General features: G+C 36.7%; 1 protein-coding gene and 3 long non-coding RNA genes across 15 annotated transcripts in view; all 4 read right to left on the reverse strand.

The window, feature by feature from the left end:
• Positions 1-13,368: 13,368 nt before the first annotated feature.
• LOC110792521 (uncharacterized) lies at positions 13,369-19,542 on the reverse strand. 10 transcript variants are annotated; one of them, XR_008928260.1, is made up of 9 exons: positions 19,090-19,542; positions 18,522-18,638; positions 18,398-18,440; positions 18,211-18,275; positions 17,802-17,863; positions 17,552-17,599; positions 17,143-17,227; positions 16,583-16,651; positions 13,369-13,686 (listed from the first exon to the last, which is right to left on the reverse strand). It is a non-coding gene; the product is annotated as an uncharacterized lncRNA (long non-coding RNA). The 10 variants fall into 10 exon arrangements; XR_008928261.1 differs by having other exon boundaries at positions 17,758-17,863; XR_008928263.1 differs by lacking the exon at positions 18,211-18,275.
• Positions 19,543-34,574: 15,032 nt separating this feature from the next.
• On the reverse strand, positions 34,575-36,971 carry LOC130467082 (uncharacterized). The gene is made up of 3 exons (XR_008927252.1): positions 36,496-36,971; positions 35,771-35,835; positions 34,575-34,808 (listed from the first exon to the last, which is right to left on the reverse strand). It is a non-coding gene; the product is annotated as an uncharacterized lncRNA (long non-coding RNA).
• Positions 36,972-46,738: 9,767 nt separating this feature from the next.
• Positions 46,739-51,129, reverse strand: LOC110792523 (uncharacterized). Its single transcript, XR_008927253.1, has 5 exons — positions 51,007-51,129; positions 50,867-50,925; positions 50,417-50,461; positions 47,391-47,614; positions 46,739-47,308 (listed from the first exon to the last, which is right to left on the reverse strand). It is a non-coding gene; the product is annotated as an uncharacterized lncRNA (long non-coding RNA).
• An 18,692-nt stretch (positions 51,130-69,821) lies between these two features.
• Positions 69,822-72,089, reverse strand: part of LOC110792520 (very-long-chain aldehyde decarbonylase CER1-like) — a 7,455-nt gene continuing 5,187 nt past the window's right edge. For all 3 annotated transcript variants that reach the window (XM_021997343.2, XM_056837315.1, XM_056837314.1), the window contains exons 4-11: positions 72,044-72,089; positions 71,744-71,966; positions 71,253-71,628; positions 71,058-71,165; positions 70,779-70,979; positions 70,600-70,701; positions 70,261-70,434; positions 69,822-70,174 (exon numbers count right to left, since the gene is read on the reverse strand). The exon at positions 72,044-72,089 is cut by the window's right edge and continues 187 nt beyond it. In XM_021997343.2, coding sequence (XP_021853035.1) covers positions 70,010-70,174; positions 70,261-70,434; positions 70,600-70,701; positions 70,779-70,979; positions 71,058-71,165; positions 71,253-71,628; positions 71,744-71,966; positions 72,044-72,089 — 1,395 coding nt within the window. In that variant the 3' untranslated portion in view covers positions 69,822-70,009. The remainder of the gene's footprint in view (positions 70,175-70,260; positions 70,435-70,599; positions 70,702-70,778; positions 70,980-71,057; positions 71,166-71,252; positions 71,629-71,743; positions 71,967-72,043) is intronic.

The following is a 72,089-nucleotide window of genomic DNA, read 5'->3' on the forward strand; positions in this document are numbered from 1 at the left end:
TCTTGCGTAATTCTTAGCCAGAAAATGGTTTCTTAGAATGCCGATTTTAAACAAGTACGTTCGAGTGGAACCGTAATGTTTGAAATAGGGTGAAATAAGTGTACGAAAATTTTGGAGCGCGCGTATTTTTCGTATTTTGTATGATCTTCTACCCCCCAAGTGTTCGTTATTCTTCCGCATGTATATAGGAAAATATACGAACACTTTTAGGAATTGGGAGTTGACAAGCAAGAACGGCGCCCAGGGCTGGGCGCTATTATTTTCGGAGCCCAGGTCTGGGCGTTGAAAGCGCGTTCTGGGCTGCCTTTTTGCGCTGCTCCTTTTCGTTTTGTGCCAAATATTTTCGAATCTTTTTTGTGCGCTAAACGCTTCTTTTCCTTTTTTTTAAATGCTTATTTTCTCTTTTTTTTGTGCGCTTTGCAAAGCTTTTTTTTTTTTGTACTTTTCATTTGTCTTCTTTTTTTATTCGTGACTCAAGACGGTTTGAAAGATGGGTTGAATGAGATAGGATAATTTGTATAGGTATTGGTCAAGCATGAGGGTTATATCTGCTAGGACTCACAATTTGCAGCCTCAAGCTAGTGTCACGAGTTTACATCAACCAAGGCCAATGAGTAGCATGGGGACGGCTCAAGGGTATATCAACAGGATGTATCCAAACAAGTTATATGGTCATTATGCTAATTAATGGTGGTGTAAGAGCAGGTTTGGGCTTTGGAAATAATGGGTATGACGCACGTGTCAATGGCTGTACGTGGTTTGCAGTTGATAACAAGTTCAAGAACAAGGGTCGAGGTAATGGTTTCTTGGGTTATTGCAATGAGAACATGGATGGGTTAAATAAGCTGAACAGGGGCCCCAGAGCGAAGGCGTCTAAGTACATAAGGATTAGAAAGGGTAAACATCGTAGAACTTTATGTAGTTTTTGTGGCATGATTTGGATTGGTTGACTCAATTCTTTTCCTTCGTTTACTTGGGTAAATTTCGCACTTTGGGAGGTACGGGCTAAGTATTTCATGGCTCGCTCTCTTCGCTCTCCCTTTTCTCTTTCTATTTTCTCTTTTTGCTTGGGATTTTTCCCCAACATAAATCCTTCAAAATTTTTTATTTGGGCTAAAAGGTAGATGTTTGTGGTCTTTGAGTCACGAGGCGAGACTGAGTGAGCCTCGTTTGGTTGGCCTATAGCGGACCTTTAACCTTAGTAGGCCTAGGGTGGACCTTTAGCTTTAGTAGGCCTAGGGTGGACCTTTTAAATTGTCTTACTTTGCAAGCGTATTTAGTCGTTTCTTAAAATGTGCAAATAGCGTAGATTCAAAATGTTGTTTTTACTTTATTGAATTTTAACGAAAGAATTACATCAAAAATAATTTTTTTGTTTTTTTTCCAGACTCCAGTTTCTGGGATTTAATTGTGATTTAGATTCGAACTTTCATTAATCTTTCTGATTATAACCCGTGTATGAATACAAGGAGGTGGCCTAGACTCAAAATAATGACGTGGCGTAAGCCTATAATACTTGACCAAGCAACTTTCAGACTTAGGCTAATTGGACCATAACTTTCGTTGGTTGACAATTTAGATTTTAACCCTTGGGTGTTCATTTGTCACGCGCCATTTTGCTTAATGTTGGCAAAGTAGTTAGTTGGGGACATCGAATTTTCTTTTTTGCGAGACTAGAATCATTAGTGCGGCTTCCCTCTTAGTGTGTATTGCTTTACCCCAATGGTAGCCTTACGGTATGCCGATTTGGGTATTTTCATGGTTCGTCATGTTGCATTCATGGAAAATCTTTTAGTCCGTACTTAGGAGTACTTCAAGGAGCCAGTGGCTCGAGAGGACTATGATAGTCGTGACCCAATGTGATCATAAGCTTTGAGGCCATTAATTAACTTTTTTTTTTTGCCAATGGTATTGACATCTTAGTTTTACTTTGGGGGTTGTGCGACTATGGAGGAATGATTTTCAGAATGTGACTGTTTCCATTTTGCAAATACTATAATATATTCTTTTTATTGGTGAGAGAGAGTATTGAGGCCGTAGATTCTTAGCAAGGGAAGACAATTACATATGGGTGCTTATTGATTTCTTTTAAATGTTAGGAAGAGGGACTCAATATGGTTTAACCTTTTAACTTGCAGAACGACACCAAGTATTAGGACCGATTCTATGGATAAGACAACTAAGACTTAGGATTTAGATTGTACTTTGGCATAGCCTAGTCTAGACTCGGATTTACTTATTTTTTATTCGAACATTATTTTTCCTTGAAAACTCTATTTGAACATTATTTTTTGAATATTTTGCCCATGTGACATTCAAAGTCATTTAATTAGCATGCTCGGTTTTGGTGCCGAACATTGTCGTCATAGGGAGCCTAATGACAACACAAGGAGTTGTTTGTATTTTTTTTTAGTCGTCTTTAGAATCGAGTGCCTTTTCATACGCTCTCGCAACAATTTTCACGAAAAGGTTTTTTTTGCTACGTATTTTTTATGCGTGGGCACCGAGGCTGCTGTGCCTGACCAAAAGGCCAGGCAGCAACTTCAGCGCCCAGCGTTGGGCGTGAAAATTATTGGCGCCCAGCCAGGGGAGCTGAAAATGCGTCCCTGACTGGTACTCGTATTCTGTTCGCGTGTATTTTTTTTGTTTATGCGACTTAATTTTGCGTGCCTGCCTAATAACGTCCTTTACGCGTTGTGCAGCTCAGCGTTGTGGGATTCGTTACGGGCCATCCTGAGCGTCGCTTGTTTTTGTGGCGATCGTTCGGGGTTGCGGAACACCTATTTTGGTATAACTCTTTGGCCAATTGGTGTTTATGAATTTTTGGGCAATTTTTAAGTTCGTTGGTTTTCTAGCATTATTTGTCACACACAATCACATAATTCGCTACACATAACTAACATTACAACATGAGGCAAAATAATAATATGTCATGTAGCTTATGATAGGCTTCTATGGGTAGTATTTGCGCCGGCTTGGTACCGCTTCTATCGCAGATCCAACACATGCCCCGGTCGAGGTAGTGCCTTCAACAGACGAATTTCGCCCAAGAGGCCAATCACGATGTAAGCCAAGGGGGCATGCACCAATGAGAGGGACCTAGTGGGCGAGCGATTGGGTTTGGGACGGGTGTACTACTAGCGAAAGTGCCGAGTGGAAAACATTCGAAGCGTATGCACCCCCCGGTTGGCGATGGGTATCCTTAGTCCCAACTCCCGAGATGAAACATCCAAGGGAGCCAAGATTCGTTATGCGGTTCTGCCCGTTCACATTAATATGCTGATTTTCAGGTCGTCCCAACTTGATGGGGAAATAAACGCGGGGTAGGATCGTTTCACCCTTCGGCTATTTTGATTACCTACGAGCACGAGTATTTCCTTCACTATCCCCAGTGGAGTCGCCACTGTGAGGGGGTCGAAAACGCACGACGCTAATGCGTGACCTCGTCCCTCGTGGGCGTGACGTTTTTTTTGTCAAATCAAGTGTAATTGGATTTCCTGTGAGTTTACACCCAATTGACTAGTAATATAGGAGTCGCCATTCAGTTTTTAACGACAATGAGAAAAACTGACAAAACCCGGTTATCGTGACATAAAGGGAGTGCAATTATGTTTGACCACGACGGCCATAGGTTCCCTTATGATCCCTGGTGTGGGGATCTCTCAAAGTACACCCGCAAGGTAGAGATTGAGGGTTCGGGGGACTGTAACTACCGAGAGGAGTACTCGCTCTTCGATAACTCCAGAGGCAGGATATCCTTACTAGCTCAGCATAAATAATTGAAGGGACATGCGTTAATTATTAAACTAATCTGAATTGATTTTAACAATATGCAACACATAGTACTAGATCGATCGCGATTATCTTGTTTAGATTGATTTAAGGGACCTAGCATGATAGTTCAATTTCCCAAGATATTATCTTTATTAGGCATGACAGAACAATCAGATTTAATAGTTTAACGGTTTTATAAAAAGGGTGAGGAAAGCGATTAAATCATGCAAAGGGACACGTTATGACGCACCCTTGAGAGGTGCGTCATGGTTCTCAGAAAACTAACCACTTTGGCTTTGCTATTTCTCCTTTTATTTAACGAATCTCAAGTTTCCGGGCTTAATTCTTCAGCTACAAGGGACAGGATACGTTCTGTTCGATTTTTGGATCGATTGCGACAGAACGCGGGATCAATTTCGCAGCGTGAGGCTTAGGCTTAGGGGTTGGAGTCAATACTCAGAATATGAATTGTGTGTTGTGTGTCCTTTTCACGTCGAATTTGGGGCTGTATTTATAGGGAAGAGTTCGTGGAAAGATAGAATTGTAGAGCTCTAATCCAAGAAGAATTAGGAGAGAATACGTACCCAGGTACTTTCAGCGCCCAGGGCTGGGCGGCGAAGATTTCAGCGCCCAGAGCCAGGCGTTGAAAATAGGGTCTGGGCCGTATTTCCTTGTCCGATTTGGACTCGTGGAACACGAAGTCTTTGAGACTTATCCGAGTCTTTTAGTGCGTATTAACTTTATGACGCAATGCGTCTGGGCCCGTTACGAACTCTAGGCTCGTTAGGATTTTAATTAATACGCAACTCTTTATTTTCGAATTATACTAGGAATAGGATTCCTCTTGCAAATTCTATCTCTTTTAGGATACATGTTGGAGTGCAACACCTAATTCTGACAGGTTTCTATCTTTTATGTCTTGCCACTTTTAGCAACTACCCGTTACGGCAGTTACTATTTTTAGCAGGTTTCTATAAATAGCAGGTTCGGGTGAAATGAAAAGGGTGATAGAGATTCGTCATTTTATAGGAGATGCGTTGCCAAGTGGAGATTATGTTCTCATCATCGAACCTTCCCTTTCGGGAATGGGGACAAAAGTAGGTGTCTACAGTCTATCTGTTGGATAGCTTTGGGTGGTAAGAAGTCCACGAACTCCTCCCATTTCCACCCTTGACTTGGATACCACATTTCTTGCACCGTCTTGTCTTGCACCTCCACAGGTTGTTCTGTTGTGGCCACCTCAAGGAGGGTGTGATTCCCAACCCATTTGTGATGCCAGAAGAATGTTCTTTTACCATTACCCACAGCCGAACTAACTCCTTGCCGAAGAATGTCAATGTTGTCCACCATACCTCTCCACGCATTCGAGGCTCTGTGCTTGTGCTTGAACATGTCGAGATCACACCGATTGTCATAATACTTGCTGCGGATTACACGGGCCCAAAGTGTGTCTGGTTCCGCCAAAACCCTCCACCCCAATTTGGTAAGGAAAGCCGCATTCGCTTGTCTCATCGACCTTATACCCAAGCCTCCATCCGCCTTGCTCTATGTCACCGTATCCCATGAGACAAGATGTACACGACGCTGTTCTTCTGGTCCTCCCCATAGAAACCGGCGTGAAACCCTATCAATCTCGTCACACGTAGTACGTGGAATCTTTGTTGTATGCATTGCATAGTACGTCATCGAGCTAATCGCCGATTGAACCAAAGTTGCCCTACCTGCTGCTGAAATCATTTTAGCTTTCCAACCTGAAAGTTTTCCATTTATTCTATCCACAATGTACTGGTAATCCCTCTTTGACATTCTTCCATTGATCGTAGGGACCCCTAGGTACATACCAAGATCCTCAGTTTCCTCCATACAAAGCTCCTGACATACTCTTTGGCGAACTTCTTCCCCCGTGTTGTTAGAGAAAAGAACTTGTGACTTCGCCACGCTTACTTTGCTACCTAATACAACACATAATTGGTCGAGGCAAGACACAATTATTTGGGCTTGGTCCGTTGTTGCTTCGACGAACAGAATTAGGTCATCCGCGAATTCTAAGTGGGACAACTTAGGCCCATTACGGCAAGCCTTTACTGGTCTCCATGCCTCCAACTTGACGACGCTTTCAATCATATGTGAGAGTCGTTCCATGCATATTACATAGAGATATGGTGAGAGGGGATCCCCCTGCCGTATGCCTCTAGTCGGGAAGAACCCATTTGTAGCCTCCCCATTCTTTAGTATCTGAAGTTTGGTGGACTTAATGCACTTCATTATCACTTCTATCATGATTTGGGGTAACCGCATTTCCTGTAATGAGTCTCTGATGAAACTCCATCTCAACCTATCATATGCTTTCTCAAAATCTATCTTTATAGCCATGTAGCCCACATTTCCTTGTTTTTTGCGCATTGTGTGCAACATTTCTTGAACAATAACAATGTTATCCGTTATTTTCCTTTGCGGGACAAAGCTGCACTGTGTAGGGGCTATCATCAAAGGCAATATAGGTTTAAGTCGATTGACGATGACCTTCGTTACGACCTTGTAAACGATATTACACAACCCAATGGGCCTGAATTGAGTCACCACCTATGGGCTTTCGACTTTCGGAATTAAAACAAGGAAGGCATGGCTTAGCTCTTCAGGAAAGTCGACCCCGTTAACTACATCAAGGACCAGTTTATTCACATTCGGCCCAACAACATCCCAATACCGTTGGTAGAAAAGGGGTTGGAATCTGTCTTGGCCAGGCGCTTTAAACGGCTCCATGGTTTTGATTGCTCGAACCACCTCACATGGCGCATAAGTTCTTTCCAGTGCTATGACCTCCTTGTTCGATAGGGGTGGAAAGTGACCCGGCATAAACCCAGCAACATTCTGATTTGGATTCTCTTCTGGAAAAAGTGTTTTCCAATATCCTACTACCATCTCTTTCACCGCTTATGGGTCCGTAATCCGTCCTCCATCATCAGTTTGCAGAGCCTCGATGCGGTTCCTATTTCTTCTGATAACCTTCGATAGGTGAAAAAACCGAGTATTACGGTCCCCATCTTTGATTGCTTCAAGGCGCGATTTTTGGAACCAAATAATCTCCTCCTGATATAGAACATCGTCTAACTCTCAACGCAATCTACTTTCCAGTTTTACTAAGCCTCTGTCCCAACTCATTGCTAATTTGCGTTGAACACCTTCGATCCTCGCCCACAGTTCCTTTTTCTTCCGGAACACATTGGCCTTGTTTGGCAAATGGCTTTTTGCTGGCTTTTTGGTTGGCTTTTGGCTGTTGGCTTTTTAATTTGGTCAAACAACCAAAAAATATGTTTGGTAACTGGCTTTTTAGCTTGCTGAAAAGCCAGCTTTTCCGCCAAAAATGAAAAGCTAGTAACACTAGCTTTTTGGAGTTGGCTTTTGGCTTTTCACTATCTAAATTACCTTTTTGTCCTTGTTTTTTACTAATTAATTAATAATTAATAATTAATAATTAAAAGTTAATAATTACGGAGTATTAATTAATGACTAATAACTAAAGGTGAATAATTAATTAATAATTAATCATTTATTATTAATGATTAATTATTAATTATTAATTATTAATCATTGATTATTTATTATTAGTTATTAATTATTACTCCGTAATTATTAATTAAAATAATAATTTATTAATACTATTGCATAAAGTAATTTATTTTTAATTTATATTTGATTTATTTGTAATTACGTTTTACTCCGTACAAAATACACAGTATGTATTGAAAAATGAATAAAAGACATTAAATGTCCTTAAATGTCATTTTACATAGCTACAACCAAATGCCAACAACTGATTTTACCAAACATATTTGTAATCAATCCATAGTCAAACAGCCAACAAAAGCAGCCAACTTGAACAGCCAGTCAAACCAGCCAAGTAAAACAGCCAGTCAAACCAGCCAAGTAAAACAGCCAACAACCAATTGCCAAACAGGGCAAAAAAAGTGCAAAATCTTGATAATGGAACTTAATTATACTTAACGGAAACATTGTTTGTTTATTACCCCACTTTAATAGACGAATTTGTGAAATACGTAATTCTAGTTTTTCTAATCATTTTTGTGATGAATGACTAACCATAATTTAGATGGTCGATAAAGAAGTACGGTGACTCAGAGCATGGATGTATGATACACCCAAAGATATTTACAAGTACCTTTTTAGTAATTGAAAATATGGATCAATTTGATTATTAAGATGTTGATCGAGCTTTGATCATGTGGTAGCGCGGTTAGCACCGTAGTACCCTTCTTACATTTATATTCTTTTTCAAAAATAGCAATTAATGGAATTCAATTTTAGTTGAGATGGTGGAAGATAATTTTAAATAAAATAGTAATTAGTTGCCGTACAACAACAACAATAATAATAAAGCCTTAGTCCCAAAATGATTTGGGGTCGGCTAACATGAATCGTCATAAGAGATCGTTAGTGTGATCAATCAAACCATAAAGGAGCGGAATGTTAAAAGGGTAAATAAGGAAAAGGGAAAAAGTGAAATCAATGAAAGTAAAATAAGAGGAAAATATATATAAACTACAGAAAAATAGTACTCCCTCTGTATTTATTTAAGGGATACACTTGCCTTTTCCGGCCGTATTTATTTAAGAGATACACTTGCCATTTTTAGCAACTTATCAACTCCACCATCTAATTAAATATTCTATCTACACTCCACTCCACTCTCACCCCTACCCCCTAAAATCACATGGTCCCCACTTGTTTTACTTATTAAAATATCTACCCAACCCCCTTATTTTATTATTTTATTTCATTCAATTCTTCTTCTTAATACCCGTGCCCGGCCAAGTGTATCTATTAAATAAATACGGAGGGAGTATAAGGGATAGTAAAAAAAAAAGTAAAGTTTAAAATAAAATTATAAGTCCATTGAAAAAAAAAAAAAAAAGAAGTTGCAAAACTCAAGAAGTAAAAGTAAGAGAGTTAACATGGAAGATGTATAAGTCAAATGAAGTCATCAACGTATTATCTCCCTCCACTTATCCTATCTAAAAATAAATATTGTTTATTTTAAAAAAAGAATTAAAAAATATTGTTTATTGAAAGCGTAGAAAATAGGAAGTGAAACACATGTGTGAATTTACTATTGTTCTAAAGATAAACTAGTTTGTGCCCTCGCATTAGCACGGGATCTTTATTATCATGTTAGCCACTCTTGATAATAAATTTAATACTCTTTGTGAGGTTCTTTGTTTACAATAGTGTTTATGCGCATGATACAATTCAATTCAGATTTTACGTGAACACTTATAATCTGAATAAAGTTACGGGGTCTTACAAAAAAAATCACAATATTGTGTTCATAGTGTACGCCCGTTTATGCATAATTAATAAGCTTAATTGAGATTTCATATGAACATCTTTAATCTTAATATAATCATATTGTTAATTAAGAGCAAATTTTATTTTATTTTTACTGTTTAAACAATTAAAATATGGATTAATTACGGCCAAATTAGACTATTTATATGCTAGTTATTTTATTTTATTTTTTAGCCGTTATACGCTTATATATATAGGAATGGTTAATGATACCGTATGATTTTATGATTGCTAATTGAATTTTGGATTGAAAGAAATATTATTTTGATACATAGTAATTGATAAAATATTTTATGTTGATCGTTAAATATTTGATCGAACTTCATAACCATATTATGGTTGTTTTTCATACTTATAAATCGATTAGTTGAGTATAAATAAGTTGCTTTAGATAAATCCGATTGAATGAGTTTCGATAATTTCTTTGTTTATATGATGTTCTAATCGAGTTAATTTTCATATCGTTAACTAAAAAATAATTCTATGTAGTAATATTCATATTGCAATCATTTGTAGATTGAAGTTTTTGTTTTCTTAATTTGTTCGATCTCATCCGAAATTCACGCTTTTGTCCATGCAAGAACTATTAATATAGTTGGTAACGTGTTGCACAATTTATCCGGAAAACGTGCTAGTAGATTTGGTTTCTAAATATTAAAGGAAATAGGGTTAACCGGATATAATATTTAATAAGTTCTTCATAATTCTTTAATCTTTATAATCTCGAGTCTTTATAAACCCCCAAACTTATTAAATATATCGTTCTAAATTATATTTCGGAAGTTTTTATCAAATGATCCTTATTTTGCGTATGTTTTTCATGCATTTCATGTTACTAGAATTTTTTATCATCCAAAATTATTAATTCTTAATATTCGATTTATGACATATTTCTTTAATTGTGTTCTTTTGGTTAACATTAATTGTGAATTGTTGGAGATTGAGCCGATAGATTATATTGTGCATTTTAAGAAATTCTAACTAAACATATTTTCTCATTTGAACGTTCTACTGATTAGGATTTTACATTTTGTAATTTGTTGAAGATCGTATGTATACTAGAGATTGAAATTATATTATTTCTTCGATATTGTGTATAGCTTGTATTATTTTCTACGTACTTTTTTCTTTTCTTTTTTATAGCGTGCTACATATTTATTTTTGGTTTTTTTTTCGAAAATTATATTATTTTTTCTCTATTGTTGATTTTTTTAAGGCTTATTTAAGATACTTTGACCTTTTTTTGAAAGAAATTTAGGATACTTTGACTAGTTAATTTAGGTTGCAAATATTTTAAATATTTTATCTTTTTTGTCTTGCTTGATTGGTGCATGATTGAAAATAGAGATTGATTGATTTCCTTTTAAGTGAGCATGTGATGAATCATATTTTCATAGGGTATTCTAGGCGCATTTAGGTCGCATTTTTAGGCATTCGTCTCACTTTAGTTGCATTTAGAGTCGCATTTGCATAAGTTGTCGTTATTGTAATCTATTACGCTCCGTTTGTGTTTTCCTTAGTATTTCGGGTAATTTTATGGTCATTTAGATGCTTTTGGGGTGTTCAGGGTTGATTTTGATGATGATAGAATGGGATGTTGACTCGAGGATCCTTACATGTCTCTCGAGATAATTTTGAGTCAACAACAAATCAAAACGTTACTAATTTTCTAAGCATCAAAACTGACAAGTGTCCACTCTTTTGATGATAGCTCAAGTTCTACAGATCGGAATGAGACGATTTTGATTTGGCTAGAAAGTACGCTTAAAGAGCTTTCCAACGATAGGTCACACGTAATAGGAGCATGGTAGAGCGATAGTTATTACATAAACGAAGGTGATGCGAATCAGTTGCGCCCACAGCCCGTGTCGTTGCGCCCATAGCCCGCAGCTGCGAGCGCCCACGTCACACTCACACCAACAATTCATTGCTTGCTGCTATACTCGCAGCACATGGCTGCGCCCACAGCGCGCCAGTGCCTACGAGGGTCAGCAATCTCGCATATAAGAGCCTTGTCATCCACTGCTTAGCCTCGTCATCATCCTTCGACCAATCATTGATGACTTCTATTTTATTTTCTTATTTTCTTTTATCCACTTCTTATTGTAAAAAATAGGAAACTATTAATACTTTAAGGGATTCTATTAATTCCCTCATGCTTTTTATTCCTAAATTTTGTTTTTACGTTCTATTTCTCTCTTCTCTTAAACCCTAGTTTTTCTTCATACTCCATTAATGTAACTCTTTCAAGTATTATTTGTTTCTCTCTTTATTTTATTTATTACTTTTAATTATCTTTTCATTCTTAGACTTAATTTTCATAATTTACTTCATCTTGAGTAGTATGTTTTTCTAGGGTTTGGAAATCCATGGTTGGATTATTCATTGATATTTTTAGTTGATTAGGTTTATATTGTTAATCTTTGCATTCTGATCATTTTTTTGATTAAATCATGCTAATAGGGTTTAGAATCGAAAGATCGACTTTTAGAGGCTTACCTACAACTAGCAGTTCTGATTATGTTAGCGACTGTAGTGCATATGTTGAATTGAGAGTGTTAAGACCCGGCCATAGAATTAACCTGTGCTCTAGATACTTTGACTACTTGAATTGTTGATGATGTTATGAGTTTCAACTATAAACATGGTGAACCATTGTCCTAGTTTTTTTTTGGATAAACAAATTAATTCATTGATAAAAAGTCATACGACATCTACATAAAATATTTAAATCTAACAAATACATAACAATCGAATCAAATAAAAACACCATTGTCCTAGTTCTTTTTATTTGTTTTCTTATTTATTTTAGTTTAATTCTTCAATCCTAAATTTCGTGACATTATTAGTTTCTCCATACTTTGAAAGCTAGATTTAAATAGCCATCTCTTAGTGGATTCGACCCTGCTTACCCTAATACATTGTTAGGAGGATTCTTTAGGATTTTATTTTTGACGGGTGTGCGACAACCTATCAGTATGATGTAACATACTTAGAAGAGAGTATTGGAGGGTTTTCTCACCTCTCATTACTCACCATTTTACTTTAGTAATAATGATTTTGAATCATAAAATATTAGTGATAAGTAAATGGACTAATAAATTTGGCAAAAAGAACAAAAGAAAAGAAAAGAGGCAAAAAATACCAGATATAGTGATTCTCTACTAGTCTTGGTGATTTTTTTTTGACAGCCCTAGTCTCAACTAGTCTTGGAGATTTGTATTTCGTTTTGTTTATATGATAAGATATGGCTGTGTTCGATAAAATTAATGGTAGCAGTAAATAGGTGCGGGTAAAATTTAGCCGCCAAAATAGCGGGTAAGGATCCTTAATGGTTGTAGTGGTTTAGTTTGAACTTTTGTGCTAGTAGTTGATTGTTGCATACTTGCATGATCCTCATTGAAACAATTTTCTGGCATTTTGTAAGGTTAAATATACTCACTACAAAAAAAACACGACTAATAGTGACGCCTTTTTGGTCGAAAAGTAGCGCTAAAAAGCGTCACAATTTTCTATAATGACGCTTCTTAAAAACGTCATTATATTTTGGGCCACTATATAATGACGCTTTTAGTAGCCACAAAGTTTGAATTTTGTGACGCTTTTTTAAGTCACTCCTTCAATATAAGGACACTTTTAGTGGTGGATTTTTGTCGAGCTACATTTGAGCCAAATCGATTGTGATGCAACAAAGCGTTACAATTTACCTCCCCATATTTCCCACCAAAACGATTATGATGCAAAAAAGCGTCACAATTTACCTCCCCATTATTTCCCACCAAACCACCTTTGATGCAAAAAAGCGTCACAATTTACCTACCAAGCTCATATTTTTATATTTTTTAAAATAGAGAAATTTTATTACCAAAAGGAAGTATTACAAAGTTCAAACGAAGAAACAAAAACCACAGCAATGGGTGCACAGACCGCAACCCTAAGAGACAAACCCAAAAAGCAAGCATCCATCAGAACAACCTAGAATCATTGAGCAGTAAAGAACAGAGCAGACAACCTGCAAGCAACAACACACCAACAACACCTTGAACACAACAGAGCCCAAAAAGCCGCAGTCTATGAAACCCAAACTGCAGCAAAAACGTACACATGCACCAAGCAGACCATAAATCTGCAAACAGAAGGCAGAAGGAAGCATAGCAGCAACACTATACAACCAACCAACAGAAACAGATGACTGCAACAACAGAACAAAACAGCAGCAAACACTCATCCATGTGCATATTTGCACTGTCCAATAATCAAACTTACTTGTAATCACATACTTAATTTTAATTTTAAAACATCCATGTGCATATTTGCACTGTCCAATAATCAAACCAGTTAAGAACATACCAAAATAACAATAGGATCATATATTATATATCCATACATCAAATTTTTGTCTTATCAAATCACACTAGAAATAAAAATATATTATTTTGTTCCTTTAACATCAAAAAAATGTTGGTTCCTAAATCCCCGTGATTGAGATCGGAGCTTCAATATCTTGATATAATTGTTACCTTTGACACCTGAATCATCGTTAATCTACACATAAAAAAAATTATGTCATATATGTGAAATGTAAAAAGCATTATAACACTATTTTGGAATAACCAAAAAATCAGTATATAAGAAGTCATCTTATATAGTCTCACGGAAATCTATTCATTTCATTTCAGGTATGATCAACAAAATAAAGAAAATCATTATGTATAATCTGTTCATTTCATTTCAGGTATTACTCTCTCAAGTCTCTCTTTTCTTTTTTGTTATGACTACGAGCTTTTCTTGATGTTTTGCGGTTGAATGCAATATTTTATGTACCATGGACATATCACCAATCGTTCTTTATCTTAAATGGTTTGACATTACGTAATACAGATGGATTATGGAGGTATATGAGCACAACCAGTATATTAATTGTTCTCTCAAGAAAAGGGTCTGGACATGTTTCATTAACCTCCTGTGTAGAAGCTCCTTGTTCCGAAGTTTGAGATTTAAATTAAGAGGCAACAGGATTAACAATTAGAGAGGGTGTCTGCCTATGTGAAGAACGAGAGTTAGATAATTTAGGAGCCGTAGAAACATCTGTGTGCAGGAATGTTAAGCTGAGCTTAGGGTAACGGGTTTTTATCTCAATATTATGCTGAGAAGGAAGCCGAAAAGGCTTTGGTTTACTGGATTGAAACATAGACTTGGATTTGTATGTTGAAAGATAAATGTCGGCTAGAAGTGGAAACTCACTAGTAGAAAAAACATCATTTGTAGCGCGTTTAAATAGGGCTTTTTGCAACGTTTTTGAGCGCTGTAATTGTGAGGGCTGCAAATAATAGACTTTTATTTGTAGCGAACATAAACGCATTTTTCAACAGTTGAGGGAGATTAGTCAGGTGAAAGTTTCCAAATATTCAGCTTAAATCTCGCTTATTATTCTTTCAGATCTGCTCTAATTTAATCCTAGTGATTGGGGAGTAGGGGAGTTGGTTTTCTCAACATAAAGTGAAACAAGGAAGAGGATTTCCTAGTGATCTAAGGGATAGGGAAATATATCAGTAAAGTCCTAGTGATCTGAGATTTCTACGCAGGACATTAAGATCAGAGTGTTCAACCTCTTATGCAATTAAAGTCCTAGTGTTCAACCTCTTTATAAATGGAATATCTAAAATTAAGTTATATAAAATAGGATGTCATATAAATTAAGTTAGATAAAGTTCAGGAAAGTGCAACACTTTATTATTTAGATCAATCAATTTCAAGTTAAAATAATTTCTATCACGTATTATGAAACAGAAGATACATGCATACAAGCCTGATGGATTTGCAGGCTACTGACCAGTGTTCACTGAATACCTATGAGATTAGAAGATATATTCTGGTCCAGACTAATTAGCAATTAAGAAGTATTAAAAATCTTCTGGTCACCCTCTTGCAGTCTTGCTACCGGGAATTTTTATTATTCGAATTCAATCTCTCAATGATTTATGAAGGCATTCTAAACTATCTTATACAACACCATAAGTCATTAGTAATTCGATTTGTATTCGTATTCAAAATGGCTACAATCATGATTGGAGACTATACAAATTAGAAAATTTACAAGTAAACAAAATGAAGAATATGCCTTGAATTTGTATTCCCCATTGCTTACCTTTGGGTTACTCGTTAGGCTAGGCTATGTATTTCCGTTATGGCGTAGTTGTAGGCCTAATTCAAATTCTGTTTCGAGGGTAATATATGAACTCCCTAGGACCTAGGTCATTAACCTAGCCTAATATAAATGAAGGACATGATAGTATGTTTTTTCTTCAGCTTTATATGTTGGTCTGAGATGGTTCACAGTAGTGTGTCAAGACAATTCCATGCTAACACCACAATAAGTATTCCTACATTAGACAGGCACATAAAAAAGAAAAATAGATGTCTGCATTCTTGCAGTATGGTGGAAAGACTGATTTATACTCTGTTAATTTCTATCCAACTTGGTGGCCGAAAGCAATTCCTTATCACCTGCTGGTTTTTCTCTTGAAAATAGCAACTTATGTATGTTTTTTCATGGATCGTTTGGATCGTATACATGTATATGGTTCTGTTTCTAATACATTCATATTAACAATTTGATTATTCTTAGCGTAGGATATGTGCTATGGCCCTTAATATTCAAGAGAGATGCTCACTTAGAGTATACAACTTGATTCATTTATATAATGTAAATTCAACAAATTATATATCATCAATAAATAATTCTGAAAAGTGATTTAACTCATAGCACTATAATTCTTCCTTTAAAAACACGAAAATACACGCAACCACTAAACTTCAAGCCATTGCAACAATAGCTTCCCGTCTAACAGAACATCTAACAAGTCTTCAAACCTGGACCCTGCATCTGTCACTCAACAACAGCAACAATGCGAGTTGAACAGAAGCAGAAACCCAGTGACTCCCCTTGGAGCAGCACTGCTCACAACAGACAGCAAAGTGCAGCTGCTCAGCAGTAAAAAGAACTAGCAGCAGACCTGCCACACCATCCTCTCAGAACCTCCCCGCAACAAAAATAAAACAGCCACCACAATAGCATTACATGAACAACTATTAAATGACCCCTAAAGATTGTAGGCAATAACACCCCCCCCCCCCCCCAACTGCCTGCACCAATCATCATAACCCCTTAGCACAAACAAACCCCAAGCCCCCTGCGAAACCCGACAAACAAACTGACCCCAGCAACAAGACAACTCAACATTCGACCAGTCACAACACTATAATTCTATTTCTCATGAAGCTAGCTTATTTTTAAAAGTATAATTCTAATTTTGTATCCATATTCTGCTGTTTGCGGGCACTTAGCAGTTAGCATAGCAGCTCAATATCGAGATTAAAAAGATAATAAGAAGAAAACTTTGTAAGAAACGTATACAATAACAGAACAACATTGACATACCTTATACGAGTTCACCAAAGGGTCCAAAGGCCTCACGTAACGTCTTTTCTGATAAGATGAATGACAAACCTGCAAGAAAAAATCCTAATCATTAGATTATTCGATTCAGCTCCTAGTTCAGAAGTTTTATACAGTTGTAAATAATACTCCAACTACGACCATATCAACACACACTTTTATAACTTACTACCTATCGTGTTTAACAAAACATAGATACTGCTCATGATTTACGTGTAGTATGCAGAAGAAAAAGGAAAATGAGCTTTGTTTACTATCTTGAATAAAAAACAACTTAACAACTAACATGGTGAATACTAATTTTTAGACATCTATAAAAATACTACCTTGAATAACTTATAACACCCAATTTTCAAGTGGTATCATACTTTACATATTTAGGAGTATTATGGAGAGTTAAATATCACTAGGGGTTATAATGAGAAAATAATTCATGAAATTGTGATTATTATGAACTATTCAACGACAGGATTAGTCCAAGGAGGTGACAAAAGTTCTGATCATCCATGTTTCCTATACAAAAACATGTTGGCAAAGTATACCTCATCAAATGCAGGATCTATATCAATGCTAGACTTGAAATTCTGCCTCAACGTTCTAAAAAGAGACAAAGCATCTCTTTCTAACCTGCAAAATCCAATGGAGAGATAATTAAGATAAAGAAGAAGCAATGAGTTTACAGGAACCAGCAAACTCATCATGGCTTAGTACTATACAAAGAATTTGGTTGACTGCATAGATATACCAGACTGGCGAAAGCTAGCATCCAAAATGAAATATGGTTTAGCTTATGTATTGTTCAATATGTATAAAAGTATGTACTGTAACCTCTGAAACCTGAATCTTAACTGGTTCATAGTTGACTAGAGTTTGCAATTCTAAAAATGGCTTTAAAGAGAACAGGAAATCAGAAATAATGGAAGAAAACAAAAGGCAAGAAGGACTTGTCACCTGTAGCTTTAGATATATCTGAGACATTGCGCCATTCAATTTTTCAACCTACAAACTCAAACAGAAACAAGAGAAGCAATCTCAGTATAAGCACGATAAAAGGGAACTTTTCACAGGTTAAAGATCAAATCAATCCTAAACAGAAACTTGTAATATCAGTATACATATATAAGAAGTCAATGACCCTAGACTCATCACAGCCTTACAGGCCTTTCCATTGCTTGATTTCATGAGGTCGAAACAACTCAACTGTAACAGTACGTACGAACCCAATACGCAATTCACGGGGATATTGGTTAGCACTTGTGAAACCTGAAATGAACTACTAATAATCATGTAGTTGAACTTTACACCTTTACTTGTATCCCAAAATTAAGATGAATTATACTCTGTGTAAAAAGGGAATAAATACAGCAATGTAACTACAACTTTCGTATTATATAAAGCAATGTAACTACAACTTTCATATTATATAAGAGTAGTTGCCAAATGCATAACACAACAACAAGAAACATCTCCTTACTCAGACACTAACAATGACACCTAAAACTGAAAATTCCAAAAAACTTAAGGTGCCAAACATGGCAAGAAACTTTTGACTACACTTTTGTGTAACAACATTTTAAGCCAAAACCAAGAGGAAGAGACGGCAAACACACCAGAAATGACCGAATGGACCAAGAAAGCCAAGGCCACTAATCAGATCCAACTGCAAAGGATTCCACTAAACCAGTAACCCACAACATTTGGAGAAATCAAGTCAAATTCAAAGAGATTTATCAACTAGCTAAGACAGTATCATGAAACAGACAGTCCATCCAGTTGAAAAACTTCAGTAAGATTTACCTTAGGATTTTTTTTCTTTGTCAACCATGATTGCTCGGCAACCCTGCAGTAGAAGCAAGAACTTAATAGACACACATATGCCACATATATGACAGGAAAAACAACTAATTTAGTCTTTTGGAACCTCGGAGAAATCTTTGCTGACATCTCCTTGCAGAACATGGCAAACCATCCTAAACTCGCGGATTAGGCATTGAACAACCCCTTGCAGTCTACCTTCTCTCATCTGAAAATATCAGGACTTAAAATATGCAATGTATCAGACTAGTATAACTTTAGCAAGTTCAATAGACCTCTACTTCAACAAGTGTAACTTCAGCAAGTTCAACCAGATAATAACTCTAATAAAATAGCTCCGTGCTTGGCACAACCAGGAACACAAGTGAAGCCTATGCTTAATCCGTATAACTACAAAAAACCAAAGTCTCATATTCATAGTATACACTCAATTCATTACGCAAGTTCACACCAAAGAAAAAGTAATTGCAGAATTTTTAATTAGCATATCTTTCCCCTTAAAATTCGAAGGTTCAAAATCTGTAGAATTTTTGTGTCCCTGATTCCCGTAAAATAATCCCCTTCCTTAGCCGTATACTTGTTCCATCAATACCTCTCCCTAAAACTCAATTGTAGAAACTAATTGTACAATCAACTTGATCTAATATAGAACATTAATAAATAAATAAACTTACCAGTGAAATTAGCGGCGATGGATCTGTTGACGGTGTTGCGATTGAGTTCGAATGAATCTTCAATATTGCAATTACAAAATCAAATCGTGAAATCCAAAGAAGCTTGTAATTAAATATGAAATTAGCGGCGTAAAGTGAGAATTATGTGCTTCTCCAGATTTCCCATTTAACTTGAAAGGGATGAGAGAGAATTGAGGTGAGGAGATCGTTTTGCTAATAATAATCTCGGATTATTTTGAGAATTATTTGGGATTTTGTTGAAGAATATCTAGAGCTAGGGCGAGTCGGTTGAGGGTAGAGGGAGGTTGAGGATGATTTCGTGGGTATGTGAAAACTGAAAAGCGGGATTGTATATTTTTTTATTCTTTGAATTTTTCTATCCAGCGTGGAGTGAAAACGGGTTTATTTTGGTATATTGCGACTCCTTTTATTGTCAATGTTTGTTTATGCGATTAAAACCGTCAATATGTGCATTCCTCGTCTACGTGGATGCAAATATATTGTGACAAAGCGTCATAGAAAAAGTGTCACTATGAACAGCATTTTCTTGTAGTGACTTACAGCAATATAATTGCTTCTTTAACTCACCATGACAGATACGAATTAGGGGTGTCAACTTTCCATCCGATCCAGTGAACCTGATGGGTTTGTCCGACCGTTTAGAATCTGAACCGTTTAGAACTCGCAAGCTAAGATCTGAAATCCGATCCGGTCCGATTATATTCAACCCGAATCCTACCCAATCCGTTAATATTAATCCGATTAAGATCTGAATCCGATAACAGACCGATCCGTGTGTAGACACCTACTTTTGTCCCCATTCCCGAAAGGGAAAGGTTCGATGATGAAAGCATAAATCTCCACTTGACAACGCATCTCCTATAAAATAAAAGAATTTCAATTCCCCTTTTCATTTCACCCGAAACCTGCTATTTATGGAAACCTGCTAAAAATAGTAACTGCCGTAAAGGGTAACTTCTAAAAGTGGCAAGTCATAAAATATAGAAACCTGTCATAATTAGGTGTTGCACTCCAACGTAAATCCTAAATGAGATAGAAAACTGCGAGAATCCTATTCCTAATATGATTCGGAAATAAAGAGTTACGTATTAATTAAAATCCTAATGAGCCTAGAGTTCGTAACGGGCCCAGACGCATTCCGTCATGAAATTGATACGCACTAAAAGACTCGATTAAGTCTCAAACACTCCGGATTCTAGGAATCCGAATCTGACAAAGAACTCGGCCCAGACATCACTTTCAACGCCCAGAGCTGGGCGCCGAAATCTTTAACGCCCAGCCCTGGGCGCTGAAATTGCATGGATCTCTATTTTCAACGCCTAGCCCTGGGCGCCGAAATCTTTGACGCCCAGAGCTGGGCGCCGAAACTACCTGGTACGTGTTTTTTCCTAATTCTTTGTGGATTAGAACTCTGCAATTCTATCTTTCCACAAACTCTTCCCTATAAATACAGCCCCAAATTCGACGTGACAACACACAACACACAACACACAATTATATTCTGAGTATTGACTCCAACCCTTAGCCTAAGCCTCACGCTGCGAAATTGTTCACGCGTTCTGTCGCAATCGATCCATAAATCGAACAGAACGTATCCTGTCCCATAATTGAGATTCGTTAAATAAAAAGGAGAAATAGCAAAGTCAAAGTGGTTAGTTTTCTGAGAACCGTGACGCACCTCTCAAGGGTGCGTCGTAATGTGCCCCTTCTCGATGATTTAATTGCTTTCCTCGCCCTTTTTATGAACTATTAAACTAACTAAATCTGATTGTTCTATCACGCCTAACAAATATAATATTTTCGGGAAATTGGATTATCATGCTAGGTCCCTTAATACTATTTACGGAAATTTCATGAAATGCCCTCGAGTTTTGCCATAATTCACCAAACGCCCATCAAGTTTCAATAATTCATAAAATACCCCTCACAATTCGTACAAATACTCAACATACCCTTTCTAATAACGGGCCGTTAGTCCGCCGTTAGCCAAGTTTCCAATTCACCCAAATGCCCCTATTCTGAAACTTATTTCACCAAATGCCCCTATTATGAAACTTATTTCACCAAATGCCCCAAATTTAAATATAGCTATTCTGATGTTCCGACGGCTAGTTTTTGTGTTTGAAAACTGGTTCTTGGTCATGGTTGGCTATAAAACCCCTTTGCTGAATGGTTCTTGTATTTTAGATGTTATTTTACTTTACTTTGCTAATTTCATAAGATTTGTGTCATGAGTTTTCTTTCAAAATCATCTTCCACACCCAATGAGTCCACATATATTAGGGTACCTAACAAATTTTGTTATTGTGGTAGGAATGGAGGTTGAAGTGGTGTTCCACAAGCTCTTTTGGATAGCTGCTAATGCTTTTTGGGGTAGTTTTTTGAACATTTGTTTTGATCTTGCACATATTCATTGAGTAGAAAATAACATTAAATGTAGTTGGTGCAAAGATGTTTTGTAAGTGAAGCTAAAAACAGAAATGCTTCCCAGTTTGGTATTTTGTGCAGATTATGCAACATCAATTATTTATGAAATGTGAATTTGTTTCTCATTACTTGTGTTTACTTCATGATTACAAACAGTAAAATTACAAACATCAATATCCCCATTTGTATTACAACTTTGACTACTTTTTGTTGTTGTTTTAGCTTCTTCTTCATTTACTTCAATTCTTCTTGCATCTTACTGTTTCGCCTGTTTTCAATACTTTCTCCTTCGTCTAAGCTTACCCCGCATTTTCCTTCGTGTTGTTGCCCCTTGTTTTCTTGCTCAACTACTCCCTTGCACCATCTCAGATTGTTTCAAGGATCACACTTGTAGTACAACCTTTGTGGATTGAGTGTTGTATCAGAGCTTCGAATGACAAATTTCCTACCACAATAACAAAATTTGGTAGGTACTCTAATATATGTGGACTCGATCATTGGGTGTGGATGATGATTTTGAAAGAAAACTCATGACAAAAATCTTATGAAATTAGCAAAGCAAATCAAAATAACATCTAACTTACAAGAACCATTCAGCAAATGGGCTTTTATAGTCAACCGTGACCAACAGCTACCTTTCAAACACAAAAACTAGTCGCTGAAACATCAAAATAGTTATATTTAAGTTTGGGGCATTTGGTGAAATAAGTTTCACAATAGGGGCATTTGGTGAAATAAGTTTCACAATAGGGGCATTTGGGTGAATTGGAAACTTGGCTAACGGCAGACTAACGGTCCGTTATTAGTAAGGGTATGTTGGGTATTTGTACGAATTGTGAGGGGTATTTTATGAATTATTGAAACTTGATGGGTGTTTGGTGAATTATGGCAAAACTCGGGGGCATTTCATGAAATATCCGTACTATTTAAATCAGATAATCACGATCGATCTAGTATTATATGTTGCATATTGCTAAAATCAACTCATATTAGTTTAATAGTTAATGCATGTCCCTTCAATTATTTATGCTGAGCTAGTAAGGATATCCTGCCTCTGGAGTTATCGACGAGCGAAGTACTCCTCTCGGTAGTTACAGTCCCCCGAACCCTCAATCTCTACCTTGCGGGTGTATGTTGAGAGATCCCCACACCAGGGATCACAAGGGAACCTACGACCGTCGTGGTCAAACATAATTGCACTCCCTTTATGTCACGATAACCGGGTTTTGTCAGTTTTTCTCATTGTCGTTAAAAACTGAATGGCGACTCCTATATTACTAGTCAATTGGGTGTAGACTCACAGGAAATCCAATTACACTTGATTGAATAAAAAGAATCGTCACACCCACGAGGGACGAGGCCACGCATTAGCCTCGTGCTTTTTCGACCCCCTCACAGTGGCGACTCCGCTGGGGATAGTGAAGGAAATACTCGTGCTTGTAGGTAATCAAAATAGCCGAAGGGTGAAACGATCCTACCCCGCGTTTATTTCCCCATCAAGTTGGGACGACCTGAAAATCAGCATATTAATGTGAACGGGCAGAACATCATAACGAATCTCGGCTCCCTCGGGAGTCGGGACTAAGGATACCTTTTTTTCGCCAATAGGGGGGTGCATACGCCGCGCATGTTGCCCACTCGGTACTTGTGCAGGTAGTACACCTATCCCGAACCCAATCGCTCGCTCATTAGGTCCCTTTCGCCTGCATGCCCCCTTGGCTTGCACTTGCGGGTTGGCCTCTTGAGAGAAATTCGTCTGTTGAAGACACTACCTCGACCGGGGCATGTGTTGGATCTACGATAGAAGCGGTACCAAGCCAGGTGCAAATACTACCCATAGAAGCCTATCATAAACTGCGTGACATATTTAATTTTCAAATCCATGTTTGTAATGTAGTTATGTGTAGCGAACTATGTGACTATGTTATGATTGTGCGTACGAATAATGCTAGACAAATAATGCTAGAAAACCAACGACCTTAAAAATTGCCCAAACATTCATGAACCAATTGGCCAAAGAGTTATACCAACATACGTGTTCCGCAAGCCCGAACGATCGCCACAAAAATAAACGACGCTCGGGATGGCCCGTAACGAATCCCACAAACGATGTACAACGCGTAAAGGACGTTATTAGGCAAGCACGCAAATCGAAGTCGCATAAACAAAAGTAGACGCAAACAGAAAACGAGAATCAGCCAGGGACGCATTTTCAACGCCTCTGGCTGGGCGCCAGAATTTCTCACGCCCCTCACTGGGCGCTGAAGTTGCTGCTTGGCCTTCTGGCCAGGCGCAGCAGCCTCGGTGCCCGCGCAAGAGGAAAATACGTAGCACAAAAAATGTTCGTAAAAAGAATTGCTACGAGGGCGTATGAAAAAGCACTCGATTTCAAAAGCGACTTATAAAAAAAATAAAATAATAACTCTTTGTGTCGTTGATAGGCCTCCTACGACGGCAATGTTCGGCTCCAAAACCGAGCACGCTAATTGAAATAACCTTGAATGTCACATGGGCAAAGTATTCAAAAAATAATGTTCAAATGAAGTTTTCAAGAAAAATAATGTTCGAAAAAAATAAATCCGAGTCTAGACTAGGCTATGCCAAAGTACAATCTAAATCCTAAGTCTCAGTTGTCTTATCCATAGAATCGGTCCTAATGCTTGGTGTCGTTCTGCAAGTTAAAAGGTTAAACTATATTGAGTCTCCCTTCCTGAAATTTAAATCAATAGGCACCCATATGTAATTGTCATCCCTTGCTAAGAGTCTACGGCCTCAATACTCTCTCTCACCAATAAAAGAATATATTATAGTATTTGCAAAATGGAAACAGTCACATTCTGGAAATCATTCCTCCATAGTCGCACAACCCCCAAAAGTGAACCTAAGGTATCAATACCATTGGCAAAAAATTAATGTCCTCAAGGCTCATGATCACATTGGGTCACGACTATCATAGTCCTCTCGAGCCACTCGCCCCTTGAAGTATTCCTAAGTACGGACTAAAAGATTTTCCATGAATGCAACATGACAAACCATGAAAATACCCAAATCGGCATGCCATAAGGCTACCATTGGGGTAAAGCAATACACACTAAGAGAGAAGCCGCACTAATGATTCTAGTCTTGCAAAAATAAAAATTCGATCTCCCCAACTGACTACCTTGCCAACATTAAGCAAAATGGCGCATGACAAATGAACACCCAAGGGTTAAAATCTAAAGTGTCAGCCAACGAAAGGTATGGTCCAATTAGCCTAAGTCTGAGAGTCGCTTGGTCAAGTGTTATAGGCTTACGCCACGTCATTATTTTGAGTCTAGGCCACCTCCTTGTATTCATACACGGGTTATAATCAGAAAGATTAATGAAAGTGCGAGTCTAAATCACAACTTCCAATTAAATCCCAGAAACTGGAGTCTGAAAAGAAGCAAAAAATTATCTTCGATGTAATTCTTTCGTTAAATTTCAATAAGGTGAAAATAACATTTTGAATCTACGCTATTTGCACAAACGACTAAATACGCTTGCAAAGTAAGACAATTTAAAGGTCCACCCTAGGCCAACAAAAATTAAAGGTCCATCCTAGGCCTACTAAAATTAAAGGTCCACTATAGGCCTACTAAACGAGGCTCATTCAGTCTCGCCTCGTGACTCAAAGACCACAACCATCTACCTTTTAGCCCAAATAAAAAAAATTATGTTGAGGGGGGAAATCCCGAGCAAAAAAGAAAAAATAGAAAGAGAAAAGGGAGAGCGAAAAGAGCGAGCCATGAAATACTTAGCCCCTACCTCCCAAAGTGCGAAATCTACCCAAGTAAACGAATGAAAAGAATTAAGTCAACCAATCCAAATCATAAAATTCTACGATGTCTACCCTTTCCAATCCTTATGCTCTTAGACGCCTTCGCTCTGGGGTCCCTGTTCAGCTCATTTAACCCATCCATGTTCTCATTGCCATAACCCAAGAAACCATTACCTCAACTCTTGTTTTTGAACTTGTTATCAACCGCAAACCACGCACGGCCATTGACACGTGCGTCATGTCCATCATTTCCAAAGTCCAAACCTGCTCTTACACCACCATTAGCATAATGACCATATAACTTGTTTGGATACGTCCTGTCGATATACCCTTGAGCCGTCCCTATGCTACTTATTGGCCTTGATTGATGTAAACTCGTGACACTAGCCTGAGGCCGTAAAATATGAATCCTAGCAGATGTAATCCTTATGCTTGACCAATACCTATACAAATTATCCTATCTCATTCAACCCATCCTTCAAACCGTCTTGAGTCACGAATAAAAAAGGAAAACAAATGAAAAGTACAAAAAAGTAATAAATAATAAAAAAAAGGAACCTTGCAAAGCGCCTCTAAAGTTAGTCTAAAAAGAAAAAAAGCATTTAGCGCACCAAAAAAAAAAAAGATCCGCCCAGAAGTAATTTTCAGCGCCCAGAGCTGGGCGCCGAAATCTTTAGCGCCCCAGCCTGGGCGCTGATTCTCTCTGCTAGCCAAATTTTGTCCAGAAGTGCTCGTCATTTTATCCGCACATGCACGGAAAAATAACGAACACTTGGAGGGGTACAACACGTATTCAGATATACGTACCACCAAAAAATACATGTACTCAATCAAAAAAAATATAAAACAAATTTTTGGCTTACGGCAAGGCAGTAGATTGAAATAATAATAAACTTCACTTATTCTACCGTTTCAAATAATATGTTTCCACCTCGGAACGTACTTGTTTAAAATCGGCATTCTAAGAAACCATTTTCTAGGCTAAGAACTACGCAAGACCTGATTCCAAATTAAATCTATTTAAGGCGGATACGTAGGCAATTCATGATTCGGTCCAACCAATTTGCAAAAATATTAAAGCCTATAGAAAAACAAGAATAAAGAATAGAAGTCCCTTATTGAAATTTAATTACTTGCAACCCAAAGTCGAAAGAAAAGTCAAAGGAAGAATCCAAGTCACCAAGATGCCAAAACGAGCACACATCGAAAAATAATAAGGGCACATACCCTTGCCAGGAGGAGCACTCACACTCCTAGGCACTTAGCCAAGACTCAAAAAGATCGCTTTGCCTCAATTGAATGGGGGCTAGCGCAAGCGTCCATGACCTCTAAAATACTCGACTTGACCCTCCCTAAAGCGAACTAACTCACTTAAAAATCTCCTTTCACCACTAGACATAGTCGTTCGCTTAAAGACCTTCTTTCACCACTAGACACAGTCATAATCGCCAACAAGTAGTAAAGGCAGTAAGCTTGCAATAAAGAGCATTGTTCTACGGCGTCGCCCCATCGTTCCTTCGAAATCAGGGCACCCGTTCATGGTAATTCAAATGCTTGCGAATCCCCTTTGAAAAAAATCAGACATTGTCAATAGGACTTGGCACTTAACCAAGGCTCACCCTACTCAGACATATGACACGGACATCTAAAATCGAAATCTAAAAGTATCATTAAAGGGAAGACATAATAGCAATTGGGGGCTAAAAAATTGAAATGAAAGAGCTAGGGAAAGAACTAAGTATACCTTGACCTTTTGTGCAGACATACACCAAGTAAATCTAAGTCAATTTGAAAACGGTTTATATTCCCGCAAATCCTGGAAAAGATGGCCCTAAAAGCCTAAAGTATATGCCAAACGGGCACAAGTATACCTTGACGCCTGCACCCTGGCTTCCAGCAAATCCTTAGACAGCATTCCGAAAATCGTAACAGTATTTTGATTCACTCATGTAATCCTGTACGAACCCTTCTATGAGTCAACCTACTTAGGACACCTCGGATTGTACACAGTAGGACTCGGATTTTAAATAATTTTCAAATAATTTTCAAAGACTTTTTCGAACATAATAAAGTGTCGTTGGTTTAATCTAAGTATGCGTTTATCCCGATGTTGCAAGTGAGTCAAAAAGATTTCTAAATATGATTATGGGTAAAGAAAGGCACCTAGCTTTTGGCCAAGGCATACTACAACATGTGACTACCTTGACCATGGCGATGTCGCATAATACGACATTTACAAGAGAAGTAGCAGATCACTACTCGAACGTACCTCGCACTAAACGAGTCTGGTTCAAACTATTCATGATCCGTGTCACCATGAATGCATAAAAAACGTATGCAAAGCATATAGCACCAAGCCAATCCCGTAGCTACAATTGGGGGCTTGAGAAAAACACTCTAAAAATGCTCGAAATGACGATTTTATCGCAAATTCTCGACGCTAATGCTATACATACATCATAGGGGCACAATCCTAAGCTTTAATCGTGTAAAACGGACCTTAGAATGGCTACAACCCCTCCCAAATTCTAAAGCACTACTTAGAATATATAAAGTCACCCCACTAACAAGGGTAACTGAAAATCGCGAGTCACCAAAACTCCGATCAAACTATTGCACATAACGCTCGCCCTACAAGCGCCTGTTACACAGTCTACCTCGTTCCAAAGCAAAAGCGAAAGAAAAAAAAAATCAAGGATAAGAACTGTCAAAATATACCCGGAAATCATTTTCAACGCCCAGAGCTGGGCGCCTATATCTTTAATGCCCCAGCCTGGGCGCTGAATCTCTCTGCTGGCCAAGTTTTGCCCAGATATAAAAATAAGAAAGAAACACCTATGAATCCTCGCATCGAACGAAGTAATAAGCCGTGCAAACCCACGCAGAAGGTGATACACTTGTTCGAGCACCTGAACGAGGCGTGATGAAATATTCCAATGCAAAGAATAATAATGATATCCCAACACCTGGAGGAATGTTCTAAGACACGCTGTTAGGCCACACAAGCCTACGTCGCACCATAAGTTCAACCATCCCACGGTACAAGTCTAAAAAAGAGTAAGGCATATTGCACTAATGTAGGCACGACCAAGAGCACGTGTAAAAGAGGCAAAGACTACTTATCGCCCAAATTCAAAATGCAAGCCACACGACTTCTACATTAAGGATTAAAGGTAGCAAAATATTACCTACCACGAAAGGGATAGCTCGCACCTACACGAGCGGAACCCCAAGGCATCTTTCTCGAAAGAACCTACAAGAATCGTACGCCAAAAGGAAGCATCCCAACATGCATACTTGGGGGCTCCAAGCTACGAAACAACCATAGCAAAATAAAAAATCTCGAAGCAAATGTTTGAACAATCGAAAGGGCACGATGCTTGAACCCACTTCATGAATGGGCCTGAACCCTATCAAGCTTCTAAGCAACTATTCAAAATCAGTCATTGCTCAAAAAAAAAAATGATTCAAGTAAACTGATTAATGGACCGCACACCACGACCATTCTATGAACGCTCGTTCGCACACACATATCATCTTTTCTAAGTATCGAACATTTACGAACGCGTTCTAAAAAAAAGAAAAAACAAAAGAGAAGAGAATACATAGAACTTCCAAGTGAAATGAACGAATGAACAAGAGGCCAGCTGTGTCATCAAGAAACCTCGCCAGAAATCATTTCCAGCGCCCAGAGCCGGGCGCCGAAATCTTTAACGCCCAGGAATGGGCGCCGAAAATGATCCCAGACCCAAAAAAGGGCCCCTGACTTCTATAAGGCCCTGTTGTATCCGTTCGACTCGAGAATTGCCGATTTCTGAAAGTCGCACCTCACGGCTTTGTTAAGAGTAGCACACCACTACAAAGATCACTCGCACTTACGAGCACAATCCCAAACACGATCAAGGACATTACAGAATACGTATCCCCAAGGAACCTCTTTGATAAGAAATGACCGTCAAGCACGAATGCTTGGGGGCTCGAAAGAAAATATACATTATGCAAAGTAAAAACAATATTCCCAGACTACGCTGTACGAAGTCCCGTGTTTGGATGTCTCAAAAATAAAACCAGTTTACGACCTCAAGACAAAGGTCGCCGTTGATACTTATACATAGTCCCCTAATCAAGGACCCAGGTAGTGGCAAAATTGAGCCGAAAAGACTAGCTCAAAACCATGAAAAGGTGATGACCACGAGACTATGGTCCATCTAAACACATTGTCAACCCACATTCAGGTTGCAACTAAATCCGAGCATCACTCGGAAGAATTCGCTCCTATAAGAATAAATAAGAAAAGAAATTCTCAAAGAAATCACAAGAACAAATGAAATAGGGACTTGCCCACCTCAATCGGGCAAGATCGCGTGTGTAACGGGGTAATACTAGAAATCCGCGCCCCTCCTCTCGACGTCAGTTTTACTATGGTTGGAACGGCCGAAACTGCAGACGACCTTTACGGGTTTCAAATGGAAGAAACAATCCAGTTCATCGAAGATTATGATCCAGCATTCCTAGACCCACATGCATCCCGAGTCATCCCTAGAATGCTGTTAGCTCAAGGTTATTTCCCTGGAAGCCCATTGGGCATAAGGAAGAAGGAATACACATTCCATCATTTTCCCAACAAATCTACTCCCTTTGGCTTAGGCTATGAACCAATGGAGGAAGATATTGCTGACCACCTGTCTAGGCTACGCCTTAACAAAGCCAAACAAACCACCCTCCTTCCCCCGTATCAAAGGACCCTTAACCGGATGTTCGTTCGGGAAGGAGAAGAACACCCATGCTGTGATTTCCCTGAACCCTTCGTTCAGGATGGCTTGCTAAAACCCGGATTTGAAATTTTCCATGACTGCCACACCTTGGATGAGGCACCCCACCTCACCAAGACTAAAACAGCTGAAATATTGGACAACCAGGCTCTATGGACATTATTTAACGAATCGAGGCCTATGGAGAACGAGACTGTGATGACTACCCTAGCTTTACAAGATGAAGGTTTCGATCCAACCCGGTTAATCTCTCATGCATCAACACTAGAAGAGGTCGAGAACGGATGGGTGAAGACATATCAGTGGGTCAATGCAAAAGGAATGGAATTCAAGATGAGTACCGGTGAAGGACCGAAGTTTTATGAGACTAAACCCCAGGCTTGAGCCACATAGAGCACCATTAGTAAAAAGCGCCTACTAGTTCTTTAGATTGATAGAAAAAAATAATAGAGACTTTAGATGGTCCTAAGGCCCCTTAGAATATAGGTCAGTTTTATTTCAAGTGTGTTTTCCTTACTTTCCGAATCAATAAAGGCGTAATATTTCTCCTAAATTTTTTTTCTAACACTAAATAAACACCAAATGTACTTGCAAAATACAAAAATAAAGAGGCGGCCCACTCTAGGCCCAACAAACAAAGCCCACTCGGTTTTGAAATAGTGCCATGGGAACCAATTCCCGAAACCCACAAAATAAACCACACTATCCCATTCATATCCCCAAAACCTAAAAAGCCAACCAGTGTCATCATAAGAGTCAATCCATGCAACCTAAAATCAAAGGAAATCAAAATCCAAAACAATGCAAATGTTACCAAAAAAAACAGATTCATAAAACATAGATTCCATCATACCCTTCACTAACAACACGCACTTCAACCCACCTCAAAAGCCTACACAAAGATCTTCATAAATTCCGCACCCTAACCCCATTTTCAAAATTGTTTCGAGTCACGAATAGAAAAAAATTAATCCGGACAAAAACGCATTTCACGCTAACAGTCGAAAAAGCCTCCAAAATAGCCTCAAAATTGGCTTTAAATACGAGCAAAATATCAAGGCACAAAAAAAAAGGAAATAAATGCAAGAACATGTGAAGCAATGCGTCAAAAATTGACTGCCCAAGTCATTTTCAGCGCCCAGGGCTGGGCGCCGAAATTTCTGACGCCCCAGCCTGGGCGTTGAAACTCTCTGCCTGCCAAAAATTTTCTTTTCGAAAGTGCTCGTCATTTTATCCGCACACAACGGAAAAATAACGAACACTTGGGGGGTACAGTACGTATCAAAATAGGTTTACCAAGAATAAAGCTATACAAATTAGTCGAATTTTACGCGACCTATGGCAAAAAAAAAACGGCAGACGAAAATAATGATAATACTTCACTCATTTGACCGGTTAAGTAATATGCTACCACCGCAGGGCATATCTATTAAAATCTGGCATCCTAGAACTTATTCAAAAGCTAGAACTACGCGCGACCTGATTCTGACAAGATACGTAGGCAATCCTTACCAAGGATTCGGTCCAATAAAAAAACCAAATATTCTTTGTGCAAAAAGTGTTAGACATATAAAATACATAAAAAAGAGGAGAAACAAAAATAAATGAAAATGAAAAATAAAAATACGCCTTTATTAAAAAATAATAAGAAGGAAAACAAAGTGCTAAGAATAAAAACAAACACAACTGAAATAAATAGAGGGCACCTACACCCTAGCAAGAACTACACTACTCTAGTTCTTCCGGATCATCAAATAAAGTCTTGTAGAGGGCAATGTTTGCAGGATCCACCCCCACAGTCTTCTGCGCTGCCCCAATATCAATCTCCATAAGAACCGGCTCCTGGACACTAACTTCCAAAGATGCCAAGGCTTCAGAAACATTCTCAGTTATAGCCCGCTCAGCCTCAAGGGCACAGACAATGGTGAGAGAATGATTATTATCATCAACTAGACTAGCCACTGTTTCTATAGGCGGCTGAGCCTTCCTAACCCATACATTATTCCGGCGATGATCTCCGCGACAGCTTGCATTTCTTTTAACAACAGCAGGCCCCTTCATGTTAGGCATCTTTTTAGGCCTGAAACTGGAACGGGGAGGAACTTCCTTTCTCTTTCGATCAGGACGAGCTTTCACAGTCTTAATACTATAGGTACGAGGTCTGGCAGAATCAGGACCCTCATACTTAACACGAATACAAGGTATCAAAAGCTCAGCCGGCTCCCCATTACGAGCCTCGGCCCTCACATCTTTATCATCGGAGCTCATCCACAACTTGTAGTTTTCAGAAAGACCCACAAAGCCATTTGTAGCTATGGCCCAACGCGGGAGACCATCATAATACTTAGCCCACGCTAGAACCCGTGTTTGTGAAAAGGCCGCTACCTTAGGTGGTACCGTATCAGAAAAGGGGATAGTCTGCCTTAAACCATATTGACGCATGACTCGGTAAGGGAAAATATAAATGGGACGAGATAGCCCCAACAAAGAAACATAAATCGATACATCAGAACTCCTGTCATAGTAGTCAAACCCCACCATGGTACCACCCACTTAATAGAACAAATGCCATAAGTAAAAAAAGAGGTCCATTCGGCCTCGTCCTGACCTTGGTGCAAGTATTTTCGGTTACCCAAGGCTATAGGGCGATAATGTTTAGGATCGGCAGGATCTTCCAAAAGTCTAAGCCGTTCCGCAAGCCAAATCTGCAAAAACAGGTACGATCGAATCAAAAGAATGAAAAGAAAAAAAAACGGTTCCTGGGGCGCAGTTTCAACGCCCAGGACCAGGCGCCGAAAACTCCAGCGCCCAGCCCTGGGCGCTGAAACTCAGCCCTGAGCACTGAAACTCAGCCCCAGCAAAAGAAATATATGCAAAAGGGGCGTATGCGTACGCAAAGAAGAAAATCGATTACCTGCAGTAATAGGGGGCTTCCCTTAAAATGTTCAGATTTGGCATCCTTCTTCAGCTCATCCGCACTCAGCAAAGTCTCGGCAACAACCAACGGCATAATAGAATAGCAACTTTCCATCTGGCTAATCAAGGGGATCAACCTTATGTCACCGAACTCACCATTGTTATTCGATAGCAAATAGTGATTCAACAAGCAAAATACAAGGGCTCGAATATTCAATTTCTGTTCGGTCATATTCTTACTAGGCCTAAAGTGATGTTTTACAAGTTTTGCCAAGTTAACCTTGTCCTCTACAACAATTTCAGCAAACATGTTATCATCTAGTCCTAGGAAAGCCCTTATGGTTGTTTTACCCTCTTCAATAGTGCCAGGGGTAACAGGAGTAGCATTAGTAGGATAACCAAGGATCGCAGCAAATTCATCGGGCAAAGGACATATTTCGTTGCCCCGAAAGGCAAAAACATGATGATCGGAGTCCCAAAAGCTTAGGGCAGCATGCAGAAAGTTATAATCAATATTAATTTGTTGTAAGCCTAAAAGTGCCTCTAAGTGGTATTCTTTTAACAAAGCTTTTTCTGTGGGAGTAAGGGCCCGTAGCCAACGCCTAACAGTCCGTTGGAGTGAGAAAATAGGGATCGACATGGCAAAAGAAATGAGTAATTAAAACACAGCAAAAAAGAGGGAAAGAATTTGAGAGTGGTGGAAAATAGGGACGTATCTAGCCCCTATATATAGCTGGACGCACCCAGTGACATCCTGATCCCATTCGGAAACGTGTTAGGAAATCCGAGAGTCAAATATCACCAGGAAAAGACTTTCAGCGCCCAGGGCTGGGCGCCGAAATGTTTAACGCCTGGCCTTGGGCGCTGAAAATGCAGCCCAAGGCCCAGATTTCACAAAACGCGGAACAGGAAAGGACTTAAGACCGTGTTGCTAAACACGAGGCCCTATTGCAAGTAGGATCAAGCCCAAAGCACCTTTAGCTCCCAAATAAGCAAAAAAAAATAATAAACATTAAAACTTGGTCGAAACTTAGACTCGTCTCAGAAAATGCTTATGTACACTTTTCAAAAAACAAGTTAAATATCATGGTCATTCTTCGAAACACCAAAAGTCGTTGGTTTTCCAAATAAAAAATGTTTGTCTGTCAAAGGATTAATCCGGGCCAAGCTAAAGCCGGATGTCGCCTGAAAACTAAAGTCGCACTCCACGGCTTCGCTAAAGTAGCACACTACTATAAAAGGTCGCTGGCACATACGTGCATGACCCCAAACATGATTACAAGATGCGAAAAACGACCGACGAGCCCCAGTGTTTGGGGGCTCGCGGAAAATAGACTCCAACAAGGAGCGCACAATCGAAATCACATTCTCGGACTGCGCCATACACCATATCATGTTTGGATATCTCAAAAAAAAAAGGGTTCGACCTCAGGGAATGTAACACCCCGACAATTCTCTCTTTTCTAAAATAATCTTTTAATATAAAACGTAGAGAATTATCAAGGCATTATCGCCCGTGTGAAAACGTAACGGCTTATTCAGAATTTTGCAGCGGAAAACATAAAACTAACTTTAGGTTTATAAATAATCGATTACAGGTTTAGTCCCAAAAAATCATCCAACGAAAATAAGGAAATATAAATAGTACGACAAGTTTAAAGTCCCAATTAACAAACCCAAGTCAACTTAGTAAATCAAAACTAAATACAAGCTCTCTATTCCTGATCCCAATGATGCAACATCTTCAAACCTGCAGATGGACAATGCTTATTGATTCTTAGAGACTGCTCACCAAAGATTGGGTCATCACAGGATCAATAAGGCATAGCCATGATCAACATGCACAAGCAAAAACACGTAATCAGCAAAGCTGAGTACTACATACTAAATCAATAATAATCCTAACATGATTCTATTAAACGAACACTCCTAACATGGTACTAAATAAAACATAAGCAAGGATAATCAAGATATATTGACTTGAAGACTATATTTGACTGAACTAGACCTTTGTATCATTAACATTATTTTAATTGAAATAGTCAATGGACTGAGTTGTCTACTAGAAACTTCTTCTTCTTCACTAAGGAAGACGAGGTACGGGCGCGACTCCGTAAACCCCAATGACCTGCGATATCGAGGGACTTTTAAATAAAAATAGAACCGGTGATCAATCCGGCCCCAGAAAAAGCCATAGGCTACCCATGACCCCAACTCCTGATTGTCCGTCACTTTAGACGTGCACAGTCTAAAGCTATTGCTACTCATTTTCACTTTACATGACTTAACTTTTAATACTTGGTTATGACTCATCAAACATAAATATTATATTCAACAAGTAAACACAACTTCTTTTATCTTTGAATTAAACCAGTGATCACAACATTCAACCAAGAGCCAATTCCAACTATTTTAATCCTTCCTTTATCCATATTTAAAAACCTTTATTAGGTATAAGGTTCAACCACCAAACAAGGTCCTCGGCCCTTATAAAGTAGTGAAAATCTAAAGAGGAACAACGATCAATAAAGATCTAAACCAATATTAAATAATATAAAGTTCCACAAAACCAACATGCTTGCATCAATATTCCATGCTAACATGATTCAATTCTTATAAATAAAGTTCTATGCTCAACGCATTAATTCAACGACATTGAACATGAAATTCCAACATAAACAAGTTCATAAATATATTCATCATATTCTCAATACAATACACATCCAAGCACACGGTATGTACGTACCTTGTGTAAACAAACTGATAGGCCACTTTAACGAATTCAAAAATCGCCTACAAAGAATTCTCCGCCTAAAAGCAACCAATAAAATTCCCCAATCAATATCAAACAATTTACAGCAATACTAAAGTATTCTAAATACATCCTAAACATATTTTGAACCATCCCAAATATCGAAACTTAACTAAATAACCTCCAAGCATAATAACTATTAAACTAATGATCCCAAAACGTTCTAAACTCCAATAAAACATCCCTTTTAAAATTTCCAGCAATATAGAATAATTTCAAACGCCCACAAAACATAATCAAACGTTCTTAAAATCATAAAAATAATAGTTTTAATAATATATAATCATTCTATTATGATTTTGGAATATTAAAACCTTAAAAATCCATGCTTTAATAATTAAAAACTCTTATTTCAATTCAATTATGTAATCTGAAAATTAAATTATTAATTAAGCATAATATATAATCTGAAAATCTAACTTAATCATAAAAACTTATAATTTATATTCAAGAAACATGAATCAAATTATTAAAACTCCATTAAAACTCTAAATTAAACGCAATTAACAAATCTGAAAATAATTAAATTAATTCAACAACATATAATCTGAAATTTCATAACTTAACTATAAAAATCATAAATTTAATTCAAGAAACATAAATTCAAATTAATTAAATTAATTAAAACATTTAAATAACTTAGGGTTTAAGAAAATAACCAAGAATTGAAGAGGAGAGAGGAGGCTGGCCGGCGAACAGGTGGTGGCTCGCGGCGAGGGCTGAGCACGGCGGTTGCGTGCGGTGGTTGCTGCGCGAATAGGTGGTGGTCAGCCACGAAAATCGAAGAGAACAAGCAATAAAAGGAACGAAAATAAAAGAAAAAGGGAGGATAAGGAGAAGGGGATGTTAACGTGCTAGACGGCGGGGCTGCGGCGAGGTGGTGGACGGCGGCGAGGGTGCTTGTGACTGCTGCTGCTGCGTGCGAAACCGACACGGCAGAGGGGAAGCGAGAACGACGAGACTATGAGAAAAGAGGAGCAAGGTAGCAGGAACTCGATGAAGAGGAAGAGGACGAAGGAGAGAACACGGCTTACCGGCGGGAGCGGTGGTGGTCCGGTGGCTGGGCAACAACGAGGACAACGGCGTGGGGAGATAATGGAGTTCTTGAGGGTTTTGAAATTCACGTGAGTTTGGGAACAAGATGAGGTTTTGATTTTTACGTGAAATAGAAAAGGGGTTATGGGTTTATACTATTGGGCTTTCCCAAGTGGGCTAGGACTAGAATTGAGGTTGATCGAATCCAAAAATAGTTAGGATTGTTTTTCCGAATTCAACGAGTTTTCCTAATTCAAATTCTTTTCAACATAAAATTCTAAAATTATTCTTGATTGCACAAACCGTTAAAATATTTAGAATATATTAAATAAAATTAAATATACATTAAATATATAAATATAATAAAGTTCAAAAATTGTTAAATATTTAGAACGTACTTAAAATACGTTAATTATATATTTATTACTAAAATTCATAAGTTCTATTTAAATATAAATAATATACGTTAAAAAAATATATTAATAAAATTTATAAATTTACGGGGGATTACAGGGAAAGGTCGTCATTGACACTTGTGCACGGTCCTCTAATCAAAGACCAAGTAGTGGCAAAATCGAGCCGTAAAGACTAGCTCAAACCGCGAAACCAGACGGTCGCAAGACAAAGGTCCGTCTGAACACGTTGTCAGCCCACGTTCAGGTTACAACTAAATTCGAGCATCCCTCGAAAGAATTCGCTCTTGCAAGAATGGATAAAAAGAAATTCTCAAAAGAAATCACAAAAAACCAAAGAAATAGGAACTTGCCCATCTTCAGTTGGCAAGACCGCAGCACGCGAATCCCAAATCAAAAAGACGAATTCAGGTTCGCTCACCTCCAGCGAGCGGGGCGTCCACCCTTAGCGGACAGGGCTCGCCCACCTTTAGCGGGCGGGGTCTGCGTCAGTAGTCGTGCAGGTCCTCAGTTTTCCAAAAATGAAGTCTTCAAAAACAAAATGAAACAGGCTCGCCATCTTCAGCCGGCGGGGTCTACGGCGCAAACCACGTAGGTCCTTATTTTCAAAAAAAAACACAAAACAAATTTCAAAATAGATTCGTCCACTTCTATCGGACGGGGTGTCCACCCTTAGCGGACAGGTTCGTCGTCTTTAGCCGACAGGGTCTACGTCACAAACCGCGTAGGTCCTTATTTTCAAAATTAAAAAACAGATTCGTCCACTTCTATCGGACGGGGTGTCCACCCATAGCGGACAGGCTCGCCATCTTTAGCCGGCGGGGTCTGCATCACTAACCGTGCAGGTCCTTAGTCGCTGCAGCGATAACTTTTTCTGGTTTTCCCTTTTCCAAAAATTAAAAGGATTGGTTTTCCGTTTTTTCCAAAAAAAGAGCAATGTGCTGGATTTTCCTTCGTTTTACGTCCCATAAAAACAAGGGGGTTTTCTCGTTTAGCTAGCCCTGAAAATGAGAATCTTTAAAAACATTTTTACCTCGTGGTTGGGCTTGGCCAGGCCCAATTACACTTTATAGCTTTGATTTCGAAAACATCTGTAGCTACTCCCAATGACAAAGTGAGGGAGTTTCTACGCACCTTTAGATCCTTCCAATGACAAAGTGAGGAAGTTTCTATACTATCAGTTGACAAATCCCAATGACACGTGAGGGATATGTCGACACTTCAAGTGATAACCCTTAAGTCAAATGTTATCACTCGGGGGCTCGTGAGACCCTCGCAAAACAGGTCACATACACCATGGCTTGTGTGACGCACTCCATCTAATACTTTGACCATCGTCTCATCCCGAAGTGGGGGCTAACTGTAGACACCTACTTTTGTCCCCATTCCCGAAAGGGAAAAGTTCGATGATGAAAGCGTAAATCTCCACTTGACAACGCATCTCCTATAAATTAACGAATCTCAATTCCCCTCTTCATTTCACCCGAAACCTGCTATTTATAGAAACCTGCTAAAAATAGTAAATGCGGTAAAGGGTAGCTTCTAAAAGTGGCAAGTCATAAAAGATAGAAACCTGTCAGAATTAGGTGTTGCATTCCAACATAAATCCTAAATGAGATAGAAAACTGCAAGAATCCTATTCCTAATATGGTTCAGAAATAAGAGTTACGTATTAATTAAAATCCTAACGAGCCTAGAGTTCGTAACGGGCCCAGACGCATTCCGTCATGAAATTGATACGCACAAAAAGACTCGATTAAGTCTCAAACGCTACGGATTTCAAGAATCCGAATCTGACTAAGAAAACAGCCCAGACCCTATTTTCAACGCCTGGCTCTGGGCGCCGAAATCTTCGGCGCCCAGGCCTGGGCGCTGAAAATACCTGGGTACGTGTTTTTTCCTAATTCTTTGTGGATTAGAACTCTGCAATTCTATCTTTCCATGAACTCTTCCCTATAAATACAGCCCAAAATTCGACGTGAAAAGGACACACAACACACAATTATATTCTGAGTATTGACTCCAACCCTTAGCCTAAGCCTCACGCTGCGAAATTGTTCACGCGTTCTGTCACAATCGATCCATAAATCGAACAGAACGTATCCTGTCCCATAGTTGAGATTCGTTAAATAAAAAGGAGAAATAGCAAAGTCAAAGTGGTTAGTTTTCTGAGAACCGTGACGCACCTCTCAAGGGTGCGTCGTAATGTGCCCCTTCTCGATGATTTAATTGCTTTCCTCGCCCTTTTTATGAACTATTAAACTAACTAAATCTGATTGTTCAATCACGCCTAACAAATATAATATTTTCGGGAAATTGGATTATCATGCTAGGTCCCTTAATACTATTTAAATCAGATAATCACGATCGAACTAGTATTATATGTTGCATATTGCTAAAATCAACTCAGATTAGTTTAATAGTTAACGCATGTCCCTTCAATTATTTATGCTGAGCTAGTAAGGATATCCTGCCTCTGGAGTTATCGACGAGCGAAGTACTCCTCTCGGTAGTTACAGTCCCCCGAACCCTCAATCTCTACCTTGCGGGTGTATGTTGAGAGATCCCCACACCAGGGATCACAAGGGAACCTACGACCGTCGTGGTCAAACATAATTGCACTCCCTTTATGTCACGATAACCGGGTTTTGTCAGTTTTTCTCATTGTCGTTAAAAACTAAATGGCGACTCCTATATTACTAGTCAATTGGGTGTAAAGTCACAGGAAATCCAATTACACTTGATTGAATAAAAAGAATCGTCACACCCACGAGGGACGAGGTCACGCATTAGCCTCGTGCTTTTTCGACCCCCTCACAGACCGTCAAGCACGAATGCTTGGGGGCTCGAAAGAAAATATACATTATGCAAAGTAAAAACAATATTCCCAGACTACGCTGTACGAAGTCCCGTGTTTGGATGTCTCAAAAAATAAAACCAGTTTACGACCTCAAGACAAAGGTCGCCGTTGATACTTATACATAGTCCCCTAATCAAGGACCCAGGTAGTGGCAAAATTGAGCCGAAAAGACTAGCTCAAAACCATGAAAAGGTGATGACCACGAGACTATGGTCCATCTAAACACATTGTTAACCCACATTCAGGTTGCAACTAAATCCGAGCATCCCTCGGAAGAATTCGCTCCTATAAGAATAAATAAGAAAAGAAATTCTCAAAGAAATCACAAGAACAAATGAAATAGGGACTTGCCCACCTCAATCGGGCAAGATCGCGCCACGAACCATGCGAGTTCCAAATAGAAAAACGAATTCAGGGATGTCCACCCTTAGCGGACAGGGCTCGCCCACCTTCAGCGGGCGGGGTCTGCGTCACTAGCCGCGCAGATCCTCAGTTTTCGAAAATGAAAAGAAAATAAAAATCTTCAAAGCAAAAAACAGGCTCGCCATCTTCAGCCGGGGGGGTCTACGGCGCAAACCACGTAGGTCCTTATTTTCAAAAAATAAAAACACAAAAAAATTTCAAAATAGATTCGTCCACTTCTATCGGACGGGGTGTCCACCCTTAGCGGACAGGTTCGCTTTCTTTAGCCGGCGGGGTCTACGTCACAAGCCGCGTAGGTCCTTATTTTCAAAAAAAGCAAACAAACTTTAAAACAGATTCGTCCACTTCTATCGGACGGGGTGTCCACCCTTAGCGGACAGGCTCGCCATCTTTAGCCGGCGGGGTCTGCGCCACTAACCGCGCAGGTCCTTAGTCGCTGCAGCGATAACTTTTTCTGGTTTTCCCTTTTCCAAAAATTAAAAGGATTGGTTTTCCGTTTTTTCCAAAAAAAGAGCGATGTGCTGGATTTTCCTTCGTTTTACGTCCCATAAAAACAAGGGGGTTTTCTCGTTTAGCTAGCCCTGAAAATGAGAATCTTTATAGCTTTGATTTCGAAAACATCTGTAGCTACTCCCAATGACAAAGTGAGGGAGTTTCTACGCCTCTTTAGATACTTCCAATGACAAAGTGAGGGAGTATTCTATACTATCCGTTGACAAATCCCAATGACACGTGAGGGATATGTCGACATTTCAAGTGATGACCCTTAAGTCAATTGTTATCACTCGGGGGCTCGTGAGGCCCTCGCAAAACATGTCACATACACCATGGCTTGTGTGACGCACTCCGTCTAATACTTTGAGCATCGTCTCATCCCGAGACTCAGTCAAAGTGGGGGCTAACTGTAGACACCTACTTTTGTCCCATTCCCGAAAGGGAAAGGTTCGATGATGAAAGCATAAATCTCCACTTGACAACGCATCTCCTATAAAATAAACGAATTTTAATTCCCCTTTTCATTTCACCCGAAACCTGCTATTTTTGGAAACCTGCTAAAAATAGTAACTGTCGTAAAGGGTAGCTTCTAAAAGTGGCAAGTCATAAAAGATAGAAACCTGTCAGAATTAGGTGTTGCACTCCAACGTAAATCCTAAATGAGATAGAAAACTGCGAGAATCCTATTCCTAATATGATTCGGAAATAAAGAGTTACGTATTAATTAAAATCCTAACGAGCCTAGAGTTCGTAACGGGCCCAGACGCATTCCGTCATGAAATTGATACGCACTAAAAGACTCGATTAAGTCTCAAACACTCCGGATTCTAGGAATCCAAATCTGACAAAGAACTCGGCCCAGACATCACTTTCAACGCCCAAAGCTGGGCGCCGAAATCTTTAACGCCCAGCCCTGGGCGCTGAAATTGCATGGATCTTTATTTTCAACGCCCAGCCCTGGGTGCCGAAATCTTTGACGCCCAGAGCTGGGCGCCGAAACTACCTGGTACGTGTTTTTTCCTAATTCTTTGTGGATTAGAACTCTGCAATTCTATCTTTCCACAAACTCTTCCCTATAAATACAGCCCCAAATTCGACGTGACAACACACAACACACAACACACAATTATATTCTGAGTATTGACTCCAACCCTTAGCCTAAGCCTCACGCTGCGAAATTGTTCACGCGTTCTGTCGCAATCGATCCATAAATCGAACAGAACGTATCCTGTCCCATAATTGAGATTCGTTAAATAAAAAGGAGAAATAGCAAAGTCAAAGTGGTTAGTTTTCTGAGAACCGTGACGCACCTCTAAAGGGTGCGTCGTAATGTGCCCCTTCTCGATGATTTAATTGCTTTCCTCGCCCTTTTTATGAACTGTTAAACTAACTAAATCTGATTGTTCTGTCGCGCCTAACAAATATAATATTTTCGGGAAATTGGATTATCATGCTAGGTCCCTTAATACTATTTAAATCAGATAATCACGATCGATCTAGTATTATATATTGCATATTGCTAAAATCAACTCAGATTAGTTTAATAGTGTAACGCCCCGACTTCTAAACACCATTAATTAGGTCAATTATCTTTAATTAGCAGCGGAAACCGTAATTTAGTCGGAGCGTCACATGCCGTATCTCCCTCGTGGGAAATACAAGGCGACATAACCTTTTTAAATTACTAAATAAACTTTAATAATAAATACTTCTAACATTGAATAAAAATTAATATATAAATCTAACTCAAATCATGAATTCAAACTTAGAGTTTAATTAATACGTCCATTATTACTAATGACATAGTTATCTTTACTAAATTTCGATCGTGAATTTGATGGTGGTATCCTCACTCTAAGGCATCCCATGATCTTCTTCGTACCTAAAACAAAAGCAACATCGTGAGCCGAGGCCCAGTAACATACTACCCTAACAACGTAAATTCATTTCAATTCATTTTATTTACTTTGCAAACAGGGAGAATAGAATATAGTAAATCATTTTCATAAATGCACTATAATAAAACATCACTTATAACTTGAAACTTTAATAGTTCCCATTATCTTTCATAAACATTCATTTTACTTGGTAACTGACAAGTTAGCCTTGCGGGACGTCTCCCACCTTGCGATAGTATTCAAGGAGCACTCTCCCTTGTTGGACATACGCCCGTACCTAAATAGTTTCTTTTTTTTTTAGCTTGCGGTAACCCTCAAGGAGCACTCTCCCTTGTTGGGTGTCCCGCGGTACGGCGGTACGTGCACGACCTAGAAATAGTAACCCCACTAACTGCCAGAACCGGTTACACTTTTATTTATCATGTTTCGTATCTTATTCGTAACTCATAAACATCAGTCTTATAAAATCATTCATAAACATATTTGAATATCATCATGCATAAAGCAAACTTTATAAATACATTTCATATCCCACAATCCAATAAAAACATATCATTATAAACACATTTCATAATCTCATAAAACACATTTCATAAAGGGATTGTGGGTGTTAGCAATAGATGTTACCTCAACCGTAGTTTATACTTCCTGTTTGATGGACCGTTCTTCCTGAGCTCGAAGGACCGGATATTCTTGTAATTTATAATTTTTCTGATTAGTAATTATACAAAAATAATAATAATTACAATAATACTAATAAAAATAATAATAATAATTCCTTTCTGAAAGAGTCTTGAGTTTATTAGTGTGATTAGATTTTTAGTAAAGCATTTCACAAAATCGTTACACTTTGAAAACATATACGAGTATATGCATGGCAACATGGGTAATAGTAGTGCTTTGTAGTTTTGTATAAACTAGTTGTTGGCCGACGCGCTAACGCGCGCCGTCCCCCAAGGTAGAAAAAATCAATTGTGCAATTATTTTTCTTGAATTATCTCAATCAAATAAAACTTTGTATTTGAAAGAAGAAATATATTTCTTACAGATTTCTACAACATAGTTCTTACATGTTACATGTATAACATTTCTTTTGTAAATAATGAACTGAAATAGATTGTGTATGCTATCATGTTGCGACACTCAAATTCTAACCCTGTAACATGTTTAGTCTTTTCCAGCAGTGTCTTCATTCTTTTATAGTGTTCAAACATAAACAACTCCAACGCTGATGTTTCATCAACATTCACAATTTCACATGTTCAAACACAAGCATAGCCTACATGTCCTTAGTCCACTCCAGATAATATTACATATACAGACGTTCAATGAAAAACATAGCCTAGTATTATTTCAAAATCGAACATAAGAATCATTCGGACTCTAATCTGAAGTTGGGAACTCACAATCTAGCTTTATGTGAAATGAAAAGAAACAATGATAGCATAAAATCATCAGAAGGACATCAAATAACCATATGAGCAACCATGATGGTTATGACCTCTAGACCTACCCTAAGATAAAGGGATCACTAAATGTTGCATTAGAAAACATCGGCATAGGATCTCCTCAAGCATTTGTACTCTCCTGGGAGAAAAACATAAAGAAAGTTACACATGATAAATATCAGCTCATGCAGGAAGAGAAATACAAGCTAGAAATACTATGACAGACTGTTTTAAAGCAGAGAGCTGAGGAACTTAGGCAGAGAGGAATAATAAAAACGAGATCTAAGAATTGGACCTCACCTATTTATTAACTACAATCAATATGAGATGTGTTTAATCTTGTGTCAATCCTCCGCATTTGGTTCTTTGAACTTCTGTTCTAGAGATGAAGCCCATGACATAAATAGATCTTAAGTGTCTGAAGTGATATGAGGTTTCCCATTGATTTTGGAAATGAAGTCATGGTACCAAAATTTGAGATAGACAGAGACTCAAGCGACAATAAAAGGCTAATCCATTCAGGCAGCTAGGACAATGAAAGAGTTTGTAACAGCTACAAAGGCATAGGCTTTGAAGGGAGGTCAACTTTTCAAGACATGATCATTCTTAACTAACTCTCCCCTCCACCATCCTTTTAACTTTCCATAGAATACATGCTAAGAAATTATAGGGAGGGGAAGAATGTTGTTAAATATCTATCACTCGTTGTTGTTAGTGTTGGTGCTTCTATTTCCCATATCTTCCAAGTTATAAAAATGACCAAGTGCAAGTAATTTCAGATAATGAGGTATACTCAAACATGGTAACTGCACCAAATCCTGTCAACCATCAAGCCTAACCTTAATAAGATGTGGGAGAGAGAGAGCCGAATTATCTTCACCTCTTCCCCACCTTGAAATTTCTCTATCTCAGTATTCAACTAAAGGCTTGAACGAAAATAAGATGTTTCTTTACCCAAAAAATCCATGTCCTTTATCTTACAACCTAACAGCTACTTAATTCAATTAGTCTCAGACCATCACATTTTGTTAATCATTTGATACATTTCCGGACATCTCTCCTACAAAAACCTATACGATTAAAGCCTATTAGTTTATTTCTCCACCCAAAAAATCAACTCCCTTTATCTTACTACCTAGCAGGCACTTAGTTCAATTAGTCTCAGACCATCACATTTTGTTAATAATTTGATACATTTCCAGACATCTTTCCTATAAAAAAACTATACGATTAAAGTACGATTAACACATACGAAGTATGATATATGTTAACGACATTTATATGGATCTTAAACCATACTAACTCTTCTCCAATAAAGTAACTAATATGACTTACCAGGCACACCTACTTGCATCCTTCAAACGCATCACAGAGGATTAATGCCTAAATCAACGGGAATCCCTTCGTAGTAGACACTACAGTTTCCATGATTGTTAAGTAATAAATTACCTATATTGTTTTTTAGACAAAACATCAAGTACTGTACATGGGTGGCATACTGATTGCAGACGTGTACTCTGGCAACAAATTCTCTTGCCTTCTACATGCATTACACTCCAGGCTACAAATTATTGTCAGAGATTTTCTTGAAAACCTCGACCCCTTTTCTAACTAATGGCTTTCTTGTCCCAATGTTCATCCTCATACACTACTACTGAACCATTGTATTTTTCTTATTATTTTAAAAAATAGTCCTAGAAAAGTTCATTTGTCACGAGAAGTTGACCATGTAAAGGCGTAAATACAACACAATGTGGATAAATTCTTTCTTTAATTTCTAGGTAAGAAAATTTCCCTTACTACCCTCATAATGAAAAACTATATCAAATACCAGGCCATAGCCCCATATCGAGATCAATTCTCATAATTACAATCCTTTCTGCACCAACATGACTGCAAAAAAGTTATTGTTCATAAAAGTCAAGAGCGTGATGCAAACCTTATACTACTTTACCAACGACAAACAAGATTCCAGATCGAACTACCAACACCTCCTTTTTCGTACTAATTAAGATCGTCAATTTTAGCTGACTTCTACGAATATTATCATCTACGTTATTCCCGTTTCCCAAATTAGTGGCAAGCATATTACTGTACGTTTCTACTTGTATAAGAAGTTTAGTTCTATCCCATCCCGATTTCAATTTCAACATCCATATCCGACCATGCCTAGTAACAACATACACTAACAATGAAGCCTTTAAAATCTGAATGCATATTAGGTGAGTAATAAACTGTACAGGAACAATATAGTATACAGTATTCCACCAATTTGTGGCTCGCCTTCAGCAACAATTAAGGTGGCTTGGTGTGAAATTGTCTATAAAAGCTTCATTTCAAAATTGAGAAGCACCTAAAACTTAGGATAAAACAAAACTGTAAACGCGGGACTAATTCCAAAAGGCGAAGAAGTTGAACTGAATTGACAATAGAAATCATAGAAAATTCGAATTGCAGAAAATAAAATAAGTAATTAACAAACTGTTATCTTCATCAGAATATATGCAACTGCTGAATCCGCAATAAGCCAATAATTTACCTAAGATATGAGACAGTTAAGGTTGGTGTAAGTTGGATGCTCAATGTCAAGTGAGCGCCTGCAAATGTTGTACATGGCTTCATTGTGAAGGAGAACGACATCAGTTGCTCCAGGAGATACTGGGTTAATAGGACGCGGTGATAGGGCTCAACAACTGAGGTTGAGATGTGAGGACATGGTGAAACGCAAATTGGATTGCTTTCTGTCATCAATAGAGAGACTCTAAAAGGAGGGATCCAAGACCAGAACAAGTGCTCCACTTGCAACATTGAAGAAAAGGAAACCACGGAGTCCAGTATATTCCAGTCATCAGCAAGCTTGTGGATACAGTCCAATCAGAAGTCAACAATCTCCTTACCAACTGCAATTTAACAAATAGTTAGGATCAAAATCTAAAGAAACAAATATCACAAAAGGGATTCAAATTAGAGCCTAGTACTTACTGGTATAATAACCATGGGTAAAATTGTTGCCAGCATCCTCCTTTCCACTCATCAGCTATTCATAGTAAAAAAGCTAGAGGCAAGTTCTAGTCCTCACTTCATCAAATGACACTGGGCAATATCAACAAAGATAGCATGGGAACATGTTTCAGTTTAACGGATAAGGTGTTGAAGGCAACGTCTCTACCTCCAACAGTTACATCACTGGGCATTTGGCCATTTGCCTATCATTACAAAAATATAAACAAAATTAACATCACCCAATGAATTATAAAACAACCAGAAGATATGCTTTTGACAAAAAAGATTAAAAATTACGCTAAGCAACGTTAGGGGCAAACAAAGCAGATATTTTCACAACATCAGCAACATAATTCACCAAAATGACTGAGTTATCGCATCAGATCAGGACATTAACATTGTGAAAATAAAATAACGTGACTGTCTTAGGATAAAACAGGAACAAAGTTCACTAAACTAAAGAAAAGTTACTACTCCCAAGAGTTTTATAAATGATGCTATTGTTATAAGAAAAGTTACATAAATCAGCTACCTTATTCTCCCCCCTCCTTCCTATCTTATTCTCACCGTCCCTCCCTGTCCTCTCAGTCGTTTCATTCTAAAAAAGTTACTCCCAAGAGTGCTTTCCTCGTCTCCTTTCCCCAATATCAAGATTATTTCCAGGAGAGAGCCCTAACATGATTATTTAGGAAAGATTGCAAGCTGAGATTACTATCAGGATTGAACAATTTGAAAATACTACTGGGAGACTGGTCAAAATTAGAATCACTTTAAATTTGTAAAAATAACGGTACTATGTATATTGATCTTGTTTATCTCGAGAACCAAAAGTAAAAGCTTCATAGGATTGAGATATTGGTTAATATTCTGAAGTAAGAAGATATCGATTCCATCTCAAAATGATATGCTATATCTGACATTTTTTATTCAACTGTCAACTATAAACGTCAATTTACAATTAATTTTTCCCAAATTTGAAAGGAAAGTACTGAAACTGAATTTCTGCAAATCTTCAAGTGAATGTAGGAGACCCAAGTAAAAAGTTAGTTTTAAACCAACCCAAAGAGCAATCAATCACCATGCTTCCCAACTAACCAACTTTAGGTTCTGAATAACATACGATAGAAAAATGAAGATTAAGCAGGGAATAATAAATAAAACGTAGTAACAAGAAACAAACAAGTTCATCTGTTCCCTTAGAAACATTAAGCACCAAACTTCACAAACCTTGGCACTAACACCATCATTTAAAGTCCTATTCTCAGTTTATAATCAATTCTAGTTTCCTTACAGTAGAAAGTTCCAACAGACTATCTGATTTCAAGCAATGTCTCAATTAAACCAATTCACACTACTATGCAAAAACCAACGGTTAAATAAAAACGGGTCAACTATTCAACTAAGAACCGTTGTGCTAAGGAGTATGGAGAAATTAATACTACATATTACAACATTTGTTCATTTCTCGCAATCGTAAGTAGGTATATTTCACAACGGTATGTTAATTAGACAACGCTTCTTTGTCGGATTGTGTTAAAAGGATTAAAGAAATGAAAATGAAATTAAAACATTTCTCATCTTGATTGAAGCTTTACCAAAACGGCAAAGTCAAACCCACGACTTCCTCTAGAGAGAAAAAAAAAATCAATTTATAACTCCCCACTTCCCCAAACCCCCATCCCCATGATTAAACCTCCATTCGGAAACTGTCATTGTAGATCTTCAATTCATCAAAAACAATTACTATTTGATTTGATGTACAATACACATCTCCTAATGTCCTATATATGGAGTTCTTCCCCAAGCACTTTTATCCTATATTGAGGTATACCTTTTCAGTTCTTTTTACTATTTCTTTTTTTTTTTGTATCTATTCTTTGCATTTACTACTTTTTGATCTACATACGAGGTTTTTCGAGAGTAGGTTCGAAATTGGCGGCCCATTTCTACTTGCTCGTACAGCCCACCATGTCCCTGGCAGAAAATAATTCGTTCGAGGCTAGCGAGTTGAAGCAATAGCCAGAGATTATTTTATACGAAGTACATCATAAAGAGTATATAAGTTTTTGCCAATTGAGTGCATATGTTTTTATTATTTCGATTATCTCAGGGAGTATGAAACTGATTGATTATATTATATGTTCTTGTCATAATAGCTCGGTCCAACTTGTAACTTCATTTTGAATGTGAATGTGGATAAGTTTATTTGATTTTTTGTGATATTACTTATTTGTTTTACACGACATACACTTTTCAACACATTTTTTTTTAACAGATATCACAGCAAAACCCGTCAAATTATCTTGTGAACGAGCTGCACATTGTTCAGGTTTATTGCCACTATTTTTTCCCTATAGCTATCACTCGATTTCCTATTCAATGCGGGAATGAACTGATGGTGTCGGTATGTACCTCAATTGGTGTCTATATGACTATATATATACATGGTTGTTTAACTATTATGATTAGGTTAACACTATAAAAAATATATTTGTTGCTAATTTGCTATCATTCATGGAGTATTTTTTAATGTTAGTCTTGTCAAGAGATTTTTTATTTTTTACGTTGATGTTGTAATCTTCGTCACTATCTTGATTATTGGTTAGATTTCTCACCTTCTTTAATCCTTGCTTCCTCGTTGTTTATCTAGTTTGTCATCTAAGATAAAAGTGTAAAGAAGCTAAAGATCTTTTTCCCAACATTATCTTTGTGATACTTTATACGAAGTATTAGATTATATGAACTGGAATATAGAATGACTTCACGATATTGAGTGACATGAAAAACTTTTCATACACATATTCTATTAAAAACGAATATTCAAGTGGTTAAGAACTCTTCCAAAAATTCCAGGTACTCGGAATATGAAAAGCAATCTAATCACTTTCTTAGGTAATCTGCCCTAATCTACTCCTTATATTGAACTACTAACAAGAATTTTATGAATACATATTAATATTAAAAACATGTACTATATATGTATTAATATTGAAAGGAGAACGCACCTGAGCACCATAAGGTCTCTAAAATGGGCCCTTTTCAGTATTAAGCTGTAACATAATCAGAAGAGTAGTATCATTACAAACACACATTGTATTATGAATCCAAACCACATATTGAATACACAATGATGGCAAACATGGTAAAAACAATATTGATCTAATGTCTCTTTGAGGAGTTAACTAAAGTTTTTTGCACACTAACATAGATGGAACATCAAATGTATCGCTAATCATAACATTCGTTGTGATTGTGTGAGAAAAAGACGAATATAACTTCCTGTCAATCTCACAGCCTTTTTGAGAATGCCAACAACACCTTAAATAAATAAGAGAAAGAGGGAAAATGTTCTATGTGCATATAACCACCTATCGAGCATAGAAGCCAACCATGATCAAGAAAATTAATAATTCAATGAACTCTATACATCTGACATATCTGGAGAAAACACAAACCTTTTATCAATCCATTGCACATTTATACTCATTCATGGATTGGATATCCTTTCAATGGCCTGGAAATCAAAAATGGGGAAGAATTGTGAAGAGGGTGCTTCAGATCTATCATGGATGCAGTGGAGAGAGAAAAACAATACATGATGCTTAATGAGGCGACGACGAATAACATGGGTCTTCTTGTCTCCCTTAGATATTTCAATCCATTTTCCCAATTCAGACGACGTCCTCTGCAAAATGTAAGAACAATCAATTAATAAATATCCCTGGAAAAATAAGAAAATAATAAATATGGACAAAGAGAGAAATGAAGTGCATTGGTTAATATGGATAAATAATATCCACGAACCTCCTCCAAACCAATAATCCATTACAACTCTATAGCAATGGTTAAGCCTCAAATTCAATCAAACCACAAAGATCAACCATAACAATGACAATAATTCAATGTAAAGATTTTGGAAATCAATTGTAACAGTCAAAAATCAAAAGGTTAATAAAAAAAAATTAGTAACTATGCTTAGAGAATGATAATAAGCATAACATCTGATTAACATCTCCATTAGTGTCACCAATTTTTAGGCTTGTATCACACTTTTAAAACTATAACACAAGTCTTCTAATAACCTTGTTATTACACCCCACCATTTCCATGATCTTTACACAAAAATAAGCAACAGTAAACCCATTCAAGAATGTAACGGCGGGATAAATAATAAGAAAACTTCAAAAAGTTCAACAAAGATCGGTTATTTACATAATTTTCCCTCTCATCCACACCATTGTTCCTCCCATTTGAATTGCACAAAATCTCACAATTGTTTTAAAATGATTCTATATCCATATTTCTTTGTTCATTTAAGACAATATTTCCAAAAACCAAACATGCATCTACGGAAATATTTACATAAAATGCCAATCCCAAGAATATTTGTTCATATTTTGGTGCATAAAGAGTCACAAAGCGATAGACACATAGTCACAATTTTATCCCTCAATGAAAATAAAAATAAGCTTACAAGAAACTAAACAAGAAGTAAAGAAAGTGAAGACAGACGCATTTATAAGTTAGAAGAACTTAAACACCTACATTCTTGTCGACACGAAAGTTATACATGGTATAATAAAAATACATTTAGCCGAATACACTTCAAACATAATCAATTATGGTTTTAGTAACTGAAAATGGATCTTTCATTTTCCTTACACTAATTAATCTACTCTTTCCCCCAAAAACTAAATTCAAATAATTAAAAATGGAAAACAGGATCCATTTCCCAAATTAATAAGTGATAATAATAAATCACAACTAATGTAGAAGAAAATGAGAGTATGGTTTAATGCAATTTTATTTACTGCCATCGCTGCATGTTGATCGTATGCTATCATTGTTGGCGCCCTTATACTGTGTCACTGATTCGATAGTAGCCTAATGGCTTGTATCAACATTGTCGGTATATGTAAGAACCAAAAAAATCAAGATTCGAAATGATTAATTGCAATAAAGTAATAAACCAAATCAAGTGGAAAAAAAACAAATCACTCTAGAACTTATAACCACGAACAGTCCATTAAAGAGAGATTAAGAAGTATAGATCTTGCCTCGAAGTCTCAAACTGAAAGTAACAACTTAATCATGTAATTATAAGTTACATGCTAATAAATTTCTAATAATGGTAAATCTTATTCTTATGTACTTCTACATTATCATGTGCTACTCACCAACAATAAAAAGTGCACATACTTTTAAGGATCATACTTCCTGTTCATTGGTCCATTTAAAATACAAAGTCAAGCATTAGTCCCTAGAAAATAGTTACAGCCCGCGACTTAAGCCTACAATATGTTTCTATCAGCACACAAGCAAACCAGCAAAAGGCTAAAATAGGACCTAACTTGTTAATCTTGCAAAAGAAACAATAAATCACGAATAAAAAACGTGTAAACCAACCTCGATCAAAGCTCAATTTCCATTAAATGTCAAGACCAAGGATAGCCCTGCCTGATTTTCGTTTCTTAGCTTCAAGAAACTCCAAAATATGCAATGTAGCTTCCTCTACCTCCTCGGTCGATCGAGAATACACAATTCGGCCCCCAAAATTCAATGCTTGATACTTCATTTTCACATTGCCTAACAAACAAAGTTAAATAAATTCAATCCATTATTACATCAAAGACGAAACCCTCTTCTCAAATGCTACTACCCCACAAATCATAATACCAATATGATAAAATAAAATAAAATAATCCATCTCAATCCCAGTTTCCAGGAAATTAAACAAACGAAATTAAACAAATTCATAACATTAAACGGTTTACCTTCGGGGAATGCCCAATTCCTAGAGCACGACGCAAAGGGAAAAGAAATCTGCATTTAGAGGCGAACGCAATTCGGCATTTGAGCAGGAAATTGAACCCGACAATCGACGGCGGGTAAATTTAATCATAATACCTAGTCCGTTTGGCAGTATATGTTCACAGGTTACGATTCTCGGTCATGCATGTACCCATGGGGCATCCGCCCACTGAGCCAAGGCTCTCATATTTTCGGGCCAAGGCCCCATGTTTTATGGACAGCGGTCCATCGTGGAAGACGTTCCACCATGTCATACTTGCCACGGCTAGCATGTGCACCCTAAAGTTATAAATGAATTAAATAAAGGGCTTTATAAATTGTTTTACATTATTCTATTCTCCCTGTGTTATTAAATAAAATGAATTGAAATGAATTTACGTTGCTAGAATAGTTCGTTACTGAGTCTTCGGCTCACCGTTTTTGTTTTCTGTTTTAGGTACCGCTGGGAACGATGGGAACGAGTAGTGGCGAGGATTTCACTTTAATAATTAATATTCACCTAGTTCATGCTTAAGGATTTAATAGTTTATTCAAAGACTTTTAATAAATTACATACTTTTATTTTAGTAATATAAATGATTATTATATAAATTTTGGGATTTAATAGCTTATGATTGATGGTTGTCTTGTAATTCCCAAGAGGGAATTACGGCAGGTAATGTCCCGACCAAATTAGGTTAATTCCGCTACTAATTATGCATTAATAATTGAACTAGAGGCCGGGGTGTTACAGTTTGGTATTCAGAGCCAAGGTTCTAGACCACAAGTGCTAAACCTTACGGGTTTTGCATGTAATAGAATTCATTAGGCTTTAAGCAAAGAGTTTTAAAGAATAAGTTGAAAAAGGAGTACTCTTACAATTTTGTTAAGCTAAAATGAATATGAGTGTGAGTGTAGGAACGGGATGAACGGGTTTATTTTCTATGATTTATTTGCTTTAATTTGTTGAGACATGTTATGTTGAATGTTGTCTGTTGTCTGTCGAGGCTATGAATGATGTCACCAAGGGCTCGCAACGAGCAATTCGTTCACAATGATTATACCATATCGATGCAATTATGAGTGTTTTCTTTCCTAGTGATTGTGAATTAGAAATTGTCCATGTTAGAGAAATTTGAGTTTTATTATCCTTTGACCTATCTAGATTTGATGTAATTTTGGGAATAAATTGGTTGACTAAATATAAAGCTAACATCAATTGTTTGGGGCATAGTGTGACCAAAATGGAAAATGAGGTTAGGATTTCGTCCCAAAAGTTAGTGAAGAAAACCAATGATTCAAAATGTCTCTACTTTGAAAACCCCTTGTGACCGATGGTGAGTTTTTTTGGTTATTCTTGTAGTGTTGTCGATCATCCATCACCGATACAACTATCGTTTGTGAATAGGCAAACGTTTTCCAGAAAAGAAACCTAGTATGCCTCCACCAAGAGAATTAAACTTTAGCATTAAGTAATTACAAGGTCCACCCCTATTCCTAAAGAATGACACCAACTAAGTTGCAAAGAATTGAAGAAACAATTAGATGATTTACTTGGATAATGGCGTATTCAACTGAGTGCATCACTTCTGGGAGCCCTGTCATATTTGTGAGGAGAAATGATGAAACGTTGAGGTTATGCATAGATTATAAAGAGTTGGACAAGAATAAATATCCTTTATTCCGCATTGATGATTTGTTTGACTAACTTCGAGGTGTAAAAGTGTTTTCAAAGATAGATTTGAGGTCCGGAACCATCGACTTTATAATAAACTTGAGGATATTCCAAGGACAACCTTTAGAACCAATCATAGTTACCATAAGTTTGCTGCAATACCTTTTGGGTTAACTAATGCATCAACTTTATCTATGGATTTAATAAACCGTATTTTCAAAGCATACCTTGATAAGTTTGCAGTTGTTTCCATTGATGATATTTTGGTATATTCTAAGAGTATTGAGGAACACGAGGAGCATTTGAGAAAAGTGTTAGATACATTGATTGAAAACCAGTTGTACGCCAAGTTGTCAAAATATGAATCTTGATTAAGGAAATGTCATTTTGGGTCAGAGTATGTCAGATAAAGGTGTATCTATTGATCTTGTGGAAACAAAAGCAATTGTGGAATGACCTAGACCAACCAATGTCCCTGAAGTATAAAGTTTTATTGGGTTTAGGTGGATATTATCAAAGGCCGAGACTTTTTTTTTCTAAGATTGCCTTACCTATGACCCGACTAGTTAGAAAGAATATCAAATTTATGGGGATTAATGATTGTGAATCTGCAATTCGAGAACTTAAGAGACGTATCACCATTGCCTATCTCCTTGCCTTCCATCTGGAATCGAGAGATTTGTTGTTTATAGTAATACTTCTAAACATGGAATAGGATGTGTCAAAATGGAAAAGGAAAGTCGTAGATGATGCTTCTCGCCGACTCAAAGCCCTTGAATAGAATTACCTTACTTATGATCTCGGTATATAATACCCTACTAGAAAAGCTAATGTTATTGTAGATGCTTTGAGTCGAAGTCTACCTTTTTCTGAGCCAACCAAGATTATATGTAAGACATGAAATCCGTGTTCATTAAGAATAAAGGAGATGTTTAAGTGCGTTAGTAACGAGACCAACTGTGAATTATAAAGGATTTGCGATATGAACAAATTAATGATCGTTGTGGAAGTCATGACCATTAGATTCGAGATTATTTTGAGCTATCACCATCAGCTACACGTACTAAAAGATCGTCTATTGACAACGACCATAGAACCAATGACATTGTTAGCATACCTCAGAAACCCATGTCTGAAGTAGATTCTATGACAAAACCACATGAAAAAGGCAGAAATGATACCAATGGTCCCTGAAATTCTCTTTTTCTAATTATTCTGTAATTTCCCATGATATTCGTTGATATTCCTTCATTTATTATTTGTCATTTATGTTCAGATTTTGTACCAAATAGGTTGATAGGTGTGGGTTATTGAGTACTAGGTAACCTGAAGAAGTCCAGGCATATTGGAATGATGTGATGTGAGGATGATAGGTTAACAAATATGAGAAAGATTGACAATTAATCGTTAAAAAAAAGAGGGTAGATTTCGACAATGACTAAGAGACAAAAGATCGAAGTTGGAAGTATCAGATAGTTATGGAAAAGAAATTTTACTTGCCTAAGTGTCCAAATATTTTTTTTGAAAAGAAAACATGATATAGACCTATTATAAGAGAGCAAGATTTTAGATTTCATTGAGATGAGTGAATTTGAGGAAATTATTTTAAGGATGGTAACATGAAAGTGTTACCTTGGGAACCCCAATCTTATGTGCAATACGATGATGTATGAGTATTATTGAGGATCAGGATAAACTATTATGCGTCATGGAATTGGTGCAAAAGTACTTTTGAAGGTTTGTTCGAGATATGAATATATTAAAAGTTGTAACCAATCACCATAAAGTTAGCTGGAACCATTTTGGGATTTTCAATTATAGGTGAGATCTTGATGAATCACAATTAAGACCCGTGCTTTGATACATTTAGTAAACCTACCTATGGACAGTTTGAGAATTATGGAGGACCCTAAAGAACAAATTTGAGGAAAATACAGGAGTTCATGAAGTTTTGAAATGTGTCAAGTTGGCAAGAAAGTAGCTTCGAAGGCTATGAAATGGCAATCTAGAGTGAACGACCTAAGCTAATCTATGATAAAGTATCTACCGTGTATTTTGAGTATATATAGAAATCTCAACCAGGCTATGTCAAGAATCGAGTCACGTAATTTGAACTGAGCCCTCCATTGTTGAAAGAATTTGACTTAGGAGAGAAAATGTTGAATACCATTGTTTTGAAGTGAAATCAAAGAAAACGCATGCTGAAGGACTAAAAGATGATTGATATGCCTCTATCGAGGAAGCTAAGAAAGTTATCAAGAATTAATATGTCCGTAAGGTTAATGATATCAATGAATGTTAGAAATTTGAAAAGAATTAAGAATGATTGAGGATTGCAATGGAATTCAGATTAGGAAATCAACAAATGACATATCTATAGGACCAGGTAGGCTGAACTAAGTTTTATGGGAGCTAGATTGTTACTGATACAGGCACGCTTGATTGCTTAGCATCCTCCGAAAATCCGAGGTTTGTCGACTTAAAATATAAAGGATAGGTAACAAAGTCATATGTTTCACGATGTATTCTAGTCACATGATTGGACGCAAACCCCTGCAACGAACGTAGTCAACAAGTTATTTAACGTAGAAGAAAAGATCGAATTTCGAAAGCAAAACGAATCAGGTAATGAAAGTCAACGACAAGATTCCTGCAACGGAGGAGCTCAATAACAAATGAAAGCGAAACATCTTCAAATAGCCGCCTTAACTATGTTTTCTGTAATGCATCAATCATGCGTATGCGTGAGATCAAATGAGTGATTATGACATGTATGTTTTCAATGAATGACGAACAGAACGATCAAGTATGAATTTTATGATTTCTAGAATCGGCAAGTTCGACTGAGCTCCAGTTTCGAGGACGAAACTTTTCCTAAGGGGGTAAGGATGTAATACCCCGAAATTTTTAAACTCGATTTATTAAAATCAAAAATATTTATTATCTTGATTTCGTTTTAAATAATTACGAATAATCGAATTTCGTTATTTTAAACGTTTTTACGATTTATTTTAAACGATAAATTCATAAACGAAAATTTATTTATTTTTCGTTAAAGATATTTAATAAAGAATTATTTTAACTAAACATTTCTATTTTTAGTAGTTTCCAAAAATAGAAACAAATTTCAGATATTTTGGTCAAACCTTGTGAAATTACTAAAAAGCCCTTAGAAGAGCCAAAATCTCATCTCTCTTTCCTTGCTCTCCACCTACAAATGGAGTCAAGGAATTTTCCTCCTTCTCCTTTTCCCTAAAATCAGTCCCCATTCAATTGCAAAGCCCAAATTGTCTTCCTTTTCTTCAATTACAAAAACCAGTTTCCATTTCTGAAATGCAACATCAAAAAAAAAATCAAAACCAAAACCAAAAATCAATTTCACTGCCCTTTTGTTTCAGGTGATTCGAACCACCACCGAGGCAACCACCTCAACCACCACTGCTCCACTGTCTACCTCCGTCCGCCGCCACTCGACCACCGCACACCCACCGTACCTCCTTCTCCCTCTCCTTCTCTCACGCAACCCCTGCTCTCCCCTACCCCCTCTTTCTTCGCCTCACCGCACCACCCACGCAACACCACCACTTCCGACAACCCTCACCATTCCGTGAACCAATCTCCGCCCAACCACCACCGTCTAACCGCCCTGCCTCCGCCCAAAACCAACCGAAAAACGCCTCCTCGAACTTCCCCTGTCTCCTTGTTTCGCACCTCCCTCTCTCTCCTTTTGACCGTCGTGCCACCGCACGACCATCGCCCTCAATGTCGCCCTTCCGGCGCTGCGCCGCCCAGCCTGCTGCCTTCCTCCCTCCTCTTTCCTCCGCCTCGTCCATTTCCTCTTCCCCTCCCCTGTTTCGTGCGCTGCTTCCAGAGAACCAAAACCAATTTTTGGTTTTTGGTTCTTGGTTTCATTTCCCTTAAAACACAATTAAATTGGGCCATACTAATTGGGCTTTTGGGTAAGAAACTAACTTGTTAATTTCAGATTTTCTAATTTATTTAGTTTTCATGTTTTAATAAATTTTTATGATAAAATTATTTTCTAATAAAATCGTTATTATTTTCAGGTTTAATTATTAAATATCAATTTTTTTTCTAATTACTACTTAACAAATTAGAATTTAAATAATATTTTCACAAAAACCGATTTATGAAATATAAATAATTATTTCGATTATTGATATTTAAATTATGAAATTATATTTTTACTAAAAATTCGTTATTTACAAATTCGTTAGTTATAAATTTAAGATTTTATAAAATGTTGATTTTAAATTATTTATCGATTTAGTACTAATTCAATGATTTAATATTTTTGAAAGAAATTGGACTCGGAGCTCAGGACGAACGAACCAAGGAAAATAAAACCCTTAGCAAATCGCAGAAGTGAGGTAACGGCTATTGCTAGTACCCGCAATTCCCTTATAAATGCGTTTATGAAATTACAATGTTATGATTTATTTATGAATTGAATATTTTAACATGTTTTATGAATTGCGGGAAATGAAATGTGATTTGATTGCATTATTTATTATAATATGATTGATTGAAATTCTTATCAAACGATCTTTATAAGAAACCATGAATGAAATGATGTTTATGCAATGCCATGAAAGAATTGATATATTTTTTATCCCATGATCTAAATGATGTTTTATCATGATCTCATGATCTAAAGGATTTATGTTACTTCAACTGAAGTAAAAAGGCTAAAATGTAAAATTAAACGAAACATGATAAATGAAAGCGAAATACCTAGTCCGTTTGGCAGTATATGTTCACATGTTACGATTCTCTGTCATGCATGTACCCATGGGGCATCCGCCCACTGAGCCAAGGCTCTCATGTTTTCGGGCCAAGGCCCCATGTTTTATGGACAGCGGTCCATCGTGGAAGACGTTCCACCATGTCATACTTGCCACGGCTAGCATGTGCACCCTAAAGTTATAAATGAATTAAATAAAGGACTTTATAAATTGTTTTACATTATTCTATTCTCCCTGTGTTATTAAATAAAATGAATTGAAATGAATTTACGTTGCTAGAATAGTTCGTTACTGAGTCTTTGGCTCACCGTTTTTGTTTTCTGTTTTAGGTAACGCTGGGAACGATGGGAACGAGTAGTGGCGAGGATTTCACTTTAATAATTAATATTCACCTAGTTCATGCTTAAGGATTTAATAGTTTATTCAAAGACTTTTAATAAATTACATACTTTTATTTTAGTAATATAAATGATTATTATATAAATTTTGGGATTTAATAGCTTATGATTGATGGTTGCCTTGTAATTCCCAAGAGGGAATTACGGCAGGTAATGTCCCGACCAAATTAGGTTAATTCCGCTGCTAATTATGCATTAATAATTGAACTAGAGGTCGGGGTGTTACACCTATATTACTAGTCAATTGGGTGTAAACTCACAGGAAATCCAATTACACTTGATTGAATAAAAAGAATCGTCACACCCACGAGGGACGAGGTCACGCATTAGCCTCGTGCTTTTTCGACCCCCTCACACCGTGACAATCCGAATCCATTTAATCTGAACTGAAGCGATCCGAAATCCGTTTATGACCTGATCCGTTTGAATCCGAATTCGTTCCAACCCGAGGAAAATCCGTATAATCCGATTCGTTTGTAATCCATAACCCGTTTAATCCGAACCGTTTCAACCCGTAACCCGTTTAATCCGAACCAATTTCGATCCGACCCCGTTTAACCCAAACCGTTCACGACCCATAAGAGAACATTAATTATGTTGCACTACCAATTAAGCATATGACTATTAGTTATACGGTGTACTTGTACTTCATTCTCCCTTTATATACTATCCTTAAATGAAACTTGAAATTGATGTAGATATAAGGCGTAAAGAACTTTCAGGAACGGATGTAGTATTAAACTAAGTTATATACTATATACTCAATAACTTATATTACTGATCTTAAATTCTTATTACTTTTAAAAGTTCGTCCCCTAATTAAGTCATCGATATTATAAATATATAATTTGGAACCAAATGGACACGACTCGGATTCCAACCCGCTACCGAATAAACCGAACCGATATGATACCGAATCTGATTTAACCCGGCTAAATCCGTTTCAATCCGACCAGTGTTAGTCTGTTACCCGATTAATCCGATCCGATATGAATCCGACCCGATATAAATCCGAACCCGTTATAGTCCGACTAAACCCGTTAACAATCCTTCATGTTCCAATCCGATCAGATCCGACCCAACCCGACTACAATCCGACCCTTTTACAACCCGATCCGATATGAACCCGTACATAAAAAATCTGGCCCGATCCGATCCACTAAGTTTTCAATCTGATCCGATCCAACCCGTTGGCCAAATTAATCCGTTCCAATCCGATCCGTTTTAACTCGAAATCGAAGAGTCCGACCTAAATCCGATCGTTGATCCGATTTGACAACCCTACATGGGGTGGACATAAGTGTCGGGTTGGGTTTGTGACTTGTAAATTATTGACTACGTATACAAACTACTTCTGCTTGTACAAAATTATGGAGTACTACGTAATACGTAGTACAAGTTCTTTGTTTCAATAATATGGCATCATGAGCAAAACAAAATAGATCTTAATTGTACCTTTACCAAGTATATCAGTAGAGCTGTGACCCGAATGGTTGAACCCGCTGGGTTAACCGGATCGTTAAAAATCCGAACCGTTAATAACTCGTGAGCTGGAACCCGAAATCTGATCCGATGCGATAATATTCAACCCGCAATCTGAACCGTCTCAAAAATATTAACCCGATTAAAGTCTGATACCCGATAACAAATTTTCACTCGGAAATCCGAACCGTTTCTACACGAACCGAATGGACCCGAAAACCGTTAATGACCCGATTTGTTTCAATGCGAACCGTTTCAACCCGGAAAAAACCCCTTTACAACCCGAACTGTTTCAACCCGGACTGTTTACATCTCGGACAATTTCAACCCGAACCGTTTACAACCCAAACTGTTTCAACCTGGACCGTTTAAAACCCGAACTGTTTCAACCTGCTGGACCGTTTATTACCCGAACTGTTTCAACCTGCTGGACCGTTTATTACCCGAACTGTTTCAACTCGAACCGTTTACAACCTTTAACTTGTTTATTAGAGTAATCAAATGTAGAATGTTATATTCGTTAACTATTTGAGAATGTTATAAAACTTACGAATTTGTATTATTTTATTAGTCTTGCAATCTTTTATTGGTTCATATTCAACTGATTAATTGATTACTAAATTAAATTGATCAAATCAATACGTTATAATCTTATTGTAAGTTATAACCAAAGAACTAATCGAAAAACTATGTTGTTTTAACTAATCAATTTAATTCATTAACAATTGAACTTGTTTGTTTCGTTTCGTTGTTGAACATGTTAGTCTCGTTGTTGTTTAAACCAATACGAATATATGATAAACTTGTATTTACAAACTTTACAAATTCATTACTACGTATGTATTAGTTCATCATTATCTATTATTAATTACTACGTTATTAGTTGTAAATTCATCAATAAATATTTCATGAATGCGAAGTGATAAATTCTATTAGGCGTTAGTTCACCGTTATCTATGATAAAAATAAGTACTCACTAACTCTAATGGTCTTAAAATTTTAACACTTTTAAAGTTTAGTTACCGCACTTGTCTCTTAATTAAGACATCCTTATAATAACATAAATGTATTGAAAATTGTGATTTTAGTAATAACCTGATATTGTATATAATTTGTATCCGAATTGACCTGACCAGCCATGAACCCGACCCGATATGAACCCGGTTCGATATGAAATGAACCTGTTATAACCCAGTTAAACACGTTTACAACCCGAAGTGCTCCAACCCCAACCGACCTGGCCCGACACGACTATAATCCGGCCCGACATGGCCCGACCTGATTATAACCCGACCCAATATACCCCGACTAAGCCCGGTTACAACCTGACCCAATATGACCCGACCCAATTATACCCCGACCCGATATGTATCCGAGTCGATACTAACCCGAACCGACATGAACCCGATTCGATGTGAACCCTGTCAACCAACCCAAACCGAACCGAATCGTTAATTTTTCAACCAGACACAATCTGACCTGATAACCAAATAAACCCGTTTTAATTCGAACCGATAAACCCGACTCGAACTAAGTATATGTAATCGGTTATACTGTGAATAGGTTATATTATATTATTACTCTCTTTACTATAATCTGTATTTATGGTACTATCTAATCGCCTCCTTTCATCTTCTTATTGTTATCGATATATTACCCGGAAAATGAAGGGTGGTCGGGAAATCAACACGACGACAGATGTGGAATAAAACTAACAACACCAAAACTTTTAAAATGGGTGAGACGGAACGAGACACATGTATATTTCTTATTTTTGGGTTCTACTACGAGAAGTTCCCATCGCTTTTGGCGAGTGGAAATATCCCGCGGGAGTTTGCATGAATACCTCGATGGACATCATCCCTCTCATTTGAGGTTTTTTCCATTCTCAGGCTCAAACCCGAGACCTTGGTTGAGGACTGTTTAACCACTCATGCCAACCTCAATAGCATTAGCTAGACATATATAGGTCCATGCATATATAATGAACTTATTATGTACACTATAATATTATAATGCACCTAACGTCCACTTAAATATTTCAATCACTCTATTATGGGAAATTTTATGAGTGCTTTGACGTGAATGGGTTTATTTTCCCTAAAAAAAATGTATTCCATTCACGCCAAAACACACTTAAAATTACCTTATAAGTAGCAAAATACTCTAAATAATCCAATCAAATAACAAGTGATTATCCCAATATGCAAATCATAATTGAGTTCACTATGAGCGTTGTGGAAGGAGCATACGCTATAAAATGAGTTGGGCTTGATATTTGCATATTGTCGATCTATACATTGATAAAATGATAATATTCTGCATCTGCTGATGGGATTCAAAGCTAATCTAGCTCATTAAATGGACCGTGCGCGTGCTAAGTCTTGATTAATAATATCGCAAATTTTTGGCTATACCCGGGTACAGCCAAAGCTGGCTGTACCCCCATCCAAAACGATGTCGTTTTGTGTTGTTTAAAATGAACATTAATATACTGGTACAAAAATGAACATTTACTATTTCGAAAATGAACATTTATTTATTTATTTATTTGGAATGAACATTTACTATTTTGGAAATGAACATTTATTTATTTATTTGGAAATACACTACAAAAATGAGCATTTACTATTTCGGAAATGAACATTTATTTATTTATTTGGAATGAACATTTACTATTTTGGATATGAACATTTATGTATTTATTTGGAAATAAACAATATAGGCGCTTGTAAAAACATAAAAGACCAATGAAGTGAACAATTTCATTATGAACATTAACCATATATTTATTGTGAACAAACAAATAAACAAGAAAGAACAAAGAATTCAACAAAAAAGAACAAACAATATAAAAAAGAACATAAAATTCCAGAAAAAAGAACAACCAAAACAACAATTATGAACAATTTTATGATGAATTTTAAAGCCAACATGAAAGAACAAACAATACAACAAGAAAGAACAAATACTGGTACAAAAATGAACATTTACTATTTCGAAAATGAACGTTTATTTATTTATTTGGAATGAACATTTACTATTTTGGAAATGAACATTTATTTATTTATTTGGAAATACACTACAAAAATGAGCATTTACTATTTCGGAAATGAACATTTACTATTTCGGAAAAGAATATTTATTTATTTATTTGGAATGAACATTTACTATTTTGGAAATGAACATTTATTTATTTATTTGGAAATAAACAATATAGGCGCTTGTAAAAACATAAAAGACCAATGAAGTGAACAATTTCATTATGAACATTAACCATATATTTATTGTGAACAAACAAATAATTCAACAAAAAAGAACAAACAATATAAAAAAGAACATAAAATTTCAGAAAAAAGAACAAACAATACAACAATTATGAACAATTTTAATTTATGATGAATTTTAAAGCCAACATGAAAGAACAAACAATACAACAAGAAAGAAAAAACAATAAAGCAAATAATTATTATGAACAAACAAATAAACAAGAAAGAACAAATAATTCAACAAAAAAGAACAAACAATATAAAAAAGAACATAAAATTCCAGAAAAAAGAACAAACAATACAACAATTATGAACAATTTTATGATGAATTTTAAAGCCAGCATGAAAGAACAAACAATACAACAATAAGTTTGATGAATGAATTTAAAAAACAACAAGAAATAACAAACAGTACAACAAGAAAGAACAAACAATACAAAAAGAAAGAATAAAAGATTAATGAAGAATTTAATTATGAACATTAACCATATGATTATTATAAACAAACAAATAAACAAGAAAGAACAAAAAATATAAAAAAGAACATAAAATTCCAGAAAAAATAACAAAAAATACAACAATTATGAAAATTTGATGATGAATTTAAAAAACAACATGAAAGAACAAACAGTACAACAAGAAAGAACAAACAATATGAGCGCGTCGTTTTTGGGGCAGAGCTGGCTGTACCCGGGTACAGCAGTCAGCAATTATAATAATATATAGCTATATTACCAACCTAATACTAACAAACCAAGCCCATCCTCCACTAGGCCCAATAACACATGCCATCTCATATTCAATATATGAGGGACATGAGTATATTTAAAAACAACCAAAACATCATTTCTCTTCCATGTGGGAGAATACTCCTACACACACAAGTTGAAGACTAATATCTAATACGATGTTATTGAAATCTCAATAGTTTATGGGGACGTTTGATTAGTACAAAGAAATGTTTTTCAATGTTATTATACTAGTGATAATATATTAATATATAATTACGGTTTATAGAAATATGAAAATGAAGTATTAATTAGGAATGATAAAGCTAATCATGACATGTAAGAGTGAGACAAAGAAAGCTAACAAACAATTAGAAATCAACACTCACAAGTCACAAGTCACAACATGCATATACATACACCAATAGTTCACGGCACAGCAACTACACAGGGGATTACGTACCATGATATATGAAATGCAATTAAGGTGGATGATAAACCATTGGGACGTCCATATATATGCATGAGTGATGAGTAAAGTGCCACCCTACATGACTTTGATCGATCATGCATGGATTCATGGATGAGGTAGAAGCCAAGAGCAACATGATTTGCACGACAAATCGAGAATATGGATCATTCTCCTATTGTAGAAGACTAATAGTTGCCTACTAGCCTGCGAAGTATGGAGTACTCCCTCCGTCCCTAATTGTTTGCCTCATGTTTCAAAATATACTTTATTAAGAGTTAGGTGGATGGAATTGACAAGAGACAAAAATAGTGAGACTAAATGTAACTTATGTGAGAGTAAAATTAGTTGTTGTCCCATGAACATTTTTGGTACTAGAGCAACTTTTTAAGGGACGACTCAAAATAGAATGGGGCAAACAAAATGGGACAGATCGAGGGAGTACTTATTTAGGAAACACCCCCTCCGTCTCTTAATACTCTCTCCAGTTTGACCGACACATAATTTTAGTTAATTTATTTAACTTAGTAATTTATTAGGTGGTACTCTTTCCTCAAAAAAAATATTAGGTGGTACTCTCTTTGTTTCTTTTTGTTCTTTACGTTTTCCTTTTTGGGTGTTTCAAAATGTTCTTTATATTTTCTTTTATATTATCACATAAATGCTTTAATATTCTATCAAAATTTGTGACCAATAATTATTTTAACCAATTCATTGGGTCATTTAATCTTTCACACTTTTTCATTGGGATATTGAAATTTTCTCATTTTTTCATTATCAGGATTTTGATAAAAGTGAAAACATTGTAAATAAACGTAATTTGTCTTGTTTAATAAAAAAGATACACGTACATTAATTAGTCGTTAATAAACGTGTAAAAAGCCAAACGTAAAGAACAAAAAGAAATGGATAGAGTAGTTGATAGTGAGGTACTCCCTCCTTTTCTTTTTGTTCTTTATGTTTTCCTTTTTGCGTGTCTCAAAATGTTATTTACATTTCCTTTTATATTATCACATAAATGCTTTAATATTCTATCAAATTTTTTGTCAAATGATTATTTTAACCAATTAAATTCATTGGGTCATTTAATCTCTTACACTTTTCTATTGGGACATTAAATTTTTCTCATTTTTCCAATATCGGAATTTTGATAAGAGTGAAAACATTATAAATAAACGTAATTTTTCTTGTTTAAATAAAAAAATAGAGGAATCTCAATGCACATTAATTAGTCGTTAATAAACGTGTAAAAGACCAAAGATACAGAACAAATACAAACGGAGGGAGTATTTTTTTTTTTAATATAGTTAGTGGGAAATGGGTCAAATAAAGGTTTAGGGGTGGAGCGTGATTTGAATTTTTTATTTTTTTTTAGAAAGTATGAATATATGTAGATCCATGGTTAAGTGAGAGAAATGATATAATATCAGTAAAAGTATGTCATTTATAGAAAAGGAGAGAGTATTAAGGAACGGAGGGAGTATATATTAGGCTTCTCACTAGGAATGACAATATCAAATGGAGATTCATTTACCCGGTCCACTCGCAATTATTAAATGCATGGAATTCCAAACTGAAAGAATGAGATGCGGGTGACTGATGAAGCAGGTGACTTGTCGAGTCGAATACGGATGACCATCGCTCCATCCATTTATCATCCATCCATCCATTAATATATTTTTCACTCAAATTTTAATAAAAATATTATATAATATATATTCGAGAAAATATTTTTAATTCTTATTGCAATCTTTTTCCAAATAATTTGTTGTTATTTTTTTATACAAAATAATTTTTTATTGATCAAAATGACTATATGTTAGAGTTGATGTAATTTTTCTTTAAATAAAACATTAATCCGTTTCATCCACGAATGACGGATGAATGGATGCGGGTGATAGGTTAAGCGAATGACGGATAGATTAAGTGAAAAGAATTGATAAACGGGTGGATGTGGGTGAAGCTCCACCCGTTCCAAATCCGACCCTCGTCGATTTGTCATCCCTGCTTCTCACAATGTTTTGAAAATTCTAAGAGTACGATGTACACTTGTACTAGGCACTTGGGCGATGGAAGATGGAATATTATTACGATAGGATTGGGCTTCACCGCCCATAATAAACCTCTGCAAATTTTTGGTTGTATCCGTGTACAGTCAGAGCTGGCCGTACCCCCATCAAAAATGAACATTTACTCGGAAATGAACATTTATTTATTTATTTGGAAATGAACATTTACTATTTCGGAAATGAATATTTATTTATTTATTTATTTGGAAATGAATATTTATCTACTCATTCGAATATGATATTTTATCTAATTATTTGGCAATCCTCATTTATTCAACCAATTAAGAAATGAACATTTATCCACTGATTGTGAAATGGGTATTTACTAATTCTAAAATGAACTTAGTTATTGCATTAATATGTTATTACTTTGAACATATATTTACATATATTGAGCAATTAAAACATGTCAAATAACATATTTTACCAAAAAATTGAACATTTAGGCATTGCCTATGTAAAATTATACTTGAATTACAAGATATTGGTAGAAATTATTCACCTATTCTTCATAACGAGTTGATTGCTACCAAAGAGAATTTCCCAACAATTTATTGCAGCTAGGCACTAAATTAAGGGAATCATAACGAGTTCTTAAGCAATGACCAAAACCTCTACTATATATCCCACATAATATCTACCTCACAGTGAATTAGGCATCACCACCATCAAGCACATATCCACATGGTAGACTTTAAATTTAGCCATGTTCTGTTCACCTTATTTCCACTTATTTCATTAAAAATATATTCAGATAAGTTTAGAAAAAATAAGGGTTGGTCAAGTACAATTTATAACTAAAATAAGTTTTGGTAAGTTCTAATAAGTTTAGGAAAAATAAGTGGAAATCAGGTGAATAGAACGCATCATTACTTGGAGTAGTTGGTAGACTTTAAGTCTGATTATGGAAAACTTGAAGTACTGCTATAGTTAACATAAAATTTACATTATATTAATTGTAGATTTGTACATAATTGAATAACTATATGAAAATTGAATAAAAAGAAATCCAGAGTATTGTTCTTTATAGACCGCATGAGATAATAAGTTTATACGGAGTACTTAATTTAGCTAAACTATTCTAAAATTTGTGATTTTTTTTATTTTGTTAGATCATTAGATGAAGCTCAAATTATAATTTTAAATAAAACTCTTTAGAAGGTATTGAATGTAATTTTTTTAATCAGTTCTAAGATATATGTTTAAAACAATGAGATAAAATTTCAACTTAATAAATATACTTTTGGCTAAGATATAAACATAAGTTTGAGATAAGATATACCCTTAAGTTATAAGTTCAATATTTAATACAATTAAAACAATTTTTATTTGATTATTTTGACGGAATGAAAATTTTAATTAAAAAAACAATCATAGTTTAGAATAATATTATATTTCGTATTTAGTAATAAGATAAAGTTTGAGTATAACGAGACACGGTTTTAGTTTATCATGAAATGTAAATCTCGATCAACATGAATAAAATGTCGTGTATCGCACGGGCTTAAATCTAGTAATCCATATATATAAATATTGCATCAAATATACAGAAATATTTAAAATAAAATTCAAGTTTAATATCTAAATGAATGGAATAGCATCCGTGCGTGTACGACTTCCAAACTAGTAAAACTTTTTTCATGATACACCATTTTGAGTTAAAAATGTTTTGCGTCCGACCAACTAAGCCGCGGTATTCAAGGTTGGTGACAAAACTATGGAACAATAAACGCATCTTAGTGAGTAATTAAAATACGCTAGCAATTAGCAAAGGTCTTCTTAGTTCTTACACACAAGATACATACATAGCAAATCTTGCCAAGTTGAGTTCTGAAGGACATGAAACGGACCTTCTAAGCTTGTTCATCTTAATTTCATAAGCATAAAACAATAAAATCTCATCACCAACTAAATACTAAATTGTAAATTGTAAATTGTAAATTGTAAATTAGCTAAGCAGGGGTTAAGGAAGGGCGAAATCCATGCTCAAGGGAAGCTTCCCAGACTTTGTCCACATCAAACAGCCTATCACCACATTCATCTACATTCCATCCTTCTAAAGCATGCACTACACCGGCCACACGCCACGCGCTAATCACCCTCCTTGGCAGCCAGTTCTGCTTACACGAGATTAACCAACAACAATGTTTGTAAATCTATACTTAGAATTGAATTAAACAAAAGGGAGGTACGTGAAACAAACCTCACAAGAATGCAAGTTTCCAAAAGATTTAGGAGCCAACATTGATGGTGTGTTGAGATATATGCAGTCTTTCCTTGTTTTCTTAGGAGGGAATTGAGACAAGGGAATTATTATTGTTCCTTTCAGTGCCATTGACTGCTCGGATTCTGTCAGATCTTCTCCTACTAACCATACCTGCTTCAACCCTTTAATTAGCTCTATACATTAGAATTTAGAATACATTGAATTGAGTTGAAGTGGTTGGTTTCCTGCCTAATATCATTTCATATGCAAAAGACTCTATAGGATACAGCAATATTGTAGTTTATCTATATTTATTTCATCAACTATCAAAACTACCTTCTGATTGTAGCCTTTTTCTGAAATACTCAGATTGGTGCTATCTTCTGTTGTAAGAGCCTTTTTAAGCTTCTCATATTCAACCTTGTTTATGGTAGTAACCTGAACATGATACGAAAACCATAGGTTAGTAAATCATGTATATTTTCACTTAAATTCCATCATAGCATTGTTGTTACCTGGATGCCCTTGTGACATAGGGCGGAGACAATGGAATAAGCCACCTTAGAGAACCGACCCCTAAACAGAACTTGAGAAGTTCCCACTGGGATACTATTAAGCACCACTGCGACAGCTAAGCTGCTACCATCTACCACTTTCACTTTCAGCTTAGGGTGCTTTTCCAAGTAAATCTCCCCGTTTCTATTGAAATACTCCCCCTGAAAGAACAGTCATCAGAAGACAGAAAGTTAGTTTGTTCCATTAGCAAAAGGAATCATGACTTAGGTATTACTTGCCTGATTTAGAAGTCCAAGGCTGACTACTTTGATTCCTTTATCCTCTGCCTCTAGTATGGCTTCTTCTATCAACTTGTTTATAGCCTCTCGCTGCCATTGTAAGAGATACTACATACCAACAAATGCAAGAAATATCAGCTTTTTCATCTTATGATCAAGTATAAAAAATGAATACATGCATGAAAAACTACTTACATGTATCCTGTATCGTGGTACAGCCCATGACTGCGCCTTGATCTTTTTGAAGGTATTTCTTTCGGTGATGAATGTCCGACCATATATCCATGCGGATATCATGGACCATAGTGTGAGAGGCCACATGAGCCACAGATACCACTTAGAGGTCAGGGGATTTGAGGCAAGACCGGCAAATCCTAACCTGAGATGGTAGACTGATTGTGGTGTTGTCAGATGAGTAAGATGAACAACTTCTGGCACATCTTCTAACTTCTTAAGAGAAGTTTCATATAGGGTATCTGTTGAATTGTCCATAGTTCCATAGATGTAGTCATAGAATGGCATGAACAGTGAGTAGTTTGTCCTAAACTGAGTGTGATGCAGAGAGTGAAACCTTTCACAACAGAATAAACAATGATACAGAATTGTCATGTTAATAGTGTAAATTATTTAAACTAGTAATGTGACAACTAGAATGTCTAAACATAGTGATTTTCAGTAATACTTACGATGGAGTGTACATGAGATACTTGAGCGGAGGAAATATGGTAAACATCCATTTAGGAATGACCTCGAAATTGCAGTGACCCATGTTGTTCATTAAATCAATGTAAGTGACATAGATGGACACGGAAACTACAGAGCCGGTTTTAGTGAGTAAAACAGTTGATAACATTGGTATGGCAAAGAGAATGAAGTACACAATGTGTTCAGCAAATGGATGAATGACCGCTGCACACAACAATTAACCATAAAATAAGATAAAACAAATGATCAGCTGTTTGATATATAATTGTTTGATGACTTACATGTAATGGGTTCGGTCACAATGGAAGAATGGTGATGAGAGTGGTA

Source organism: Spinacia oleracea, chromosome 2 (assembly GCF_020520425.1).
Source record: "Spinacia oleracea cultivar Varoflay chromosome 2, BTI_SOV_V1, whole genome shotgun sequence".
Taxonomy (NCBI): Eukaryota; Viridiplantae; Streptophyta; class Magnoliopsida; order Caryophyllales; family Amaranthaceae; genus Spinacia; species Spinacia oleracea.